The sequence below is a fragment of the Asparagus officinalis genome, chromosome 4, assembly GCF_001876935.1.
Source record: "Asparagus officinalis chromosome 4, Aspof.V1, whole genome shotgun sequence".
Classification (NCBI taxonomy): Eukaryota; Viridiplantae; Streptophyta; class Magnoliopsida; order Asparagales; family Asparagaceae; genus Asparagus; species Asparagus officinalis.
In genome coordinates this window covers 95,551,458-95,623,546 of record NC_033797.1, presented here as the reverse complement: position 1 = coordinate 95,623,546, position 72,089 = coordinate 95,551,458, and the positions used below count along the sequence as shown (strand labels likewise).

The window sequence follows — 72,089 nt, the reverse complement described above, 5'->3', positions numbered from 1 at the left end:
GCACCACTTCTTTAATTTCTCGGATTCATTTCAGCATAACGCATGAAGGCGTCACATCCATCCTTGTATTGCGTGTCACGAAATCTATCAAGCCGTGGGATATCTATCCGTGATTTGTCAGGAATTATCCTCATCTGTAAATTATATATAATTATTAACTATGATTAATCTCACAACTATATACATTCAACACACATCAAACATACGTTCATATATCATTTAACAATATGAATATTTATCTACATAAAATATATATGAACGTACGTAGAAACTAATTACATCAATCTAGCAGCTGTCATAGGAAGGCTTCTATCCATTAAGAATATAGTAGTGCTTACATCCAACTTCATATACTTTGTATATTTTCATTTCTTGAAAATTTCGGTAGCACCTACCCGTTGTTCTCCTTGTACACTGTGCGGATGTTATTATGCGTATCAGTAATAACCCGAAACGCATAACAACATACACTTATTGTACACGGAGAACAACGAATACGTGCTGCCAAAACTTTCAAGAATGAAAATATACAAAATTGGATGTATGCACTAATATATTCCTAACCCGTCCGAGAAGGACAGATCCAATAATTACGAATTTCAGTACCAATTTTTTTCGTATAATATAAAATAAACGCTCATTTCTGAGAGAAAACTTCGTCTCCTGCCCAAATCTGAGTCGTATATCATATATTATAAGTCCAAAGAATTGGATAGAAAACTTCGTCTCCTGCCCAAATCTGAGTCGTATATCATATATTATAAGTCCAAAGAATTGGATGTATTATTGGACGGAAGTCTAGGGATAACGTTATTTTTTTATACACCTAAATTGGATTATAACACATTATAAAAAATTATAATGTGTTATATATCACTCTATTTTTTTAAAAAATTTTATTTCACATATTTTCACATCACAAACTTTAATATTCACACCTACTTATAGCACGAATGAAACTTAATCGTGTTAGGGTTTATAAGTGTTTAAAACTCAATAATGATTACTATTGTTGTTCAAATGAATTAACATGTAGTTGAGTTAGGATTTTCAGAATTAAACTCGTTTATTTTTTTATCATAATTAGGGTTTTAAACCAAATTCAACAATGAATAATAATAAAATTAAAATTTCTAAAGCTCAATAGAAAAATCATACCTTTTAAGCAGATTCAACAAGGACGACTCGGAAAGGGGGCCGGGAGGTGGGATCAGGGGGCTAAAGGGGCTTGGAGAGGTGGGTTTGCCAAGGGCTGAGGGGAAGGAGGCGCGATGAGGGGGAGCGGGAAGGGGCGCTTGGATGAGTGGGTCGCAAGGGCAGGGGCTGCGGGGAGGGAAGGCTCCAAAAGGGAGCGGGTACTGCTGTAGGGAGGGGAAGGGGCTGGGGGGAGTGGGAGGGGAGGCGGGATGCGAGGGGGAGGCGGATAGGACCGGCTCGGGAAGGGTCGGGAGGAGCGGGCAGGCGTCTTGCCGAGGGAGAAGGCGGATAGGGGGCCTGAGGGGGACTAGGCGAGGGGAGGGCGAGGTGGCTCGGAAGGGGGTGAGGGAACGTCGATGAGGGGCTGTCGAGGGGAGGGGGGAGGGGAGGGGAGGGGGCTCGAGGGGGAGGGCATGTGGGCTCGAAGGGGGGTCGGGATGGAGGCTGCCGAGGGAGGAAGGAAAGGAAAGGGCTGTCGAGGGGGAGTGGAGGGGAGGTGGCTCGAGGGTGGGTCGGATGATGGCTCGCGGCGAAGGGCCGGTCGGGTGAGGGTAGAGGTCGGGGAGGGGCTGCCAGAGGGGCGGGGGAGGCGGAGGTGGCTGGAGGAGGGGAAGTATAGATGAGAGGATGAGATAATGGGGTCTCACGGTGCAGCTTCCATCCAATTCAAGTGCCCTGGCAACCTAGACGGAATTTCTGTCTAGGTTGCCTTAACCTAGACGGAATTTCTGTCTAGGTTGCATGGTCAACCTAGACGGAAATTCCGTCTAGGTTGCCCCTGCAACCTAGACGGAATTCCGTCTAGGTTGCCCCTGCAACCTAGACGGAATTCCATCTAGGTTGCCTGTCAACCTAGACCGAATTCCGTCTAGGTTGCCTGTCAACCTAGACGGAATTCCGTCTAGGTTGACCTTTCCGTCTCGTTTGGCAAACTAGACGGAATTTTCCGTCTAGTTTGATTCAACCTAGACGGAAATTTTTTCCGTCTAGATTGGTCATTTTTCTACTAGTGTATAATTTTTTTTCTTACTCAAACGATGAGATTATTATAGATCTATTTATTATCAAATCTAAGAGACACTCCTCAGATGAATTTTGAATAAAAAACAAATATTTTTTCTTTAACAAATGTATTTACAGTTTTAGGTATTTAGATATCGCAAGATCTCCTCAAGAAGGATAAAGACGTAGGCTTGACGTGTTAAACCTATGTAAATGTGCATGATCCAAGGCCAGATATAAATTTATTATCTCTTAGCCCTTTTTTGGTAGTTTATTCAAATTTAAATTTTTTAGAAATATTAAACCGAGTGTAGATATCACTTGGTTAAGTTCATCAAGTTGTTTAGTATCATCTTATAACTGATAAAATATGAAATGTAAATTCTACAATACATTTATTGAATTTTTGGCGTAGGTGCATGAGCCTATCCAATACAAGTTGTTTCAACGCAAGATATATAGAAGATTGCATGTTTGCTTATGAGTTCGTCCTTGAGAAACTAATATAAGTTTACTTTGGATTTGCATATCAGATTTCTTTTACAATGAGTTATTTTGATCCGTTCTAATATATATGTAGGTACATTGTTCGAAGGGTTTTCATTATGGAAAATTTAGTTATCGTTTAATTTATGTTTTTAGTCGCTAAAATTATAATATACAGGAAAAATACACAGAGGAGTCATCTTTTGTCAGCATCATATTTATAAAATCCATTTGTATTCTTATAAAAAAGAGTGATTTCAGCTTTAGAGTTTTTGTTCATAGTTGTTCCTATTTTTATTGGCTTATTTTTATGTCTTTTTTACTTAAAATTCTAAAAACCACAATTTTCTAAGAAAAAACTATTTGTCTATGATGATATTCATAGATTAATGTTAAAATTTTGGCATTTTGGGTATCAATTTGTCAAAATAAAACTTCAAGGTTAGAGTTAAAAAAGGCAATTTTTTGAGGTGTTAAAGCATAACTATTTAATATTGTACTCAGCTGCTATAGTTATTATTTTTTACAAAGTATATAAAGCATATTATTAGTAGAATTAATAAGTGCGGTGTAAATATTTTGAAAATATTAGTACAATAATGATTTATTAACTTTGAGAGGGAATTAAACTGAGAATAAAGCTTGGCTTTTTTTCTTTGTAAGACATGTACAAATAGATAAAGCACATGTACAATTAGTCAAAAACTGGATATTTGTTTATCCAGGTTGCTTTCTCAATACTGAGAATCTTGATGTACACATTTTCCATATTGGTAAATGAATAAAGATTTTTCATTGATTAAAAAAACTTTGAGAGAGAATTCAATTTAAATGAAGATTTAGAATTTAGAAAAACACATAAATATTCTAAGTAACCAATTTTAACTGATAAATAACAAACTTGGATTTCTTGCTATAAAAATCGTTGGATAATGATAATTATAGATTGTTTTAAAACGTTTTCCTATTTAGCTTCATGAAATTATATTATATGTATAAGTTGCTTTATTTTGAAAACTTTTGAATTTTTAAAATGACAGAGGAAATGTATATTTGGTATGATATAATGAATAACTAATTAGTTAATACTTATTAATTTCATCTTTATATAAAATTAATACATTTATATAAGGAAAATATTGTTTTATATAGAAAATATTATTAACTAATATTTTATTGAATAAAATTCCTAAAGGTATCTTTTACAAAAAATTATCTTTAAATATATGGTAATTAACTACCAAAATATCTTATTATATTTTTATACATAGTAAAAATTTATTAACTATGAAATTAACTATTGAAATAGCTTAATATGTCTTTATTTATAAAGAAAAATCTTATCTTTGTATATGAAAAATATTATTAACTTATATAGAAAATATTCTTGACTAATATCTATACTACTATATAAAAGAAATTGTAGGAGTACTCAAAATTTGGATGAGTAGTGGACATTCCTCCATTCATATTATTTTTTGAGAGGGTAAAATTGAAATTTCATAGGAATACTTTTTTCATTTTTTTTCTAGAATCTTCTAAAATATGACATGAACATACTATTGAAACTCACTAATTAAATATCTATTGCAATACATATCATGAGATACATAAATAAATATGAAATTTTGAGAAACATTTTTTGGAAAAAAAGATATCAATAAGTGCAATAAGTCACAATATAAATATTATCAAAAGTGTACCTCTAAACAATTAGTGTTAGAATGATCAATGTAATAACCTTAGGGTGAAATAGGGGGAAAACTCTTTTTAATGATATTATCTAGGAAAATATCGATGTTACTTAAATTGAAATATGTTACTTATCCTATTTCAAATAAGGTAAGATAAAATATCACATATCAAAAAAAATAACTATCATAAAAAATCTTACAAAAATTAATGGAATTTTAAGGTATGAAAGTGATCTTTTTTGCATAAATTTTTTAATAATTAAGTTCAAATGTTTTTTGCACGTTCATTTCATGTGTAATAATGCTAGTCTTATTAACTAAAATTATTAAAGATATCCTTCCCAAAAATTTTATCTTTAAACATACAAAAATTAACGGATTGAGATCCTCTACTAATGGATCCTCTACTAATATCTACTAATAAAGAGATCTTAGCTTTTGATTTATCAATCAAAGGCCAAGATCTCATCCTTATCCTCCCCCTACTTTTGCTCATGAGGAGATCTTGGCCTTTGATTGATAAATCAAAGGCCAAAATTCCATTAGAAGATATTAGAAAGCTTCTCATTAGTAGAGGATCCCAATCCAAAATTAACTACCAAAATATCTTACTACATCATAATATATACAGAAAATATTATCTTTATATATGGAAAATATTATTAATTTTATCCAATAAATTTTATAAACTACAAAAATGAGTACCGAAATATCTTAGTACATCTTTATATATATGAAAATCTTATCTACATAGGTGGAAAATATTATTAATTTTATACAAAAAATATTATTAACTAATATCTTATTAACTAAAATTCTTAAATATATCTTTTCCAAGATTTCTGTCTTTCTAACTATAGAAATGTCTTAATACATATTTATATATAGGATAAATCTTATAGCTATATATGGAAAATATTATTACTTTTATACAGATAATATTATTAATTATAGAAATTAACTACCAAAATATCTTAGGGCATTTTTATGTATATGAAAAAAAGTCTTATGTTTATATATAAAAAATATATTAATTTTGTACGGAGTATACTATTAACTAATATCTTATTGACTAAAATTCTTAAAGATATCCTTTCCAAAAATTTCATCTTTAAATATTGTGAAATTAAGCTACCAAATATCTTCGGCTACATATATATATATATATATATATAGTATATATATAATATATATTATATAGTATATAGAGCAAAACTTCTGCTCAACTTAAAGTGGACTCCACTAAGTCTTCTTATCCATCTGATGCATCACTTAAATTGAGCTAACATTGTGCGAATAATACCGTTCCGTTCACTTATCTAGCAGATTCTAAAACCCCAACACACCAAAATTTTGTTGTGAAGCCGCGTCGCTGGTTGACCCTCAGTCGAGCCATTAAAAAGTTCTATTGCACTCGAAACGTTTAAAATTGCATACAAGTGATGAAGGGGTCAAACTCGACGCGCGTTCATCCGCAAATTTGGTGTGTTGGGGTTTTAGAATATGCTAGATCAAGATTGAACGGCGGAACGCGAATTATCCACAATGTAAGCTCAATTAAGTGATCATCATGGATAAGAAACTTAGTGGACGTCCACTTACATGTTAGACAGAAAGTTTTGCTCTATATCATATATATAAATATATATATATATATATATATATATATATATATATATATATATTATGAATGAATCTTATCATTATATGTGGAAAATATTATTAATTTATATAGAAAATACTATTAACTAATATCTTATTAACTAAAGATTTTATTAACTAATCTCTTGTGGAGATCTTTTACAAACTTGAGCAACAAGTTGCAAATATCATCTAGCCATCCATCAAAACCCAAATCATTTTACGGATGACACGTGGAAAACCTCATCAATTTAAAAATTTAGATTAAGATTTAGAATTTAGAAAATCACATAAAAATTTGAAATAATCAATTTTAACTAATAAATAATAAATTTGGATTTCTTACTATAAAAAATTGTTGAATAATGATAATTGCCAGATTGACTTTTTTTAAAACTGAGGTATCAAAACAGTGAGGTATGAGATGAAATTGTAAGGGGATAAAATACTATTCGATAGGTTTTGGAAGTGATAAGAATGTTTTGTAATTACACAGAGTTTTGGAGGTGCTTAACACGAGATAAAATACTAGTCCACTTTAACCAATAAAAGAAATTCTATTTTCTTCTCCTCATAACATAGCAAAAGGAAGTATTTATTGTCTCTTTCTTCATGTATTAGTTAATAGATTACATGTAAGTTATATTCTGCAAAGAAATATAATCAATCATTTCTCTTATTACAACTAGGGTAGCTTAACATATTCGAAGGATGTATAAACTAACATATATAAAGGAAAGAAATCAAAACAATCCATGTGAGAAAGGCATAATACTTATAGATAATTATACAAAATAGTCAAAATAGTAACAATCTGACTCCTCCCCACTGCTAGAAGACAACCACCCAAATGCATTTCCCTTGAATTTATGACCACCCAAACTAGGAAACCATATTGAAGAAATGACGAGCACAGCGACAAAGATCATAGGAAATGAGGAAAGAACAAGTTTGGGTGTTTTACGGTCGACCGCATGTGGCACGATGGTCGACCGCTAACGTGTATGAGGTAGAGTTTTGTTCTGTATCAGGTCACATTCGACCACACGTGGCACGACGGTCGACCGCCAAAAGTCCAGAGTCTCTAGAAAGTTTCTGTCGTTTTCACGGTGGACCGCGCGTGGTTCTGCGGTCGACCACGAGTCGGGTCTGCAGTTGAGTTTGGTTTTCTGACCCGTTTCGTTCTAAGTTGATATATAATCTTAATCCTATTTAATTAGGATTAAGTAAGGACTTTTTGAGTACTCTTTAAGAGGGGATTGTTGCATCCAATTGTGGGAGAGTTGTAAGAGATCTAGAGGCTTTGTTTTAGGGTTTATTTGGTGAGATTTATAACCCTATTTGTATTCTCTTGATATTTAATAGTAAGAACTCTCTCTTCCTTGCCCCGTGGACGTAGGCAACTTGTCGAACCACGTAAAATTCATTTGTCTTGCTATGGTATTGTGTTTGACTTATTGATTGTGATTTATCTCGTTCTTGTTCGTGTGGTTTGAGCTTTCACCGCGCACAATAAGTGGTATCAGAGCTTCAGGTTTGGTTTGAGGCTTGTTCAAAGGATTCACTGAAGGATTCCTATTTGAAGAGTTAGATCGACAACATGAGAGAAGCAAGCACAACAGGTTCGTCTCTTACGAAGGCGATACAGAGTCTAAGTATCAATAACATGAAGATTGATATTCCGAAGTTCGACGACAAGATTATTTTCGGTTTATGGAGGTGCCAGGTGATGGATGCATTGGATGTACAGAATTTGGATGAGACTCTTGAGTTACAAGAGAAACTCGCTGACATGAAGGACAAGGTTTGGAAGAAGATGAATAGTAGGGCTTGTGGAGTTATTCGGTCATGCTTAACGTCGGATCTTATTTATGGTGTGATGAACGAGACGTCGGCAAAGAGAACGTGGAAAACACTCAATGAGAAGTATCTTACGAAGAGCATTGAGAATTAGCTTCACTTGAAGAAGAGGTTTTACCAGTTCATGATAAAGAGGGGAGTTTCTATTAGAGAGCATGTAAACAATTTCATGAAGCTACTTTCAGATATGGTCAATGTGGACATCATGGTTGAGGATGAAGACAAGACGATGCTACTTTTGTGTTTATTGCCCGAGGATGATTATGGTATATTCGTTCTTACTATGATCAATGGAAGAACTACTGTTATCTACAAGGAGGTGACCTCAGCGTTGGTGAATTATGAGGTGAGAAAGAGTGATAGCGAACCCTCCGAGAAGGCATCAGGAGATGCATTAGCAGTTCGCGACCGTATTTCAAACCGCCGCCAAGTCAACCGCTCAAAATTGAAAAATAGAGGTGCCTATAAGAATGTTGGTAGAAATCAATATCGATTTTGTAAAGAAGAAGGATATTGGAAGATTGACTGCCCAAAGTGGAAGGATAAAACCGGGAAGAACAAGAAGAAAGCTGTACAAGCTTCAGAAGTGAATGTTGCAAAAGGTGTTGGTGAACATTTAGATTCAGATACTTCGAGCTATTCATGTCCTGCACTACCGTCAGTTTGCTATGCCGACTCTACGGAGTGGATGTTAGATTCGGGAGCCACATATCATATTTACCCAAAGAGAAATTAGTTCTCCAGCTTTAAGGAGCTGGAAAGAGGGGATGTCATGCTTATGGGAAATGACCACGTATGGTTTATTGGTGGTATTGGTTTAGTCCGGATCAGGATACATGACGGTGCAGTGAGGGAGTTAAAAGAAGTGAGGTTCGTGCCGTAGTTGACGAAGAACATCATTTCTCTTGGTACTTTGGAGGTAGCTGGTTATCGGGTGACCTTAGAGGATGTTACCGTGAAGGTCACAAAGTATTCTATGTCGTAATGTGAGGAATCAGGGAAAACTTTTTATACTACTTGAAGGGCAAGACAGTTACAGGGGGTCTGTTAGCTTCTATAACTACAGAGGAGGACACTACCATTCTATGGCACATGAGACTAGGAAACACAGGTGATAAGTCCCTGTAATCATTAGCAAAACAGGGGCTATTGAAAGGTGTTAAGATCTACAAGATGGAGTTGTGTGAGCATTGTGTACTTGGGAAGAAGACTAGAGTAAAGTTTGGCACCGCTATGTGTACTTGGGAAGAAGACTAGAGTAAAGTTTGGCACCGCTATTCACAACACCCAAGGTATATTGGATTACGTTCACACAGATGTTTGGTAGAGTAAAGTTTGGCACCGCTATTCACAACACCCAAGGTATATTGGATTACGTTCACACAGATGTTTGGGACCTTTCTAAGAACACATCACTTGGTGGGACCAACTATTTTATCACTTTTATTGATGACTATTCCAGGAGGAATTGGGTATACCCTATGAAGTATAAACATAAGATCCTGGATATTTTTATGGAGTGGAAGAAGAAAGTAGAGCTACAGACAGGTAGAAAGGTGAAGACTCTATGTTCAGATAATGGTGGAGAGTATAAGAGTGATCCATTTTTGTAGTTTTATCAGGATCACGGTATTAGGTGATACTTCATAGTTCGAGAGACACCACAACAGAACGGGGTGCCTGAGAGATTGAACTGTACCTTGCTAGAGAATGTGCGATATATGATGACGCAGAGTGGATTGCCTAGATCCTTTTGGGCCGAGGCGTTGATTTATACAAGCCATCTCGTTAATAGGTTGTCATGCACTGTGATATAGGGGAAGACTCCTTTGGAGCGTTAGTCTGGTTCAGTAGCTAGTGACTATGAGTCGCTTCAGATATTTAGGTGTCCTGCTTATTATCATGTTAGTGATGGTAAATTGAATCTAAGGACGAGGAAGACAATCTTTGTGGGATATAGAGATGGAGTTAAAGGCTTTAGGTTATAGGATCCACAGAACAAAAAGATAGTTATTAGCAGGGATATCATATTTGATGAGGCGTACATTATGAGGCCTCAAGTTTCTTGGCAGGTGGAGGAAGACCAGATTCGAGAGATATCACAGCAGGTGGAGGATGATGTGACTCCACCCACTCCAGATAGCATTATATCCATTGAGGCTCCTACAGAGGTGATGCTGGGAGGAGATGGGATGTCAGCTAGGCAGATAGATGATACAGTGGATTGTGAGACTCAGGAGCAGGGTCATGTTCAGGAGTCTATTGCAGCAAATAGACCTAGAAGAGTGATTCGTCGGCCGGCTAGGTATAATGATGTTATGATCACATATGCATTATCAGTAGAGATAATTGATGATATGGTTCCATCCACATTCAGGGAGGCAGAGTCTAGCCCCGATTCGATTAGGTAGAGAGAAGCTATGGATGAGAAGATGCGGTCTCTTCAGAAGAACGATACTTGGGAACTTGAAAGGCTACGTAAGGGGAAGAAAGCTATTGGTTGCAAGTAGGTATATGTGAAGAAATATGGATCTTCTATTGGGGACATTAGGTACAAAGCCAGATTGGTTACCAAGGGATATGCACAGCTTGAGGATGTTGATTACAACAAGGTATTTTCATCCGTTGTTAAGTATTCATCGATTCGGATTTTATTGGCATTGGTAGCACAGTTGGATTTGGATTTGGTCTAGATGGATGTGAAGACAGCCTTTTTACATGGAGATTTACGTGAGAAGATTTACATGACAAAACCCTTAGGATTCAAAGTTGCATGAAAAGAAGATTTGATGTGCAAGCTGAAGAAGTCTTTTTATGGATTGAAGCAATCACCACGACAGTGGTACAAAAGATTCGACAACTTCATGATTGGCCATGTGGTACACGAGGAGCCCATATGACCCATGTGTTTACATGCACAAGTTACAGGATGGTGAGCATATATATTTGCTTTTATATGTTGATGATATACTTATTACTTTCAGGAATTCTTCGGCTATTCGAAAGTTAAAAGAGGAGCTATCATCCGAGTCCGAGATGAAGGATCTTGGATAAGCAAAGAAGATATTGGGTATGGAGATCGAGAGAGACAGGGTGAAGGGGAGATTGAATCTTACACAGAGGAGTTACTTACAGAAGATGTTGAAGAAATTCAGCTTTGATGGCAATGCAAAAGTAGTTAGTACTCCATTGGCTCCTCACTTCAAGCTTTCAGCTAATATGTCACATGTTTCTATTGAGGATAGATATTATATGTTGAAGGTTCTATATGCCAGTACAGTTGGTAGTTTGATGTATACGATGGTGTGTACGAGGCCAGATTTGTCACAGGCCATGAGCATGGTATCGAGGTACATACACGACCCCAAGAATGGTCATTGGGAGGCCGTGAAGTGGATTCTACGGTATGTTAAAAGCACTGTGGATGTTGGTCTAATTTTTTAAAAAAGTGAGAAGAATGGGCAGGATATTGGTTACGTGGATTTCGATTATGTGGGGGATCTTGACAAGCGCCGGTTTACTTAAGGATATGTGTTTACATTGGTAGGAGCACATGTATGTTGGAGATGTACACTTTAGTCTACAGTGGCTCTCTCCACTACAGAGGCAAAGTATATGGCGGTAACTGAAGCTGTTAAGGAGGCTTTGTGGTTGCATGGATTGTTGGAGGGCTTGGGGATTGCACAGGAGACTCTTCGGGTATATTGTGATAGCATGTCGGCTATTTATTTGGCGAAGAACCAGGTTTATCATGCACGCACGAAGCACATTGATGCCAGATTCTACTTTATTCATGACGTATTGGATGATGGAGACGTTATATTAGAGAAGATCCACACGAAGGATAACCCTACGGATATTTTGACTAAAGTTATTTCAAGTGTGAAATTTGGTCATTGTATGAAGCTATTGAACATTCTTTAGTGTTGAGGGCCTTTGGAGGCAATTTGGATGAACTATGTTCGGCTTGATTCCTTGGGAAAAAGGATACGTAGGTAGTCTTGTTTAATGCAGCCAGTTGGATTTGTTGATTTCGATAGGGGAGATTGTTTGAGCTCTCGTTTGGGTTCTCGACTTGTTGTGGATTGAGTCCGTTGGAGTGAGTTATTTTCACTTCATCCTGGATGCAACAAGTGGGGCATTTAGATATTTTGGTGTCGGCTCAAATTTTGGTAGAAATGTTTGCAGAGATGGAGAATTAAAGAAATGGTGAGCACAGCAACAAAGACCATAGGAAATAACGAAAAAACAAGTTTGGGTGTTGTGCTGTTAACCGCGTGTGGCACGATGGTCGACCGCCAACGTGCACGAGGTAGAGTTCTATTTTGTATCAAGTCATGGTCGACCTCACGTGGTGCAAGGGTCGACCACTAAAAGTCCAGAGACTCTGGAAAGTTTCTGTCATTTTCGCAGTCGATCGCGCGCGGTTCTACGGTCGACCACGAGTCGGGTCTGCAGTTGAGTTTGATTTTCTGACCCATTTTATTCTGAGTTGATATATAATCTTAATCCTAATTAATTAGGGTTAAGTAAGGATGTTTTGAACAGTCTTTGAGAGGGGATTGCTGCATCCAATTGTGGGAGAGTTGTGAGAGATCTAGAGGCTTTATTTTAGGGTTTATTTATTGAGATTTGTAACCCTATTTGTATTCTCTTGATTTCTAATAGTAAGAACTCCCCCTCCTTTCCCCGTGGACGTAGTCAACTTGTCGATCTATGTAAAATTTGTTTGTCTTGCTGTGGTATTGTGTTTGGCTTATTGGTTGTGATTTATCTCGTTCTTATTCGTGTGGTTTTGAGCTTCCGCCGTGCAAAACAACCATCAATCAAGAAGCTTAAACTCATTTTTATCTAAAAACAAAACATGATCTTTTTCTAAAGGAAACTTTAAATAGATCAATGAAAGGGAGAAATTGGGTTGTGATGGAAAAGATGAAATTCTCTAATGGATCATGATCTGTGGGTCAAAGAGAAGGAGGCAATAACATGGTAAAGATATAGGAGAATCTACAAGCTGGTGGAGTATGTGTTGTGTGCAGTGGAACTCTAATCACACGAACAAGAACAAGGTAGATCACAACTAAACACAAGCACAAATCACAATCACAGCAAGACAACAAATTTTACGTGGTTTGGCAAGTTGCCTACGTCCACGGGGCAAGGAGGGGGAGTTCTTACTATTAGAGATGAAGATAATACAAAATAAGGTTACAAAATTACTCAAAACCCTAAAGCAAAGCTCTCTAAATCTCTCACAAATCTCTCACAATTGGATGCAACAATCCTCTCTTAAAGACTCCTCAAAATGTCCTTGCTTAACCTTAATTAATTAGGATTAGGAATATATATCAACTCAAAATGAAACGGGGTAGTAAACAGATTCTGGCCCAAACCCACTACGCGGTCAACCGCCAAGCCCATATCACGGTCGACCGCCAAAAGTCCAGAGACCAAATCCCTACAGGGTTTAGATGTGGTCGACCGCTAAAAGTCCAGAGACCAAATCACCTACAGGGTTTAGGCGTGGTCGACCGCTAAAAGTCCAGAGACGTCAACCGCCAAGCCCATATCGCGGTCGACCGCCAAAAGTCCAGAGACCAAATCACCTATAGGGTTTAGGCGTGGTCGACCGCCAAAAGTTTAGAGACTTTTCCCTATTACGTGCACGTTTGCGGTCGACCGTCACGTCATCCGCGGTCGACCGCCAGTCACCCAAATCCTGTGTTAGACCCTAGAGGGGGGGGGATTAGGGTCTTATGCTAATCTAATCTGATTTAAATGCCAATTAAAAATAATTAATACGTTATCCTAGCAAGTATGAAATACAACAATATTTGTAAGCTAGGATAAGCAATGTAAACAATAAGATATATCCTATATGATGAAATATGTATGCAAGGATATATAAACTAACACGAGGGTAAACAATATGAACTAGATAGTGGATGATATAGATAATGAGCTAATGACAATGGCGATATCCAAGATATGAACATAAATATGAATGAACGCCAAAGCACACTCAAACAAGCAATATGATCACGGAGTTCGGACCTTCCGTCCTACGTCTCCGCTCCCCACTCCCGGGGAGAAATCCACTAACACAATCCGGTTTGGAAGCCGGAACTTCTTCTACACACTCGGTTTTCTAGCTAACCGAAAACTCTACAACTCACACTCTTGCAATCACACTCTACACCCACTAAGTGTTGGACCTAGCCGTGTCTCCCTCAAGTGCTCGGTTACAACCTCTCCCTAGGCACGTCAACCGACGCCACTCCTCTTGGGACGATCCCCGACTCTCACCACACACTCCTCACTCGGTGTACAAGTGTATTACAAAGTGATTCTCACAATAAGCACAAATATGACAAATGATTGTTCTCAAAACAAGGTGAGAACTCAATTAAGCACAACTCTTAGTCACAAACCCACAACCCCAAATTATACTATGAATGTAAATACAATAAGCTCAAAAGGTTGTGTGTAAACACTCAATTGCTTAAAAGCTTCTTAAACCAAACTTAAACAAACACTAAACAAGTTTAAACCCTTGTTAAACTATTTTAAAACATTCTCATCGTTGAAAGATGACAACAATGGGGTATTTATACCCACTCCAAAACTCAGCCAAAACCCCAAGCAAAAGTCCAAAAAAAGCCCCAGAAAAATCAGCTCAGAAAATAGCCGTTGGAGTGCAACGGATCTATTGTCGGTCGACCGAAAATTCTGCCGGTCGACCGATGGAGAATTTCGGTAAACTTTGGGGAATAATTGTAGCCATGATAATAAACATGCTACAGTGACTGGTTTTCAAAAAGGACTTCCCAAATGAAAAATATCATCATTTTACAAAATAGTCCAAAACATGAAAATGTAAACACATGAGTTTGATGTTTTGACCTAAACCAACTTTTAAAACTTTACAAAATGATTTTATAGACTTAGTAAAACATGTATAAACTGATATTAAAGTCTACAAACTAAGAATACAATATTTTCACAAATACAATAGAAAATTAAACCTATGAGTATGTATATGAAAATATATTTGTTTCATATCTAAGTAGATAAACCAAATCACAATATGAAATATGTAATTTCATATTTATAAACATGAAAACTAAAACTTGTATTGTATATATATGTGACTACATATATATACAAGGAAACCAATAAAATGTGTGTGTATAGATAATTGAGCTTAGAGTACTTAACACACATAATATAACACCTAAACTAAAGTTACCCAAGAAATGATCTTGATCTTCATTGTAGCTCAACTTGGTACACGTTGCGGATGAAGCTAAACTTGGATCTTGAACTTGAATTGTACGATGCTTCACTCCATAATTCCGCCAACCTCCTCTTGATATGATCGTGTAGGCTCACTCTATCCAACCTCCAACAACGTTGTTTGTCTATAATAAATAGGAAAACACAAATACTAGACAAACAACATTAGTGGTAAATTGTTTGTTAAACATCATCAAAACAAGAAGGCCAACATCATGTTCTTCGTCTTTTCTTGTGGTCTTCATCGCTGTGTTCGCCATTTCTATAATTCTCCACCTCGGTGAAGTTTCTTTCAAAACTGAGCCGATACCAAATTATCCAAATATCTCACTTGTTGCGTCCAAGATAAAGTGGAAACAACCCACGATAACTGACTCAATCCACAACAAGTCGGGAACCCAAAAGAGAGCTTAAACAATCTCCCCCCATCGAAATCAACAAATCTAATCGGCTGCATCGAAAAGACTACCTACGTATCCTCTTGCCCAAGGAATCAAACCGAATGTAGTTCACCCAAATGGCCTCTAAAGGCCCTCACCTCCACATTGAAGAATGTTTAATAGTTTCAAACAATGACCAAATTTCATACCTGAAATAACTTTGGTCAACATATCCGCAAGGTTGTCCTTCCTATGGATCTCCTCCAATATGACGTCTCCATCATCCAAAACGTCATGAACAAAATAGAATCTGACATCAATATGCTTCGTGCGTGCATGATAAACTTAGTTCTTCGCTAAATAGATAGCCGACATGCTATCACAATATACCCGAAGGGTCTCCCGTGCAATCCTCAAGTCCTCCAACAATCCATGCAACCACAAAGCCTCCTTAACAGCTTCAGTCAACGCTATATACTCCACCTCTATAGTAGAGAGAGCCACTGTGGACTAAAGTGTACATCTCCAACATACCGGTGCTCCTGCCAATGTAAACACATAACTTGAAGTAGACTGACGCTTATCAAGATCCCCCGCATAATCTTAATCCACGTAGCCAATACAATCCTACCCATTCTTTTTATCTTTCTAAAAAATTAAACCAACATCCACGGTGCCTTTAACATATCGTAGAATCCACTTCACGACCTCCCAATGACCCTTCTCGGGGTCGTGCATGTACCTCGATACCATGCTCATGGCCTGTGATAAATCTGGCCTCATATACACCATCACATACATCAAGCTACCAACTGTACTGGTATATGGAACCTTCAACATATAATATCTATCCTCAATAGAAACATGTGACATATTAGCTGAAAGCTTGAAGTGGTGAGCCAATGGAGTACTAACTGCTTTTGCATTACCATCAAAGCTGAATTTCTTCAACATCTTCTGCAAGTAACTCCCCTATGTAAGCTTCAATTTCCCCTTCACCCTGTCTCTCTCAATCTCCATACCCAATATCTTCTTTGCTTCTCCAAAATCCTTCATCTCGAACTTGGATGACAACTCCTCTTTCAACTTTTGAATAGCCGAAAAATCCTGGAAGCAATAATCAAATCATCAACATATAATAGCAAATATATGTACTCACCATCATGTAGCTTGTGCATGTAAACACATGGGTCATATGGGCTCCTTGTGTACCCCTGGCCAATCATGAAGCTGTCGAATCTCTTATACCACTGTCGCGCGATTGTTTCAAACCGTAAAGAGACTTCTTCAACTTGTACACCAAATCTTCCTTTCCTGCAGTTTTAAATCCCAAGGATTGTGTCATGTAGATCTCCTCATCTAAATCTCTGTGTAGAAAGGCTGTCTTAACATCCATCTGGACTAAATCCAAATCTAGCTATGCCACCAATGCCAATAAAATCTGAATCGACGAATGCTTCACAACGGGTGAAAATACCTTGTTGTAATCAACGCCCTCAAGCTGTGCATATCCCTTAGAAACCAATCTGGCTTTGTACTTAATGTCCCCAATAGAAGATCCCTCTTTCTTCGCATATACCCACTTGCAACCAATAGCTTTCTTACTCTTAGGTAGTTTTTCAAGTTTCCAAGTGTCGTTCTTCTGAAGAGACCACATCTCCTCCTCCATAGATTCCCTCCACCTGATCGAATCAAAGCTAGACTCTACCTCCCTAAATGTAGAAGGAACCATTTCATCAAAGACATCCACTGATAATTCATATGCGACCATGACATCATTATATCTAGTTGGTCGATGAATCACCCTTCTAGGTCTATTTGTTACAATGGACTCCTAAATATGACTCTGTTTCTAAGTCTCACCAACCACTGTATCCTCTAAATGCCTAACTATCATCTCATCTCCTCCCAGTGTCATCTCTATAGGAGCCTCAATGGATACAATGATATTTGGAGTGGGTGGAGTCACATCATCCCCCACCTGCTGTGATATCTCTCGTATCTGGCCTTCCTCCACTTACAGAGGAACTTGAGGCCTCATCATGTACGCCTCATCAAATATGATATCTCTGCTTAGGGCTGTCCAAAAAGCCCGTGGCCCGGGCCCGGTCGGGTCGGAACCCGGGCCAACCGGAACCCGACCCGGTCCAAGGTTTGCCCGGTACACGCCGGGCCAGCCCGCGGCGGGCTCGGGTCCGGGCCGTGAAAATGCTGCCGGTCCGACCCCGGGCTCAGCCCGGAACAATGCCGGTCGGGGCACCAAAACCGAACGGGCGTGCCTGGGCCCGGGCCCGGACCCTGGCAGCAACGGTCACCAGAGGTGACCGTTGCTGTGAAAATGCCGGACCGGGCCGGGCCGACCAGCCGCTCGCACCAACGGTCACAACCTGGTGACCGTTGGTCCGGAATGACCGGGCCGGGCCGGGAAAAAATGATCGTTTGGCAGATCGACCGGGATGGCCGGCCCGACCTAGCCAAAACGGTCAAAAAATTGATCGTTTTGCCCAGACCGGCCCGACCATAATGGCCATATATGGGTTTTAACCGTTTTGCCCCTTAAAACGATCAAAATGTGAGGGCTTTTTTGTCATTTGCCTAGAGGGCTGCCTCTATAAATAGAGAGGAGTTTTTACTTCTTATCCTTACACCAAAACTCTTCTACTTCTTTCTAATACTCTCTTATACAATATTATACTCTCTTATAACCTCTTATATTTTCTAATACTTCCATCAAATGGCTTCTGGATCTGAATATGAAGAGCAAAATCTATCTCCAATACTTCCATCAAATGGCTTCTGGATCTGAATATGAAGAGCAAAATCTATCTCCTACTGATCTAGAAATGAGTCCTCCTACAACAACTACTCCTCTTACCGGTGTTAATCCTGAATCTGGTGGCGACGAATCTGCACCAAGAGCTCCTAAAAGACCGAGATTCGACGTGTGAATTTTTTTTGAGAAGATAGACGTCACCAAAGATGAACACGGTAGGATCATCACCGAGAAGGCTAAATGCACACCAATAGCTCCTAAAAGGCTGAGATTCGGTGTTAATCCTGTGACTAGGGGAGCGACGGCAGTGGCGAGCAAGTGCTTCTCGGCCTCTGCGCGCTCGGATTCTAGGGCCTAAGAGCCGACCCCGCGTCTGACTCAGATGAAAAGGAGCGCTCTAAAGTAGGAGTTTGGGTTGGGGGAGGAGAAGTTTGGAGAGGAGAGAGGAGTAGGGGGAGGAGTTGGACATCGGTGAAGTTGGAGAGAGTGCGAAGTGGAGATGTGGTGATTTTTGGGTTTTTGGGCGAACTGCACGGGACTAGTAGTCCCGTGCAGTTCGAAAACTGCAAAATCGACCCTTTCCGCTGAAAGGGTCGATTTTGCTGAATTTTTTTAAATGGTCAATATTACTTATTAATTTTGAAAAACGGTCGTTTTTTCAAATTTTGTCCTAAAAAATATCATATTTCCCTCTATTCTATTAGAAAATAACAATGCATACAACTAATTCTTTTTTCCTAAGAATTCTCATCAAATTAAAACTATTCATGTCTATAGTTAGAAAAATTTACACATTAAAATTAGAAAACTTGAATAATCAAATTTTTGCTAATTCTAATCTGGTCATAACAATCCACAATTAAAAAAAAATCAAAAAATGTTATAGAACACTCTTTAATTTTTTAAAGACTGAATTCAATAAGCCGCCCATATCTTTGCAAATTTAGCACTACATACCCAAAATATTTAAAACTCACAGAAAACCCCCAAAATGTTTTATTATTATTTTTTGCACTTAATGGGGTTATGTTATAATTTCAAATTGACAAATTTGGCCCTCAAGACTATTATATACCCCTCAATCCTTTGTATTTGCATCTTAACCCATAAAATTACAAATAATTCCTAAAAAATACAAAAATTTTAATAGCTTCCTAAAAAATCTAAAATTGCAAACAACATGTAGAAAATTTTGAATGATACAAGCAAACAACATGTAGAAAGTTTTGAAAGATACAAGCAATTCCCTTTGAATTACTTTAGAGAAAACTCCCTAACAAATTAGGATACACAAACAGACCCCTAAAAATTAAAGAAAATTACATATATATAGCCCCTGAATAATCTGAAATAAAAAATAAAACTGCTAAAAATATAAATATTGCAAAAACACCCTAAAATTCTAAAATTATTCATGACCCGCAGAAAATTTATAAATTGCAAGCAACTCCAAGAAAAAAAATTAAAAAACTACAATCAACTTCTGTAAAAATCTAAAAATAACAAACGACTCCGCAAAAAATTAAAAAGCTAAAAAACCCATAAAAAAGATGAGAATTACAAAAAACCCATAAAAAACAAATGATAAATAACATAATGAGAAATCTAAAATTGTAAATAGCCGCCTAAAAAATTTGCAAAGAGACCCTATAAATTAAAAAAAAATAAGAAACCCAAACAAATCCTAAAATTTGAAAATTACAAAAACACTAAAAAATCTAAAATTATAAACAAACCCCATTAAAATTTAAAAATTATAAACAACCACTTTAAAAAATCCAACTACAAACAAACCTCTAAAAAATTCTAAAAAAATTATAAACATCCATTATTGGGAGTTTTCTGCCAAAACTTATTGGGGAGGTAATGACAAAACATAAAACTTATTGAAATTTCTGCCAAAATCTATTGGGGGTCATTTGGTCATTTGACTAAAGATGAACTAATGGTGTTAAATTGTGGGATGTTTCTGCAAAAGATATTAGGATTTATACAGAGTTTCAAATATATTGGGGACTTCGTTCCAATCACCAAAACTGACTTGGGATTTAGTGAAATTTTCCCATAGTTTAGTTTTTAATTTTTTTGATATATTACCCCCAAATTGTTTGTATTTCTAAATGTACCTGCAAGTCATGATAAATATAAAATTTTCCCCAAATTGTTTTATTCCCTCAACTTTATCCCTCATTTAACTTTAGCCAAAACAGAAAAGCAAATCCACCCATACGAGCACGAGCTTAACACTTCTTGGTTAGATGGAAATATTGTTTTCAAGAAAGAAAATATAATAATAATAGCGCCACTTGTTAACACCACACCCAATGGCATCTCTTCATTACAGCATAGGTGAATAGATATGACCTTTTGCGTCTTGTGTACAATTATGCACGCAAATCAAGTTATTACACTAAGGACCTGTTCGTTTGCCATAAAAAAACTGGGAAATCAAAGAAATAGAAAACTATTTCTAAGAAAAATAGGTTTTTGACTTGTTTGGTTGGCTAAAAAAAAGGAAATCAAAGAAATGGAGATGAGATGAGTTGAGTTGTCACATTATTATTGGATGATGTGAGTGATTTTTTAACATTTCTAGTTTTGATGTTGTTCGGTTGGCGAAAAAAATAAGGAAACGAGTTTGTAGGAAACCTAGTTCCTGTAGTTTTCTAGTTTTCTTTTGTTCGGTTCATTCTTAAAAATAAGAAATGAAATGAGATGAGATGAGTTGTCATTGTATTATTGGGTGATGTGAAGAAAGATTAAGAAAAGTGTTTTCATAAGTTTTTGGGATGAAAACTAAGAAATGAAATGTTAATGAGATGAGGTGAATTGTTATAATATTTTATTGGATGATGTGAGTGATTTGAAATGATGAGAAGAGATGAGTTGAGTGATGTTTGGATGAAAATAATATTTTATTAGATGTGGTGGATGAGTGGTTAGATAAAAATAATATTTTATTAGATGATGTGGATGAGTTGTTGGATGAAAATAATATTTTATTGGATGTTGTGGGTGAGTTTTAGGGATGGAAATGGAAGAAATGAGTTATTTTGAGATTTCCACCTTTTCCATTTCCATTTCTTGGTTTTTAGAAAACAAACGAACAGGCCCTAACTAAAAACATAGGAATGAAAAAAAAAAATGATCCATTTGAGTAGAAAGTAAAGAATAAAGATCAGAAGTCCAAGATACAATAAATTTGGATACAGATTGCTGACCGTTCATTTTGCAGGAAAAGGACATGTTTTGTGGGCGATGCTGGTGACCGTTCAACTTACAACCTTCATTTGGCTGTTAGCAAGTTGGTGCTTAATATGAGCCTTAAAACAATGCTAGTCAAAAGAAATAAGAACCATCTCTCATTAGATCTAATCATTAGTAGCGTTTGAGCCTTAAACACTGTTAGTCAAAGAAAATAAGAACCATCTCATTAGATCTAATCATTAGAAGCATAAGCAAGTTAATCAATGCGCATTCTCAGACAAAAGACAAAAGACAAAAGACAAAAGACAAAGGAAACAACATTATTCATGTCTTTTCCTATTCCTGTCACAATCTATGCCACAACCTCCAATCAATCAACATTTGTCCAAACAAAAAAATACAGCAAAAGATAACAAAATTCTCATCAAGAAAACAAAAGGATGAGCTGTACAGACAAATATCGGTGTCTTTATTATTCCCTCTTCGGCTGTGGGCTTGCATGCAGCATATGGCCTCTTCATTATTGTATGATCTAAAGAATCAAGTGAATGACTGACGGTAACTGAACAAGTTGTACATACATACTGAAAAATAATCCCCCTTATTTGAATGAACAATCTATAACCTAAATGACGATTCTTAACAAAACAAGTTGCTACAACAGGACATCTGATATACATTTTACATTCTCATATCTAAGTAAAAAATAAATTATGGGCAAAAAACTTTTTGGACATTTTAATACTGTTGCTATGACGGTCTATTAAATTTATCTCCATCTCTCGCTTACTGCAGTTCGCCAACTGGTGCTTCATTGAGCCATAGAAAATGAATGAAGTCGTACAACTTTGCGCTCACGCTGACCTATTAAAGATGAGCAAATATGTATTTAATTTTCAGTTATAATTGTTCTTGTTACCTAGTTCAGGATCAAGAAAGGCCACATTACCTTATATGGGGTTGGATTTAACCTCCTCATGTGATCAGGTCGCATTTGTTCCAGCTGCTGCATGCAACGATCTCTAATCTTTTTCAATGGAGGTAGTTCTTCTCTCAATTTACCTTCAAGAAGAGGAAGAAAATTGAGAAACCTACGATTATTTACTAATATTTCATACTCTTTGGTCATCGAAGGTATATGACAAATATCATACAAACAAGAGAAACAGACAAACAAAAATCACTCCCCTTCCTTCCTCACACCCCCAACACATATATATGAAGTAAAAGGTAAACATTCCTGACATTTTACGACATTTTAATACCACCTAAGCCAGAGGGTAGGTGTGCATAGAATCTAGATACAGTTCGGATATGACATTTACCATATCCATATCCCCTTTCTAAAAACAGATATGAATGCAAATATTTATTGGTAAGTCATATCTATATCCGTAGTAAACTGAAACAAATACAGTTCGCATTGAGTGAAGCGGATATGGATATGATCACTGATTTAAATCACATATTTGGGAAACGGGTATGACTTGGATATGAATCGGATATGACCAAATATATGAATAATCACATAGAATAAGATATTATGTACAATTGGAATAACTTATCTAGCATTTTCCATATCCATGTCTGCTTATAGGTTACAGATACAAACACATTTTGGTAAGAAATATTCATAAATGTATCCGTGATAGCTGGAAAAATATTATATGAATTAAATATTATGAGTTACAGATAAAACATATTTCGGTAAGAAATATTCATAATTGTATCCGTGATAATCGGAAAAGATATGAATTAAATATAAGAAAAGTGGATACATATATTATTCAGATACAAGAAAAGATACATATGAATTCCGTTATAAGCATAAATTTTTTTAATTCCTTAGATGGAAGCTAACTTAGAATTTGAATTGGAAAAATACACAAGACATAGCTGATTTAGAATTTGAATTGAAAAATACAATAGACATAGAAACTAAAAATAATGTAAAAGAACTAAATGTAACTTTTTGGTGGATCAACTTGTGTTTGCTTGAAAGTAACACTCTCTAGATTTAAAAGAACTAAATGTATTTTTGTTGGATAAACCTGTGTTTTCTTGAAAGTAACACCCTCTAGCTTCATGATAGTAAACTACAAAGAACTAAATATGATTTTATTTTACTTGTTTCTTTCTTTGTTGGGACTTGGGAAGTGTGTGCATTTAGTTAATTAATAAGCCCAACATTCAAGTCTTTTCTGACAAGAAGAGTCACATGACCCGCTCACCCACGTGTGGATCCATCCGTATAATTTATTGCCTGAGAATCTGGATCTGGATCCGGATCCGGTTTTTTCGAACAAAACTAAATCTATATATGTATCCGCCTTTACCTGCATATTGATATCTAAATTCAGATCCGTATCCAATTGGATCCTGATTTTGATATCCGAATTTGCACCAAATTCGACTACGGATGCGGATCAGACTGGATAAATGAAATCCATTTTGCACCTCTACTAGGGGGTTGGTTATCGTCCATTTTCCTATAAAATTCATCCTCATGTTTAATGATGGTTATGTGCTATGTTACCTGGGTACTTCTATTTGAAGTACCTGTACCCGAGACTCATATTCGTACCCACACCGACACTTCCTTGAACAGACAAAAACACTGATATCTCTCAAACCGGAGGGAATCTGGCGAAACGGACGGCGACAAACCGAACTTTGGTGGGTTTGGTCGGCTCCATCTTGTCGAGAAGTCGATTTGATATATAATTCATCCAATTTCGACTTACGGTTTGAAAGTTATGGTCTGTTCTTCGTAGTATGTTCTGGAGCTCGCCTAAAGAGTAAGCTCGCCTGCAAAGGAGTTTAGCTCGTCTGAATGCTTGAAGCTTTAAGCTCACCGGAATGAGGCTGACTAGCCTGCATAGCCTCGCCTACCAAGCTCGCCTGAAGGCCAAGCTCACCTGACAGTTGGAAGCTCGCCTGACAGCTGGAAGCTCAGCTACATGATCCAAGCTCGCCTAAAGGCCCAGCTCGCCTGACAGCTTGGAGCTCGACTGACAGCTTGGAGCTTGCCTAAAGGCCAATCTCACCTGACAGCTTGAAGCCCCGCCTAAAAGTCGAGCTCGTCTGACAGCTTGAAGCCCGTCTAAAGGCCAAGCTCGCCTGTACGCTTGAAGCTCGCCTGCATGCTTAAAGCTGGCCTGCACAAGGCAAGTTCGTCCGCAAGCTTGCCAAGTCCACCCACATGAGGCATGGGAGAGGTCACTTCCCACGATTTAAGTGAATGATTATGATTCTCCTTATGGCCATACCCAGTATGGGAATTATCACTTCCTATGATTTACGGGATTGGTTATCCTCATGACTATACCTAGCATGGGAATAGTCATTTCCCATAATTTAAGGGAGTGAGTACACCCACTCCCAATGATTGAAGGGAGTGGTCATGACTCTCCTTGGCTATTTATAAGTCACTTTTGGCTACATAAAAAAAGTCTTTAGGCCAGAAGCCGACCTCCTTCTTTTGAGAAGAGCTTGACATCTTTAATCTCTTGTGGTTAGCTCTCTCTTGATCTGGCTACTAGAGGCTCTTCTTTAGTCTTGCACGAAGAAAAGACAACACACAGGGCGGCCTGACTTTGGCTTTCGAGAGAATCGAGCCCAAGCATTTCTTGGGCGTTCGGTCCTTGATCTTCTCTTGCTCTTAGCATCTTCCACCTCAGGGGCTTGTTAGCCGACAGGAGAAGACTGGACATTCTCCACCTCTCCATGTTGGCATTCTTGAAACTCTTGAGGGAGATTCAAGAGAACCGAACATAAGCACTTCTTGAGCAGTCGGTCATTGATTCTTGGCTCGGGTACTCAACTCTGATCAGGCTTCTACCACGCGACGAAGCTCATCGGCAGTCTCGTTCGACTCTTCAGGAGAAGAAGACAACACCTCGATATCTTAGCATTTTTGGCCTACAAGCACAAGCCCTTGTTTTGCCTCAGTTGATCGAACTCAACCAAGAGCTTCTACCGTGCACTGAAGCTCAACTGCAACTTCGTTCGGATCGTCCAATGGAAGCAAACTCGACGCAAGCATTCGAGGAAAGCGTCATATCGCTACCGAAGAAACCAGATTAAACAAGAAGAACATTCTCTTTGCTTCTATTGTAATTTGATTTTTAATTTGTAATAAGCCATTCTTATCAATACAAATTCTCAAAGAACCATTTTACGTCCTACAGAAGATGACAACTCCGCTGGGGATAACCATTCATTCAGATGAATTGGTGGTGGCGCAGTTCGACAAAGTTGCTGTATGGACCATCGTTGAGTCCTTCCCCATCAAGTTCGATCAAGCGAAGTACGGAGAATACTTGTTTTCGGCTTCTTCTTGTGGCAAAACGTCACGCAAGTGCCGCAAAGTCTTGCGAACGACTCAGCCACAATCCAAAATGCCCGGGAGCTTTACCCGAGTAATCGCTGGGGGTTTCATTCCACACAAGACGATTGATGCCGACAAAAAGGCCAAGAACGAACGCCAAGTTCCTAATTCCGACGAACTACGTCAACCATGCGAGCCTACCTACTCAGGCGGGCTTCGCTTCATTGGAAAAGTTACCAAAATTGGTGAACTCAGTGTTTCAGGCGAGCCTAGCAATTTAGGCGAGCCCCATTCTATAAGCAATGTTTATAATTACTGGGTGAAACCGCTTCAAATATAAGCGAGCCCACCAATTCAAGCGGACTATTGCATATTTACAAGCCACGTTTACCAATTCTAGTGAACCAAGCAAATCAGGCGAGCCCCCCCAATGTAAGCAGGCTCCTCTTTACGGGTCACATTCCAAATTTTGGCGAACTGCGCCAATCAGGTGAGCCCACCTACTCAGACGAGCTTCGCTCCATTGACGATATTCCCAAATTTGGTGAGCTGCCCAAATCAGACGGGTTGCCAAAATCAGGCAGGTTGCCAAAACCAGGCGGGTTGTCAAAATCAGGTGAGCCCTATAATTCAGACGTTCTTCGCGCTAAAGCTTCAAATGCTAGCGAACTTCGCCTTTCAGGCAAAGACCATAAGACAGGCGAACCTCGCCTAAAAGGGCAACAGCTAGCACCCCGCCTGCAAGCAACGGTAGTTCGCCAAACGGGAGAACGTCGTCTGAAAGAACTAGAGGTTGAACCTCACCAGCAGGCTCAACCTCGCCAACAAGCTGAAGTTCGCCCAAGCAGACAAACTTCGCCTGACAATGAAGTTCGCCAGACAAATGAACTTCGCCAAATACGCCTACAACTGAAACTCGCCAACACATGCAAGTTCGCCAAGCAGCCAAACTTAGCCAACAGGCCCGAGTTCGCCAAGCAGCTGAACTTCGCCAACAAGCCTAAGCTCACCTGTCAAAACGAACTCGTCGGATTTCAACACTTGGTAATTTCTCCAAGTATTCTTCCAAGTGCACTCTTGAGCCTTCTTCTCGTAAGCATTCAACTAGTCCTTCAGACGTTAGGGGTTGTCATCATCAACCTATGGTGTACCTCAGAGAGCGCTTGACTCACAGATGCACTATTCATGAGGCAATTCCTCAGTGTCACTACGTGATGCTTATTGCAGCGGTACCCGCTGAGTGCCGGTGTGCTGAATGGTCAAAACCATCAGTTCTCGAGATCCTCTCTCAGCAACATGCAGAGATAAGACCTCTTTGCTAAAGGTGCAATTGTCAGAGGAGACGAGCACCGCATGACTTGGATCTCCTAATGGCAACTGTCAAGGCAAGTCCAAGGTGAAAGATTCAAGACTTTTCTGATCCTAAATTCTCACTGGAACTGAAAAACCTCTCTATCGAGTATGAAGGTGTTTACCAGCACACCTGTACAAAAAAAGGGGTTGTCATGCCTCATGACTATAGGCGTTTAGCCTCCGTTTCTGATGACGATTGCTCGGCAGTAGCAACGTCTCAGACCTTAAGCTCAATACAAAGCGGGCGTGCAAATGTGCACATGGATGGAATCCCGGATGATATAGCCATTTAGTTTGATGAGCACCGAGCTGCAATCAACGCCATGAAGGAGATGCTCGAGAAACTTCTGCGTAAGAAGAAGAAGAGAGCACCGCGGGCTCCCTCGAAGTTCTCAAGCAAGGGTAAAGAGCGAGAACTTAATCCCGGGTCACCCTCTGACTTGTCGTCAAAGTCTTTAGAAGGGACATCATATTCTGACAGCAATCCACGAGGCAAAAGGCTTGACGAGTTCTAGAGTGAACTCGACGCCTTAAAACTCCAGAATCATGTAAGCAAGTTGGGGGTTGTCAGACCGTATCCGACCGAATGAGACACGGTCTCCTACCCGGCAAAATTTACACCATTGAACCTCATACAGTTCGATGGTAAAGGTTCTCCTACCCAGCATATCTACTACTTCCAAACGCAAACTGGACACATAATAGGAAACGATCCCATTATGATTCGACTGTTCATTGGTACATTCAAGAGGGTCGCTTTTGAATGGTTCCGCATATTAGAACCTAGGTCCATCACTTGCTAGAAGGACATAGAAAGACTCTTCATGACCAGATTCTTCGATAATGACACAGAAATATCTATGGTCACCCTGCTAGCCGAAAAGCAGAAGAAGACAAGAGTCTATAAGCAGCTTTGTCAAGAGATTCAGGAACCGATCGCTTCATACACGTGATCAAGTTTTTCGAGATCACCCTTATCGGGATGTGCCGGAACAATCTCTCCATCGACATACTCTCCAATATGGGTATTGTTGAAGCTTGCTCATGAAAAGACTTTATTCGCCAAGGAGAACAAGTCGAAAGCATGCTCAAACAAATGGATGCTGAAGAGCCATGTGAATTTCAAGGAGGTAATGACCAATGCAATTTTACTTGGTAGTAGAAACCACTTCCTCATCCAAACCCTTTTCAAAACGAAATGGGAAATACTTCGAAGCCCATGCTGGCATCTGCGAGGCCCACCAGCTCGGACCTAAACTACGGGACCGAGTGCGAAGGCTTGACTATCATGGGCCAAGAATGATCAGCGACGTCGTTGCCTATGCCAAACAATGTCGCACCGACGGCTGGAGGACCTGCATCCGATGACAACTTCATACCCATTCGTAGTGGAGACGGTCTACTCGAATGGGGCTCATCGCCTTGTCAATCAAAACGATGACAAGAGCGAAGGCCTACCAACGAAAAACTTCTGAAGTACTTATCCATAGGCTTCTGAAGGAAACTGTGCGAAATACCATCAAGCAATGTGTTGGCACAAAAGAGGAGTTCAACCTCCACATACTACGAGGGCAACCAAGGTAGATATTTCATTCATTCCTGCCTTCCAAACACACTTTTTGGTCAAACCTTCCTACAGTTTGGGCCAAAGCCAAAATCCCCTCTCGATTCCTTCCACGAACAAGAGGTCCATTTTCAAATCAAACGATTAAACCTTTAACCAGTTAGGGTCGTTCCAAGTTCCTCACTCGGTCAAACATTCCTACAGTTAGGACCAAAACCGGAATCCCCTTTTGATAAACGAGAGCTCTTCACCACAAAATCTATCATATTAACAATCACCTCTGATAGTACAATTCCCTCGCCAATCCTTTTCAACAGGACGATGGGTCCACAAATTTATCATGTTAACAGTCACCTCTGATAGTACAATTCCCTTGCCAATCCTTTTCAACAGGACGACGAGTCCACAAAATCTATCACGTTAATGAATAATGATTACCTCTCATAGTACAATCAGCTTACCACTCCTCTTTAATAGGATGGTAAGTTCACAAAATTGCTCAAAATTGCAATAAATTCTTGTCACGTTAATAATCACCTCTGACAAAATCAATTTACCGACTCTCTTCAATAGAGCGATAGGTCCCCAAAATCTTATTCAAATCACAAGTACCCAAATCCTGTCATGTTAACACTACACCTCTGATAATCCACTTATCAATCCTTTTTAACAGGATGATAAGTCCACAAAGTCGCTCCGATCACGATAATCCTATCATGTTAACACTACACCTCTGATAATCCACTTATCAATCCTCTTTAACAGGATGATAAGTCCACAAAGTCGCTTTGATCGCGACAATCCTGTCATGTTAACACTACACATCTGACAATCAACTTATCAATTCTCTTCAACAGGATGATAAGTCCAATTTTGCCGATCTCGTTGGCGATCATTAGCTACAACTGAAGAGTTCAATTTTGCCGAGCTTGTTGGAAGGCTCCTCACTCCGTCTGAACAAGGATCATTCTGCAGGTCTTAAGATCTAAAGAATTCCAGACCTCATGCAACCGAATTTGGGTCTGAAAATATTAGAGGGGGGTTTGTAGGTAATAAAAATTATCTTTATCCCTGCATAGCAAATTGGAACAAGCAAAAGAGCTCAACTGTCCATCTGAGCGAAGTCAGGCCCACCTGAAAGTAAAGTTCATCTGAATGCTTGACTTCACAAAACAGATAAAAACGCTGATATCTCTCAAACCAAACGGAATTTGGCGAAATGAACGACAGCAAACCAAAATTTGGTTGGTTTGGTCAGCTTTGTCTCGTCGAGATAGTCGATTTTCATATATAATTCGTCCAATTTCAACTTACGCTTTAAAAGTTATGACCTGTTCTTCGTAACATGTTCTGGAGCTCACCTGAAGAGCAAACTCGCCTGCAAAGGAGTTTAGCTCACCTAAAAAGCAAGCTCACCTGAAGGCTTGAAGATTTAAGCTCGTTTGAATGAGGCTGGCTCTCCTGCATAGCCTTGCCTGAAGGCCAAGCTGACCTGACAGCTGGAAGCTCGTCTGCATAAGCCAAGCTCCCCTGATAGCTTGAAGCTCTCCTGCATGAGCCAAGCTCGCCTGAAGGCCAAACTCGCCTGACAGTTTGGAGCTCGTCTAAAGGCTATGCTCGCCTGACAGCTTAAAGCTCGCTTGATAGCTGGAAGCTTGCCTGTATGCTTGAAGCTTGTCTGCACAAGACAAGCTCGCCCGCAAGCTTACCAAGCCCACCCACTTAAGGCATGGGAAAGATCACTTCTCACGATTTAAGGGAATGATTATGATTCTCCTCATGGTCATACCCAGTATGGGAATTATCACTTCCTATGATTTACGGGATTGGTTATCCTCATGACTATACCCAGCATGGGAATAGTCACTTCCCACAATTTAAGGGAGTGAGTACACCCACTCCCAATGATTGAAGGGAGTGGTCATGACTCTCCTTGGCTATTTATAAGCCACTTTTGGCTACATAAAAAAGGTCTTTAGGCCAGAAGCCGACCTCCTTCTTTTGAGAAGAGCTTGGCATCTTTAATCTCTTGTGGTTGGCTCTCTCTTGGTCTGGCTACTAGAGGCTCTTCTTTAGTCTTGCACGAAAAAAAGACAACACCAGGGACGGCCTGACTTTGGCTTTCGAGAGAATCGAGCCCAAGCATTTCTTGGACGTTCGGTCCTTGATCTTCTCTTGCTCTTAGCATCTTCCACCTTGGGGGCTTGTTAGCCGACAGGAGAAGACTGGACATTCTCCACCTCTCCATGTTGGCATTCTTGAAACTCTTGAGGGAGATTCAAAAAAAAACCGAACCCAAGCACTTCTTGGGTAGTCGGTCATTGATTCTTTGTTCGCGGGAAAAATCGTAGCTTTCATTGATTCCATTGCACACTCTTGTAATAGTTTATCGATTACAAAAATCCGATCTTTTTATAAGATCCGGTTACAACGAGATCAAAAGAAAAAGAAAATTACAACTCTTTCCTTATTTGTCGAACAAATCACGAGCTCCTGTTTTGCGGTCGCTCGCTTCTGTGGGTTCTTCGCCTGCGCCGGGGTTTATCCGTGGACCACCGCGCGATCTAGATCCGGTTAGATCTAAACGGTATGACGGGTATTATCTCGCAAAGGAAATAATAGCCGGGGGGATTAATTCACCAAGGAAATAATCGCCCTCTCCAAGATCCCGTCGCCGTTGCTGCACCCGTGCCCCGTGACATCCCAGCGGCATCCAAGCAGGTTGAAGCTGCAGATCCAGATCTGCCCTTCGCTGTAAGGACAAGTGTTGAAGGTGCTCCAGCTGTGTCAAAGAGGACGCGCCAAAGACGGCGCCAACGCCTTGCATGACAATTGGCCAAGGCCGCAGAATCGATGGATGGGATCCGCTGCAATGAAGATCTGAAGTCCAGACAGCGCCAAGAGCAACAACGGCGCATAACCACCTCCTCCTCTAAGGCGGCTGGGTTTTGGCCGAGCCACCTAGAGGTGGCTCGGTTTTGGCCGAGTCCTTCAGGTGTTGTGCCGTGTTGTCCGTTATCCGGTTTTATGGTTTTTCCAAGTTTTACTGTTGATCTGGACTCTGATTTGGTGTCCGGATCCTGATTTGACAGTAAATCCGCCTTGGTGTTTGAGTTCGAATCTGTTCTATGGTTGGATGACTCGTTGACTCCCCGAACCGTTGGCTTGATTCCGCACGCGAATGGATGCATTCCGTTGCTTGCGTGCGATTCGTTAACCTCGTCACCTCGTTAATCCGCTTCGTTGCGTGTCACTTGGCTTCAGTGTTGTGGACTGACGCTCGTGTTTAGATACGTCACCCGATGGTTCGTCAGTTTGTGCCGAGCTGTGCTAAGGGATCTATAAGCAATTTTATACGCCTACATTCTTGGCTCGGGTACTCAACTCCGATCAAGCTTCTACCACGCGACGAAGCTCATTGGCGGTCTCGTTCGACTCCTCAGGAGAAGAAGACAGCACCTCGAGATCTTGGCATTTTCGACCTACAAGCACAAGCCCTTGTTTTGCCTCAGTTGATCGAACTCAACCAAGAGCTTCTACCGTGCACTAAAGCTCAACTGCAACTTCGTTCGGATCGTCCAAGGGAAGCAAACTCGACGCAAGCATTCGAGGAATGCATCATATCGCTATCGAAGAAACCAGATTAAACAAGAAGAACATTCTCTTCGCTTCTGTTGTAATTTGATTTTTAATTTGTAATAAGCCATTCTTATCAATATAAATTCTCGGAGAACCATTTTACGCCCTACAAGGTGCGAACTCAATTATATAATACATGTTTTAATTAAAATACTAGTCATAAACTTCTTGGATATATATCCTACACTTAACATACTCTACCTCAGACTCGTTGCACATGGGCCAGGCTTGTTTCTGCCTAGACCTATTTCAGAACTAAGATTTTAAGGGGTCATTTGGTATCTAGCTTAAAAAACGCTTTTTCGATTTATAATCTACATAATAAAAGAAACATAAAAATGTTCTAGGAAATTTAATTCTTAGAATATGTTAATGAAAAAACAATATTAACCTCATAGTCATTAATCTCAATATACCTATATACATATATATACAATACAAAGACACATATATAATTGTGTCCAACTACCCTACCTTTTACAAAATTTTCTGTCCCGTACTCGTACCAATACCTGTACTCGTACCCTTTCCCATGCAACTTAGATTAAGTATAGGCTCATAAACTAGATTATCATATCATATTACATAATTTAATACACATATCCCTGTAGAAATCCCTTGACAACATCGTACAGGATCCGTTCCTATATCATTTATTTCTCCCAAGATTAAAAATATACGTACAATCTTCTCAAAAACTTAAAAAAAAAACTAATATAATAAAGTAAATAAATATAACACAGACAAGATCTAATTGCAGCAACTTCCCCAGAGAAAAGGCTAAAAGATGCCCAACCTTCATTTTTATGATTTAAACAGTTTCTCTCCTGCCTTAAAATCATGGAGGGAAACACCTCTTGGTTTTAATTACAATGAGGAATTCCATGTGCCTAGAGATTGTTAGATTCCAAATGAGGAACAAGACGTTAGACCACTCTTATGGAATCCCAGAAATGGAAAAACCACACATCTCTAAGTCAATTCTAATTCAATGGAAAAGACTGAATTATAATTTGAATAGTCATTGGAATCAATAGTTATAGCAAACAACAAAGTGGTCTTCCTCAAATCCTTAACAGGAAAATGGTGTCATCTAATTATCAACACCAAACATGCTTTAAAAGGAAAATATAACATAACCACAGAAGAAAAGCATTAAGAGAAAGCGGTAGCACTGCAAATCACAAAGTTTAAGAAATGTGTAACATCGGCACAAATACAACCACAGAAAGAGATAAGAGTTTCTACGCACAAGATGATAATAGATAATGAAGTTAGGATCATACCTGATTTTCCAGCCCAGTAACACTTCATAAGTTCCTCAACATTCTGTGGCACTACATACGCCCTCTTTGATTCATTAAATGGATGACGACATAGAATACGCTCTCCTATCTGAAAATATCAATGTAAAATAATATTAACATGATGCATATTCACATACAAAAACTGCATTTATTGTCAGGAAAACTTATCCTCCCAAACTCAAGAGAAGTGCTTCACTATTGGTTCAACTCATGGAACTTCTATCTTTGATATAATTAAATGGTTTACAAGAAATTGCTGAACAATATGTTTTCTTCCAGCTTATGTGGTCAGATTTATCAACAAAAGCTTCAACTGAGCACCGTCAAGATTTAGCTTGAACCTAAAGAAAAGACAGCAACATACCTTAGGTGGTGGTTCATTTTCCCCAGTCATTATATCAACCAATGCATAGCCTTCTTTTCCATACAGTCTGAAACATCTCTTTTTACATGGTATGGAGACCTATGACCATAAATAACACAATCAGTCAGAATAAGTTAACAGGTAGTAACTCTAGCTTTTAGGCATAAATTCACCTTTGAAACATCTTCAGAAAGTTTGATTCGAGGCTGACTGTTTATTTCGACTAGTTTAAAAACACAACCAAGAGCAGCTTGGGAATAGCATGTAACAAGATATGTCCCAATTCCATAGGCATCAACCTCATGTCCCTGCATGTAAGTATTAAATTATTACCAAATATATCCGAGGGATTAGAAGATGATGTCTTGAACAATGAATAAAGAAACTTAATTGTTCGTACCTAATAAAATATAACATGAATAACGACCCCGAAGTGTAAATATTTGAGGGTTGCCACATAACTGTTAATACTTCCTACTACTTAGCAAAGCAGCCTCTAGCATTTCAACTCACAAAGTTTTTCTACTACATATTTTAGAGTCATTAGCAGTTAATCAGTATTAAGTTTTCATATCAATCAACAATTTCCATAACATCACCATATAATTCCAGGACCTTTGAGACAATAGGCAAACTGATATCAAGGCCATTCTGTAATGAAAATATCGTGCTTCTCGAGAAAGTGATAGAATACTGAAGGTGATTTTCTAGACATGCACTAATAAAAGCTAAGTTTCATAACTTCATAAGAACAGCATGGTTTGGAATGATAGCCATAAGAAAGTAACAGCAGATCTATAGCATATATCATAATGTAAAAGACTGAGCATAACAGATTCCTATTAAAATTATAATATTATGTAGAGCATTGTCAACAATGAGTAGGAAGAAGGCCCTTGGATTTTGAAAATAAGTGTTCACTGTTCAGAGATAAAAAGACCCAAAAAAGGATAAAAACTTGCAGGAAGATTTATCTTGGCTGAGAAGACCACGACAAAAAGGGAAAAGGTTCTGATAAACAAAGATCATAGGACCAAGTGGAAATTGGAAAATAATAATATTATTTACTATAGTACAACTCGCAAAACATTTGAAGTCTTTATACAAGTTCTCTTGATACAATTCCAATTTGACTCCATTCAAATAAAAGCTAGCGCGATAGTTATGACAACCTTTTAGCTTGTAAAATGAGAAATGCCTTGCAACACACAAACAAAACAAAAGAAAATACACCACGAAGATACATGCCTGCTCGTGTGTGCGTGCATGTGCATGAGCGCAGGCACACACACACTTCCTCTCCCAACCAAGTCCACCCAACCCATCCTCATATGCAGATGTTGGAAGATAAACCCCATGAATGCAGCCATTATGCCTCAGCGTATGACCGTGAATGGAATGTGATTCCATTTAGACATCTGGACTATGCTATCTCAAGGATATGAGAGGTGATTGTATAAAAAAAGATTTTATACCTATTCCCTTTGTTTAGACTCTTCCCTCATCAAGAGAATTAGGAGGGTTATATCTGTGGTCGAAAGATCTTAACTTGCACGACCAAAATGGTGCATCTTGATCATAGTTTCGGATATCAGAAACTGAAATGGGAAACAATATAGGATAAACACTTAAAACAAACATGGAAAATATTAAACACACATGAACATGCACACAAACACACAAAAATACACAGAGATATATACTCTCTGCTCATGTTGTAATGTCAACTTTTTTTAAGATTCTATATTCAAATGAAAGAAAGTGAACTTTCATAGTTTTCTTATATAAATGCTTCTTTAAATTCTTTAAATAATGATTATTTCTAAATTTTTACTTGGCTAAAACAATTAAAACAAACACGAAATAGATTGTCAATACAAGTTGACTAGTATATTTAGCAGGTGTCAAACAGGTGACATAAAAGTATAAGTGTGGCGTCTTAAAAGTAAATTGTTTCCGCATATTCTTGAAATATGGTATGTGGAAACTTGTTTTCCTCGAACACGAGTGTCCCATACAGATATATAGTCATCCATCAATGGTCTTTCAAAGTTTTACGATAAGGATATTTATTCTCATAATTATCTAAACCCTGAAACTGGGAACAATTCACAAATAGAGAGTTTACGCAGCAGTCAACCAGATGAACTTCAGAAGTACCCTCGGTATCTTCACATGCCAAAGCTGAAATCACTTTTGATGGGAGAAATACATGGGTGAAATTACGATGACACATGGCCACGATAATAGCTCCCCTCAGAAAGTAACATCAAAGAGCAAACGGTTGGCAAAATTCTAGTACGATAAAAGCAGTATTAAAGAAGGGGTGAAGACTAAGGATTACTCTTTGAATTAGATCCATTATACATAACAGAACCCTCATTATAAACCTCTGCAGTCTTTAATAATAAGCATTTCAAAAAGTCATGACAGACAAAACAAACTGAACAAAAAAAATTCCTAGAGTTAGGAGGAAGTGAACATTCCTTTATGAAGTGAACCTGAAACTTATGAATCTGAGATCTACCACATGCATAGACAAGCAAGTAAAAATCACTTGCAAAACAATTTCATTAATAATCGGGCATATTTACTACAGTTTTTGTTCAAAAGGAGCTCATTTCCATTTCTGAGCATCAACATGAACCTCTGAGAGATATTGATAAATGCCATATGACTTACAAATCTATGCGACAGACCAAAAAATCAATAAATATCACAGACAACCTTTGCAGTTGAATAGATTACCTGCTTGTTCAAGTGGTCGAGTGTTTCCTCATTAAGATCATTGCTAGCTGTAATAAAAGTTCTACTGAAACCAGGTACTCCAATTTCCTTTTCCACTGCACAAAAGAATTTACGAACCTGAACAGACAAATAGGCTAGATCACCAGAGTCCAACCTAATTCCAGAGGCTTTATACCTGCACATACATATAAATATCAGATATGAGACACATCAACAGGCCATTTATGTTTCTTGCAATAACATCATGTAAAATTCTAATATTGATAATGAACAAGTTTCAACAGCCTTCGAATGAAGTTGATGTTAGAGATAGAATAATGGATGTAGCTGTGCAAAGAGCATGTGATATGCACTCAAAAAGAAAGATTTCCGGTCATAATGTTAAAGTCAAACTAATGATTGCATCAAATTCTTCATATTTCTACTAGTTTTGTTTAAAACAACTTGCTGTTCTGTCATCGTCATCAATACAAAAACAGTGTAAAATGTGAAGCATCAAAGTCCTACTGTATTCTTTGCAAAAACAATAATCAAGAGGTAAGATAAATAATTTCCCTTGGGCAAAATATAAAACATGTAACCAATAAAATGCACCAAGCTAGCCAAAAAAGGAAAAAGAAAAGGACCTCCTTGCTTCCCAAGAGAAACTCACTGGTCATACAAAGAGAAAAAAGAAAGGGAAAGGGAAACAAAAGAATATCCGCACTATCAATTCTGGCTTCAATGTTGCAGGAAACTGGAAAAGCAATCCTTATCCTCTCCTTGGATAAAATGCATGCTATGTGGTTAATACATAAATCAACCACAACCCCTCCTCCACACACCCAAACACAAAAAAAGGAAAACAGCAGAAATAAGAATGGACAAAAAAAGAAGAAAAAGAAAAAAGAAGGAAGACATATCAAATTTAAACTACTGGATAACTGAATTATAAAAATGATATGTGCGTGTTCACCTATGCATCACCCACAATATAAGCATTGTAACAACACATTTTGTTTGCCTTAAAGCTCGAGACAAAAGTACTTCCAAAAGCATGTGGCATAAATACCTCAGTGTCAACATTTCTTCAATTAGTTATTCTCAATTCTTACTACTTTTCATCTCCTTACACCGATTGTTCCAATATATATGTTCACGCTTTACACCTGATAGATACTCTAAAGTACATGGTTTGAGCAGAACACTTACAGTTAAGAAATGACAAAGAAAGAGTTATTCATATATTATAATAATAAGCAAAAACAAGAAGTATCACGGGTAAGCCATAAATTTACTATGTCAACTCCTGGTAAAAACAATTATAGAGGGAGTTTAGGTCTGCAACTTACCCCAACTCATTAAGAGCTAAAGCGACTGCACAGAAGTTGGGAATTCCACTTCGCATAACCTGACGAATGGAATGTTTTTTAAAACTGTCAACAAAGTACCAATCAAGAAGATCCCTGTACTCTTCATATTTACTGATAGTGGTGATTATAATCATGATGAGGAAAGAACATGTTACAGAAAAATAACATGATATGAGAATTTACTAGGTTCAACAACGTGTGTATACTAAATAATTGGAAAGTGGAAATGCACAAATGAGTAACTCCATAATAAAGTCATGCCATCCTATCGATCTTCTTAAATTTTAGTCCCTCTAACCATTACATTAAAACTCTAAAGTTATGGTGAGGGTTGAGGATTATATTTTTAATATTCTAACATTCCCCCGCAGGTTGAACGCCTTTCTAATGGGTCGAAACCTAGACTCACGTAGCGGTGTCAAATTTTAGAAATTCTGCTTTAAATTCATGGCCGATGGTATTTGAACCTGGGTTGCTCTAAAACCATCTTAAATTTTAGTCCCTCTAACCATAACACCAAAATTCTAAAGTTATGGTGAGGGTTGAGGATTATATTTTTATATTCTAACAGATCTATTTCTAGGATATTGACATTAGATGTCAACACGTCACACCAACTCATGCTGAGGTCTGATTAAACCCAATCTGCACTTACAATAATTAAAAAAACCTACCAAATGCAGTCATGACACGTTTGTATCAAACCTAAACTGGTTATTTGGTATAAATTTAAGTTCTTTTTAACTCCAAGCTCCAGAAAGTTGCCTATGGTCTCATTTTGGACTTGCCAGATTATCCAGGGTTACAAAAGTCCTTCTTTAGGCTGAAAATTAGAATTTTCAGATTGAAATGCAGGAATCCATTGAGCATATTTCAAAGATATCATTGACAAATAAAAAATTATTGACAAAGATGAATGGGTGATTATCACAATCAACATACATATTCATGCACTGTATTAGAATATTCATGTGCCACATGATGTCTAGAAGCTACCGGCTTTCTTTTGGAAGCAAGAATCTTGATACCTATGCCACACATAATCTAGGCAAGCGTGCATGTGTATCCATGTACGTATCAGAGGAAATCCAATACCACATAATTATGAGAATAAGCGATGCAATAGGAGAAATAAACGTACAAATAAATAGATTGTGAAACCAGATCACTTACATCATACGTATCAACAAGGGCAAGGAATCCACTCGGAAATGCCAGCGCATATGAAATGAAAGCAGCCAGTTCACTTTGATTTGTCTCGCCAAATATACCACGTAATGAATCTGTCCTCTAAATCATGAAAGTATTTATATTTATATGATAATAACAATGGAACAAATGAAAATCAATATTAAATGTTGCAAGTAATTCACTGGGAACAAAAAGATATTTGAAGTAGAAGGTATAACACTATTTGTAGAATGGACAAATGTGTTAGCTTGCACATAGAATCCAAAATATTTTTTTCAATTGTGGGAAGCAATATACTCTGTGCTTTTAATCCTAAGGATAGCAGTGTTTCTAAGTGAGTTCCTCTTTACTCCAGACAGGTTAGATCTCCCGATTTATTGATCTAGATCCGGTCGGATCTACACGATATAACGGGTGTTATCTCACGAAGGAAATAACAGCCGGGGGGGGTACTAATTCACCAAGGAAATAATCGCCCTCTCGGGATCAAAGGCCAAGCTTTGATCTGGAGTAATACCGTATGGATCTCAGATCCGATTCCTCTCGAACTCCTGCCTTTTCTGACGTGGACGATCGCCGAGCACCGGATCTGAAAGAGCAAGTCTTCAAAGCTTCAAATCTCCAGGGCTCAGATCTCAATTCAGCAAAGCTTCACCGTCAAAAATTCCAACCCTTCACAAATGAGCCATCAAGTCCTATTTATAGGCACTCAGATCTGTGCCTTGGCACAGATCTGGCCGGCCACCCAGAGGTGGCTCGGCCATGGTGGCTCGGTTTTGGCCGAGCCACCTAGAGGTGGCTCGGTTTTGGCCGAGTCCTTCAGGTGTTGTGCCGTGTTGTCCGTTATCCGGTTTTATGGTTTTTCCAAGTTTTACTGTTGATCTGGACTCTGATTTGGTGTCCGGATCCTGATTTGACAGTAAATCCGCCTTGGTGTTTGAGTTCGAATCTGTTCTATGGTTGGATGACTCGTTGACTCCCCGAACCGTTGGCTTGATTCCGCACGCGAATGGATGCATTCCGTTGCTTGCGTGCGATTCGTTAACCTCGTCACCTCGTTAATCCGCTTCGTTGCGTGTCACTTGGCTTCAGTGTTGTGGACTGACGCTCGTGTTTAGATACGTCACCCGATGGTTCGTCAGTTTGTGCCGAGCTGTGCTAAGGGATCTATAAGCAATTTTATACGCCTACATTCTTGGCTCGGGTACTCAACTCCGATCAAGCTTCTACCACGCGACGAAGCTCATTGGCGGTCTCGTTCGACTCCTCAGGAGAAGAAGACAGCACCTCGAGATCTTGGCATTTTCGACCTACAAGCACAAGCCCTTGTTTTGCCTCAGTTGATCGAACTCAACCAAGAGCTTCTACCGTGCACTAAAGCTCAACTGCAACTTCGTTCGGATCGTCCAAGGGAAGCAAACTCGACGCAAGCATTCGAGGAATGCATCATATCGCTATCGAAGAAACCAGATTAAACAAGAAGAACATTCTCTTCGCTTCTGTTGTAATTTGATTTTTAATTTGTAATAAGCCATTCTTATCAATATAAATTCTCGGAGAACCATTTTACGCCCTACAAGGTGCGAACTCAATTATATAATACATGTTTTAATTAAAATACTAGTCATAAACTTCTTGGATATATATCCTACACTTAACATACTCTACCTCAGACTCGTTGCACATGGGCCAGGCTTGTTTCTGCCTAGACCTATTTCAGAACTAAGATTTTAAGGGGTCATTTGGTATCTAGCTTAAAAAACGCTTTTTCGATTTATAATCTACATAATAAAAGAAACATAAAAATGTTCTAGGAAATTTAATTCTTAGAATATGTTAATGAAAAAACAATATTAACCTCATAGTCATTAATCTCAATATACCTATATACATATATATACAATACAAAGACACATATATAATTGTGTCCAACTACCCTACCTTTTACAAAATTTTCTGTCCCGTACTCGTACCAATACCTGTACTCGTACCCTTTCCCATGCAACTTAGATTAAGTATAGGCTCATAAACTAGATTATCATATCATATTACATAATTTAATACACATATCCCTGTAGAAATCCCTTGACAACATCGTACAGGATCCGTTCCTATATCATTTATTTCTCCCAAGATTAAAAATATACGTACAATCTTCTCAAAAACTTAAAAAAAAAACTAATATAATAAAGTAAATAAATATAACACAGACAAGATCTAATTGCAGCAACTTCCCCAGAGAAAAGGCTAAAAGATGCCCAACCTTCATTTTTATGATTTAAACAGTTTCTCTCCTGCCTTAAAATCATGGAGGGAAACACCTCTTGGTTTTAATTACAATGAGGAATTCCATGTGCCTAGAGATTGTTAGATTCCAAATGAGGAACAAGACGTTAGACCACTCTTATGGAATCCCAGAAATGGAAAAACCACACATCTCTAAGTCAATTCTAATTCAATGGAAAAGACTGAATTATAATTTGAATAGTCATTGGAATCAATAGTTATAGCAAACAACAAAGTGGTCTTCCTCAAATCCTTAACAGGAAAATGGTGTCATCTAATTATCAACACCAAACATGCTTTAAAAGGAAAATATAACATAACCACAGAAGAAAAGCATTAAGAGAAAGCGGTAGCACTGCAAATCACAAAGTTTAAGAAATGTGTAACATCGGCACAAATACAACCACAGAAAGAGATAAGAGTTTCTACGCACAAGATGATAATAGATAATGAAGTTAGGATCATACCTGATTTTCCAGCCCAGTAACACTTCATAAGTTCCTCAACATTCTGTGGCACTACATACGCCCTCTTTGATTCATTAAATGGATGACGACATAGAATACGCTCTCCTATCTGAAAATATCAATGTAAAATAATATTAACATGATGCATATTCACATACAAAAACTGCATTTATTGTCAGGAAAACTTATCCTCCCAAACTCAAGAGAAGTGCTTCACTATTGGTTCAACTCATGGAACTTCTATCTTTGATATAATTAAATGGTTTACAAGAAATTGCTGAACAATATGTTTTCTTCCAGCTTATGTGGTCAGATTTATCAACAAAAGCTTCAACTGAGCACCGTCAAGATTTAGCTTGAACCTAAAGAAAAGACAGCAACATACCTTAGGTGGTGGTTCATTTTCCCCAGTCATTATATCAACCAATGCATAGCCTTCTTTTCCATACAGTCTGAAACATCTCTTTTTACATGGTATGGAGACCTATGACCATAAATAACACAATCAGTCAGAATAAGTTAACAGGTAGTAACTCTAGCTTTTAGGCATAAATTCACCTTTGAAACATCTTCAGAAAGTTTGATTCGAGGCTGACTGTTTATTTCGACTAGTTTAAAAACACAACCAAGAGCAGCTTGGGAATAGCATGTAACAAGATATGTCCCAATTCCATAGGCATCAACCTCATGTCCCTGCATGTAAGTATTAAATTATTACCAAATATATCCGAGGGATTAGAAGATGATGTCTTGAACAATGAATAAAGAAACTTAATTGTTCGTACCTAATAAAATATAACATGAATAACGACCCCGAAGTGTAAATATTTGAGGGTTGCCACATAACTGTTAATACTTCCTACTACTTAGCAAAGCAGCCTCTAGCATTTCAACTCACAAAGTTTTTCTACTACATATTTTAGAGTCATTAGCAGTTAATCAGTATTAAGTTTTCATATCAATCAACAATTTCCATAACATCACCATATAATTCCAGGACCTTTGAGACAATAGGCAAACTGATATCAAGGCCATTCTGTAATGAAAATATCGTGCTTCTCGAGAAAGTGATAGAATACTGAAGGTGATTTTCTAGACATGCACTAATAAAAGCTAAGTTTCATAACTTCATAAGAACAGCATGGTTTGGAATGATAGCCATAAGAAAGTAACAGCAGATCTATAGCATATATCATAATGTAAAAGACTGAGCATAACAGATTCCTATTAAAATTATAATATTATGTAGAGCATTGTCAACAATGAGTAGGAAGAAGGCCCTTGGATTTTGAAAATAAGTGTTCACTGTTCAGAGATAAAAAGACCCAAAAAAGGATAAAAACTTGCAGGAAGATTTATCTTGGCTGAGAAGACCACGACAAAAAGGGAAAAGGTTCTGATAAACAAAGATCATAGGACCAAGTGGAAATTGGAAAATAATAATATTATTTACTATAGTACAACTCGCAAAACATTTGAAGTCTTTATACAAGTTCTCTTGATACAATTCCAATTTGACTCCATTCAAATAAAAGCTAGCGCGATAGTTATGACAACCTTTTAGCTTGTAAAATGAGAAATGCCTTGCAACACACAAACAAAACAAAAGAAAATACACCACGAAGATACATGCCTGCTCGTGTGTGCGTGCATGTGCATGAGCGCAGGCACACACACACTTCCTCTCCCAACCAAGTCCACCCAACCCATCCTCATATGCAGATGTTGGAAGATAAACCCCATGAATGCAGCCATTATGCCTCAGCGTATGACCGTGAATGGAATGTGATTCCATTTAGACATCTGGACTATGCTATCTCAAGGATATGAGAGGTGATTGTATAAAAAAAGATTTTATACCTATTCCCTTTGTTTAGACTCTTCCCTCATCAAGAGAATTAGGAGGGTTATATCTGTGGTCGAAAGATCTTAACTTGCACGACCAAAATGGTGCATCTTGATCATAGTTTCGGATATCAGAAACTGAAATGGGAAACAATATAGGATAAACACTTAAAACAAACATGGAAAATATTAAACACACATGAACATGCACACAAACACACAAAAATACACAGAGATATATACTCTCTGCTCATGTTGTAATGTCAACTTTTTTTAAGATTCTATATTCAAATGAAAGAAAGTGAACTTTCATAGTTTTCTTATATAAATGCTTCTTTAAATTCTTTAAATAATGATTATTTCTAAATTTTTACTTGGCTAAAACAATTAAAACAAACACGAAATAGATTGTCAATACAAGTTGACTAGTATATTTAGCAGGTGTCAAACAGGTGACATAAAAGTATAAGTGTGGCGTCTTAAAAGTAAATTGTTTCCGCATATTCTTGAAATATGGTATGTGGAAACTTGTTTTCCTCGAACACGAGTGTCCCATACAGATATATAGTCATCCATCAATGGTCTTTCAAAGTTTTACGATAAGGATATTTATTCTCATAATTATCTAAACCCTGAAACTGGGAACAATTCACAAATAGAGAGTTTACGCAGCAGTCAACCAGATGAACTTCAGAAGTACCCTCGGTATCTTCACATGCCAAAGCTGAAATCACTTTTGATGGGAGAAATACATGGGTGAAATTACGATGACACATGGCCACGATAATAGCTCCCCTCAGAAAGTAACATCAAAGAGCAAACGGTTGGCAAAATTCTAGTACGATAAAAGCAGTATTAAAGAAGGGGTGAAGACTAAGGATTACTCTTTGAATTAGATCCATTATACATAACAGAACCCTCATTATAAACCTCTGCAGTCTTTAATAATAAGCATTTCAAAAAGTCATGACAGACAAAACAAACTGAACAAAAAAAATTCCTAGAGTTAGGAGGAAGTGAACATTCCTTTATGAAGTGAACCTGAAACTTATGAATCTGAGATCTACCACATGCATAGACAAGCAAGTAAAAATCACTTGCAAAACAATTTCATTAATAATCGGGCATATTTACTACAGTTTTTGTTCAAAAGGAGCTCATTTCCATTTCTGAGCATCAACATGAACCTCTGAGAGATATTGATAAATGCCATATGACTTACAAATCTATGCGACAGACCAAAAAATCAATAAATATCACAGACAACCTTTGCAGTTGAATAGATTACCTGCTTGTTCAAGTGGTCGAGTGTTTCCTCATTAAGATCATTGCTAGCTGTAATAAAAGTTCTACTGAAACCAGGTACTCCAATTTCCTTTTCCACTGCACAAAAGAATTTACGAACCTGAACAGACAAATAGGCTAGATCACCAGAGTCCAACCTAATTCCAGAGGCTTTATACCTGCACATACATATAAATATCAGATATGAGACACATCAACAGGCCATTTATGTTTCTTGCAATAACATCATGTAAAATTCTAATATTGATAATGAACAAGTTTCAACAGCCTTCGAATGAAGTTGATGTTAGAGATAGAATAATGGATGTAGCTGTGCAAAGAGCATGTGATATGCACTCAAAAAGAAAGATTTCCGGTCATAATGTTAAAGTCAAACTAATGATTGCATCAAATTCTTCATATTTCTACTAGTTTTGTTTAAAACAACTTGCTGTTCTGTCATCGTCATCAATACAAAAACAGTGTAAAATGTGAAGCATCAAAGTCCTACTGTATTCTTTGCAAAAACAATAATCAAGAGGTAAGATAAATAATTTCCCTTGGGCAAAATATAAAACATGTAACCAATAAAATGCACCAAGCTAGCCAAAAAAGGAAAAAGAAAAGGACCTCCTTGCTTCCCAAGAGAAACTCACTGGTCATACAAAGAGAAAAAAGAAAGGGAAAGGGAAACAAAAGAATATCCGCACTATCAATTCTGGCTTCAATGTTGCAGGAAACTGGAAAAGCAATCCTTATCCTCTCCTTGGATAAAATGCATGCTATGTGGTTAATACATAAATCAACCACAACCCCTCCTCCACACACCCAAACACAAAAAAAGGAAAACAGCAGAAATAAGAATGGACAAAAAAAGAAGAAAAAGAAAAAAGAAGGAAGACATATCAAATTTAAACTACTGGATAACTGAATTATAAAAATGATATGTGCGTGTTCACCTATGCATCACCCACAATATAAGCATTGTAACAACACATTTTGTTTGCCTTAAAGCTCGAGACAAAAGTACTTCCAAAAGCATGTGGCATAAATACCTCAGTGTCAACATTTCTTCAATTAGTTATTCTCAATTCTTACTACTTTTCATCTCCTTACACCGATTGTTCCAATATATATGTTCACGCTTTACACCTGATAGATACTCTAAAGTACATGGTTTGAGCAGAACACTTACAGTTAAGAAATGACAAAGAAAGAGTTATTCATATATTATAATAATAAGCAAAAACAAGAAGTATCACGGGTAAGCCATAAATTTACTATGTCAACTCCTGGTAAAAACAATTATAGAGGGAGTTTAGGTCTGCAACTTACCCCAACTCATTAAGAGCTAAAGCGACTGCACAGAAGTTGGGAATTCCACTTCGCATAACCTGACGAATGGAATGTTTTTTAAAACTGTCAACAAAGTACCAATCAAGAAGATCCCTGTACTCTTCATATTTACTGATAGTGGTGATTATAATCATGATGAGGAAAGAACATGTTACAGAAAAATAACATGATATGAGAATTTACTAGGTTCAACAACGTGTGTATACTAAATAATTGGAAAGTGGAAATGCACAAATGAGTAACTCCATAATAAAGTCATGCCATCCTATCGATCTTCTTAAATTTTAGTCCCTCTAACCATTACATTAAAACTCTAAAGTTATGGTGAGGGTTGAGGATTATATTTTTAATATTCTAACATTCCCCCGCAGGTTGAACGCCTTTCTAATGGGTCGAAACCTAGACTCACGTAGCGGTGTCAAATTTTAGAAATTCTGCTTTAAATTCATGGCCGATGGTATTTGAACCTGGGTTGCTCTAAAACCATCTTAAATTTTAGTCCCTCTAACCATAACACCAAAATTCTAAAGTTATGGTGAGGGTTGAGGATTATATTTTTATATTCTAACAGATCTATTTCTAGGATATTGACATTAGATGTCAACACGTCACACCAACTCATGCTGAGGTCTGATTAAACCCAATCTGCACTTACAATAATTAAAAAAACCTACCAAATGCAGTCATGACACGTTTGTATCAAACCTAAACTGGTTATTTGGTATAAATTTAAGTTCTTTTTAACTCCAAGCTCCAGAAAGTTGCCTATGGTCTCATTTTGGACTTGCCAGATTATCCAGGGTTACAAAAGTCCTTCTTTAGGCTGAAAATTAGAATTTTCAGATTGAAATGCAGGAATCCATTGAGCATATTTCAAAGATATCATTGACAAATAAAAAATTATTGACAAAGATGAATGGGTGATTATCACAATCAACATACATATTCATGCACTGTATTAGAATATTCATGTGCCACATGATGTCTAGAAGCTACCGGCTTTCTTTTGGAAGCAAGAATCTTGATACCTATGCCACACATAATCTAGGCAAGCGTGCATGTGTATCCATGTACGTATCAGAGGAAATCCAATACCACATAATTATGAGAATAAGCGATGCAATAGGAGAAATAAACGTACAAATAAATAGATTGTGAAACCAGATCACTTACATCATACGTATCAACAAGGGCAAGGAATCCACTCGGAAATGCCAGCGCATATGAAATGAAAGCAGCCAGTTCACTTTGATTTGTCTCGCCAAATATACCACGTAATGAATCTGTCCTCTAAATCATGAAAGTATTTATATTTATATGATAATAACAATGGAACAAATGAAAATCAATATTAAATGTTGCAAGTAATTCACTGGGAACAAAAAGATATTTGAAGTAGAAGGTATAACACTATTTGTAGAATGGACAAATGTGTTAGCTTGCACATAGAATCCAAAATATTTTTTTCAATTGTGGGAAGCAATATACTCTGTGCTTTTAATCCTAAGGATAGCAGTGTTTCTAAGTGAGTTCCTCTTTACTCCAGACAGGTTAGATCTCCCGATTTATGGATTTCCTGAGCTACAAAAGGCTCCAAATTTGTGCTAGTGACTCCAAGATAAAGTCAGTTGTCCAAAACTTAAACATTTGGAACCCTGCCCTCAGTGGAAAAAAGCATGTCAGGTCCATAAAATGTACTTCCTAGTTCACCCAATGCTGAAAATTGTCATTTATGAATCTTCTTGACCCTTCATTGTAGGTCCTCCCCTTGATCCTATGATGCTGTTCCTTTCACACTCTTCTTGCTCTATGGATGACCATCTAATACTTGCATCAACTAACAATACCTGTTGTGTCTTACGCAACACAATTGGATTCTCTTCTGTTTTAATATTTATCTAACCCAACCCCATCCTTTTCCCCTCTTTCCTCTCCCCAGTGCTCAGGTACTCCTACCACCGTTAAAACCATCACCTTCCCTTCTCATATGAGAATTTACACAGAAGTAAAGTCGCTCAGCATATTTGAGGAAAACTAAGTAATGATAGTCACAATTCTTCATGTCTTTCTTTTCTGGTATAAAAGTATTTATAAAGTTGTTTAACCAGATGATCTAACTACCTATGGTCGATGAATAAATTGCAATTGTGCATGAATTTTAACTTAAGGCACAACCAAGAGATGGCAGACTGGACAGATAGAAAGGATATATTTAAAAGCATAGTTAATTTTCATTTCTTTTGTTTTCTTTAAATATATATATTGTTGTCTGGTAAATTTGGATACATTATAATGAGGCATTATGTAGTCATCAAAGCAGACTTGAATCCTAGTTTGTGTATCAGAATCAGATAAGATATAAGGGCATCCACAGAGTTCTACATCCCTGAATATTTTAGCATGTTCTGCATGTATATATAAATGATATTATAACTACTTTCTATGATCAAGCTAAACAACAATCACATGCTTGTTGACTTGCTTCCTTGAAAAAGTAGCAAAAGATTGTACAAACCAGTGTCTACTTATAGTCCAATAATGCATGTACACATATGTAGGCACGCACATCCACTTGATAAAGGAAAATATTGGAAGTTTCAGAAAACAAATCCTAAAGTCAGGAAAAGTATGGAAGAAAATCTAAAACGTACGCGCATTGAATATAATTACAACCTCTACAAAAAAAATTGATTGACAAAATTTGATATAAAAAACTATACTACAAGTAAATTAACTGCAATAGCATATTAAATATAGCTTGCATTAAACAATTGTCAAAGTACTAATTTGGCTTGAACAGAAAGTGAACTTTGATTGGAAAAAGAAATTATCAGAGTGAAAGAGGATTAGGGTTGAATAACTCAAGTCAAGGACATCATAAAAAGCAATCCTACAAAGTTCAGAGGAGGAGAAAATATCTACAAATACTGATTCATTGTAAATTATTCAAGAAGAAATTTCACAAATCCCCACCCCCAACCCAAACTTAGGGTGATTTTAGACATAGCCCCCTGAACTTTTTTTATTTCACAAAACTCCATGAACTTTGGGTGTCTCACAAAACACACCTAAACTTTGAACTTATCTCACCGGACCCCTACCTGTAACTGGCAAATAGCTAAAATGTCCTTGAGAGAGAGAATAAAACACCCAATTCAGTCATTTGCCATTTATAGGCAGCGTACCTCCACACCCCCCTCCCCCAATTGAGGGCTTTTTCTCTTAAGGACATTTTAGTTATTTGCCAATTATAGCTAAGGGGGATCCGATGAGAAAAGTTTAATCTTTAGGGGGTTTTGTGAGACACCCCAAAGCTGCAGTGGGATTTGTGAGGTAAATGTGGTTAAAGGGTTATGTGCAAAACCCCCAAACTTCAGGGTTTTTTTTTTGAAATTAACCCATTGAGATATTATCTTGTGAAGATCTCCAAGAGAAGGAAAAAAACTATTGTAAGCTTCTTCATTTAATAAAAATTTTCTCCTCTTTCCCATCATGTAGGCAAATTGCCGAACCACGTTAAATCTTCTCGTTTGCATGATTGTTTGTTTTCTTTGATTTGACATAAATGGGTTTTAGATACTCTGATCTAAGGCCAACTTACATAATGAACAGAAATACATCCAGTTTAACAAGAAAATAACATTTAATGGAGAATAAAATTAAGTAAATAAAATGTTAAAATTACAACCAAATAAGAAACTGTAGATTAATACATTTTACAAACATCCATGATGCAACTTAACACACCAGAGTCAATAGTCATATCACCAAACAGAACAACATAACAGTAGGCAACATCTTGTAACCACAAGTTTTGAAGGGGAACTAAAGAATAGGAGAAAGAATGGCATGAAAGGGAAGGGGATTTGGAGAAAGTTAGATTATCATGACTCATGTTTCAGGAGCTAAAAAAACATGTTCTTAATCTGACAGCATTATACATATGAGCTGCATAACCAAATATAAGGCTATAGCCTTCGTTGCATAACTGACGTCATAAGGCCACTATTATCAAGCTGCATATACGACTGCATATTCCATGGTTTACAACAGTGCTTGAACCAAATGTGGTAACAGATAAGTAATAGTATGTTAAAATGATAAAACCATTGCAGTGTCCAGTATGGCCTATTTACAAGCCAAGGTTATAACGATGCAGCAGCCTTACTTCTGCAACTACACATAACAGATATAAGACTCAAATAACAACAAGAATACACTATGCCAATACATTGACAACTGAAACTAATATAAACAGGAAAACTGCAGTCATCTATGATTAAAGTGTATGCACTATTTAACTAATTATACCTGTAGCTTGCTTAGCCAGGCTTGCACAAGGTTAACAAAATCCTTACAAGTACGAGAACCATCGCGACTTTGGAGTGCCTTGTCTACAATCTCATCAGGGCTCTAAAAATCAGTAAAAGCGTTTAGAAGGAGATAGCATCACTGACATGCAGAAATTTTTTATAATAGAAGCACCAATCTGAATTACAATTACATAGCAAGTAGAACAGTCACATTTTCATCAGAAACGAGAATACTTATAGACAATGCCTTTTACTAACATGAAGTTAGAGATATTCCAGAAAATTTTGACCAGAGTTGGTAAGGGAAGCAACAAGGTCACAAGTTCAAGACTTGTTTTGAACGAAAAGGGAGAGAAATTTCTTAAACTATATTAGAACGGGGCAGAAGGAGGCCACATTATATTTCACAAAGTTAGGCATTAACCTTCATTTAGAGGCACTGGGTATGAATCACTCCTTTTATCTTTCAAAAACATATAATTTTGAAGAGCTATAAAAGGATCATTTTATTTGCAACAACATAAAGATAATGTAGCAGACTTTTTGTTTTGCATAGGAAGGAAGGGGAGAAAATGGAAGCACACTAAGTATTTGAAGAGACAACAAACCTAACTGAATCTTTATGGTTTTATGTGCATAGAAAGTGAGCATAGTTGTGTAAACATGCCAGTATGTTTTGAATATTCACTACTCAGGTCAAGGTACCAATCAGTGTAAACTACTAGGACTTGCAGCACTCACCATGAATGAGCTGACAAAAGCATGTGAATGTGTTCCACGAAGTGGTATGTTAAACAATTTTCCAGCTGCAACATTGCTGTTGAGACAAAGCGAACAGATATTATGCCACATGACAAAAATCAAACAACAATACTGATCAAACTCAAAACCATTGTTCTGCATGCATCATTGTTCAGATTATGAGATACACTTCGTGAAACAGAAACAGAACACTATAATTGCGTAGCGCATACATTATCAAGTTAAAATAGATGAAAATAATGCAACTGGATGTATCTGTGTAGTATATAGGCAATATCCAACAAATCAACCCTGTTCATGACTAGCAGCAGTCAAGAGGTTTCAGTTCAACAGGTAGTCCTCTTACAGATATAATAACAAGTATTCCAAATCAATCAACAAAATATCAGTTTTAAAAGTGATACATAAAATATTAGCCATTTGTTGCAGTCTGGAATGAAACTGACATCCCATAAATAGAATCACCAGAATTTCACTTAGTCCCTTTCCGGGATTTCAGGAACATCATTGCTCTCACTTGTGCAGCAGTATAAACATATGCATACCCTCAAGCAATTTGTAAAATAAAATATAAAATAAGAAGTTCAGCCATATGATGTCAAGAAATCTACTATGGGACACTGAGGTAACAGAAGTACACCTTGTCGCATCAAATCCTCCAACATAGCAGTATTTTGAAGCACTAATTCCACCATCAGGTCCCTGCATGTCAGAATGGGAAAATAATATTTAGAAAAAGACATATAAGAACTAAATAAGAAGAGGAGAGATGAGATATGAGGTACCTGTGCTCGTCTAAGTCCAAATTCAAGCAGAGTTTTAGATTTTCCAGCAACAAATCGGTGTCTTGCCGCATTTGTAGTAACCAATGAGGCATAATTGACGAGATTCACAAATGGAGTTTCAAGCAGTTGAACCACCTATAAGACATGTTATAGGGGAATCAAACACTCCACATAGATGGGAGAAGTACGTATTGAACTGAATGTGGAATTTAACACACACACACACACACACACACACACACACAAAGAGAGAGAGAAAGAGAGAGAGAGAGAGAGAGAGAGAGAGAGAGAGAGATTGCACAAGTGTCAATTACTCGAGTACTCACAGCAACTGGTCCTTTAACTATCATCAGAGGCACCTTTGGGAAAACAACAGAACCTTCTGAAATTGCATAAACTTCAACATCGGAGCAGTCAACTTTCCTGAGATAGTCAAAGAACGCATCCTAGCAAAGGAGAATAACATTTTTTACATAAATTACGAGCAGGGGCAGATAAAATTCCACCATTAATCAGAATAGATATCAAGCTTCCAGCAAGCAAAGCAAGCAGCTGCACTAGATCTAGAACATCTCTTATCCAGGCACATCACAGCAAATAGGAGTTAATGAGATTCCAGAAATAGTGACTAAGATTATAAATGACCAAGGATACATGATGAAAAAATTGGCTAATAAATTGATTTGACATTGATGATCAGAAACAATTTATCACACATATCAAAATTGCATATCATAAATTTCAATGTGCTCAAGTAGACTCCGCAAATCTCTTATAAAGATCATGGTTTATTCATAGTAGATAACAAATTTTACTAAGCAAATGCAATGTAAAATGTTATATAGGATGAAGTTTCAATACTCAGAAAAGACGAAGGTTTCAATTAAAGATGTGAAATACTAATTAAGGCTTAACTTAATTGGTCAAATTGTTAAATTTATAACCAGGGTTTGACTTCTAATGGAAGGTCAACATAGTTCAGACATCAAGAGTCCATAACAATCTCTCAGGACTAAGTTGAAGAAAGTTTGAAAGCAATATCCAGCATGGTAGCATTTCTAGGATCAGAATGGAATGAGTATCAAGTCTCTGGGGTCCATTTGCAGCAACATACTCAGATAGTCAGATGAATGGCATGAGTGTCAAGTGTCTAGGTTCCAGCAGTATCCCATACCAGAATCGTCTTAAAACCCACACAGGGGCATACCACTCGTCATGGATGTGCATGTGTGTATATGTATCTGTGTGCATGCTTGGGTGGGTACATGCATGTGTCAAGCATTCCTGTGGCAAACGACTGAACCAATTCTTCGTTCCCTGTAAACTTGTGAGCATGTGCATGCATTCGTGTGTGCTTCGCGTGTTCACATGTGCGTGTGTCAAGCATTCACATACAAAATAGTCTAGTGGAGCATAGAAGGTTCTCCTAAATCATGCTCGTAATTCTCTACATTGGTAATGCTTTAGGTCAAGCTGAACACAAAGTTAGGGGAATATCAAGCTGAACACAATTCTGAGTTAGGAGGCGTGAATTGATATCTTAGAAAATTTTGGGATATGTATAGAGATAGGCTTGAATCATATGAGAAGGATTTAGACAATTAGACCCAAATTCTTCCTCTTAGAATTCAGTATTGGAACATCAATTTTCACAATCCACTCCACTAGGAATGATAAACACCATCTAAAACAAGACAGAAATCCATTATTTTAATTTTTATATGCAGACATCAATCAAGCATAAATGATAAATGGGCATCCAGAAATAGTAGTTTTCTTAGATTTACACTTTATGGCATAGATAAGTTTGATTCAAACATTTGACCCGATCGAGCATTAAAAACTTTTATAAACCAATTTCTAATAGTACTAAATATTCTATATTAGACCACTTGATTGCTATAGGACATTAACTTTTGCCTTGATGAACTTTAAAAGAACTTGGTTTTTATTTTTTTAGTAACTTTAGATGATGTTTTGGACTTTAATGGGATGAGTCTTTTACATGACTTGTGAAATTTAAATTTGAATAGACAGAACTGGGCTTCAAATCCTCAGGAAATAGGCAAGTCCCTCCAATAAATATATGTGCATGTCCGAATCTACTTTGTCCACAAGGTTTTGACTTTCCAAAAAAATTGCATCAGCCTATAGATTTCACATGTGACAGTCCTTCTCCCTGTTGGTTTGAATTTTCTTTTGATTCTAAAAATATGTGAAGGCAAGAGAATGTGTGTGAATTTGATTATTAGTACTTTGATGCAATTGGTTATTTTAGTATGGAAATTTAGATGATCCTACTCATAATGTTGGCATATCCACTGGCTAAAGTTATTAATCAACCGTTAGCAGAGTTATGCTGCTTGTTCTTGTTCCTTACAGGATAATCATCTTAGTGAGCATCCATTTAAATGTGGGCTGTCCCCCATAAAGCACTGCTTATTTGCAGCTATCAGAAAAGCTTTCAATTTCTTCATTTGAAATCCTGACTGGTGTCCAAATTGATGCATAAAATAGGATATGGATACCAGGATGGAAAAGTTGGCGAGTGTCAACCCATTCACCATATTATATTCCTCGTCAATAGAAAGTTGTTTTATCTTAAATAACAGAAAGATGTCAAGTTGTTGTTCCAAGCTGAGGAAGGCACAGGGCATGACCAACTACAGAGACTCTTAGGTTTTAGTTTACTGTCAAATGATTGTAATACACAAATAATAACAGAAAACTACAGTTGAGTTTAGATTCTTCCAGAACATGTTCCTTTTCTTTCTTAAAAGAACCTCTCGGGTTCCGATGTAGACAGATTTAGGTACACACATACTATTTTTCTTTTTGCCTTTCATTACTTAGTCATTTATTTGATGCAATTACAAACAACCTATTTTAAAACTATTTCCATTGTTCTTTACTATCATTATTCTTCCATCTCATCATCCACCCCCCCCCCCCCCCAAAAAAAAAAAAAAACACCACCCCTGCCCCAAGAAAAACAAAACAAAAAAAACAAGAAATTTCAGATTTGTAAAGCATGACCTCTTGTGTAATGATTCTATACATTTCTCTGTTGTCATTCCTCTTCCCTATTCAATTTTCGTCCTATATTTTCAATGTCTCAATTTTATCTTGAAACCGAAATACAAGTTCATCCATCTTGAGGTATGAAAACAAATAAAGATATTTCTCAACCTTAAATTTATATATTTTTAAAAGGAAATGTACAGAAGCTTTGAACGTTACATACATCAAAACCAAAATTACCAGCTTATCCTAGAGATTCAAAATCATTTCATTGTTAAGATGTCATCCTTCAATAAACATAAAGATATTTGAGGTTGACAGAAACCCATGCATAGTTCTCATCAATTTTTGCCTGTTTAGTTTTCATTTATATGAGAAAATCGAAATGGTTTCATGTGTTTCTAAATGGCTAGGGGTGGTAAACGACCGAATCAAATCGGATGTCAGCGAATTCGAGTTCGAATACAGTTCCCTAGTTCGAATCTTCCATTTCTCAATAGAATTTTGACTTTATTATTCTTTGGAGATTTTTGCTTATATGCTCTACAGCTTGTATATATTTGTTAATATGCCCTCCAAAGCATCATATTTATTGATCTTCCTCTAATGCCCTTTCTATTCAAGTTTATGCCTCAATCTAAACTAATTAATTTTTTTAGAAAATGTCTAAATCTATCATTTAATAAATATAAAACATAACGAATATTTATGACCAAGTGAATCGAATATACATATGGTTGAATTCTATTTGTTTATGAATCAAATACTAAAAATTACTCATTTACTGTTAAATGAGGTGTCGAATTGAATATGATCAAATAGCTGGCCGATTAATAACTGAATTATTATTGATTATTTGGTTGACTTCCACCCCTATACATGGCTTGCATTTTTAAATGACAAGCATTGATGATATATTGCAAAATCAAAGAGGCAATGATACTTTTTGAGTTAGGATAAAGAAAAAAAATGCATGCAATGCATTTGAAAATATTTCAGAGTCACTTCATGATAAATCCTCATACTTCCATGCAGTAAGACGTGAAAATGTCAACTGGTGAAAATAGCAAAGTTTCTTTTGGTAATTCATAAATGAAAAAAAAAATGCAAAAGTTAAGCAAGAAATGTCTATCATTGTCTCAAAAGATTGCCACAGAGATAATATTTGACACCCAAGTTAGCGATAAGAACTCTCAGAACTCATAAATCAAAGATATTTTAATTATCAAATACAATACTTTCACTTGCTCAACAGCATCTTCAGACAATACAGGCTAGAAATCAAATTTCAGAAGAATGACTTCTGTATATTACCTCACATGTGGGCATGACAGAACGCAAGAAAGAGATGTCCTCCTCCTTAAATTTGAAATTGGCAATAAACCTAATGCATTCTTCCAAACCACCAAACACGGTATACTCACCACCAAAGGGACTCTTTCGGAAGTATAAATCAAACCTGCAAGATACAAAAGGTTATGGAGACGTAAGCAACACCAAGTAATGACCGTTCAAAATTACAAACAAGTCATAAGAATTATTTTCCATTTAAGAGTAAAAACATCGTGGTTGAGAGAATGTCTAAGACTAGGAGAGTGGACTTCATCATGAGAAACCCGTATGGCATTCTTAAGGCCAATGGTGGCATTTACTTCGTGGCAGATGATTTCTCACTAAAATCAGGAGGATGTGGATAGAAGTATATAGCTAAAATGGAAAATACAATGCTACACATCTGTTTGTTGAAGGTACTCAAGAACTGTCGTTTAGCAAGCAATCAAGTAATCCACTAGATTCTGTACTCATGATCAAGAACAGACGATTTGGCCGGTCTTGAATTCTGGAAACATCTAAGAAAGTGCTGGAGCACCCATCCTGTACAGAGTTTTTCCCCAACTAATTTCCATATCTCTAAGTTCAACCAAAAAAAAGGGGAAACCGACTCCCAAAACCGCCCATTTTTCACTTACAAATGAGAAACCCATTTCTTAGCTCGGAAATGGGTTGCAAATTTATGGAAAGTGAACGAATCCATTCCCCCCCCCCCATGGAATTACTTGTTTCCTATAATTGAGGGAAACTAACAAAACAGCCTCTTTACCTCAAGACTGGCTGCTGTTAACGTTCAACATGTATTCAGAGAGGACAACCAATGTGAAAAAATGGTGTGTCGATAATGCTAGCGTTGGTATTAAAAAAAACTTAGTTTTCTTTGATGATTTAACTGTTGAAGCATAGAAGATTGCAATTTTCTAATCTTAGAGGTACAATGTTCTAGAATAGTTTATATAAATTATATTCATTAGAGAGAAAAAAGTTTGGATGTCAAAAGTTTTACTATGAAAAAACTTTTTTTCCGTTACCCAACAAAATGAGTAATTTCAAAGTAAATGAGTCTGTATAAATAGTAAACCAAATTTAATTCTCGTCCAGATGCAAGCTTGTATCATCATAGGCACAGAATTCCACCTTTCAGATAATCAGTCACGAGTGTTTCACAAGGTTATTTACATAGCCACAACGATGATCACGATAAAAAATCTATAACCCCTCCATACGTCTGTTTTGCTTAAGTTCTTCATAGATGTTGAAATTGACAGAAACAAACAAACAAAACAAAAATATGAATTCTCTCATAGCGACAAAACAGAAAACAACATCCATTAAACTTCAATAGATAATTTTCTAATAACCAAGATGACCTGCCATGATAGAAACATATAAAGTGATATTGTAATAAATACTATGTCCTTTAGACCTCCACCAATAACAATAATCAATTCATTATTATCTAGTACGTTAAATACGATAAACATGAAATTAAATTATCACCATCAATCTATTTCTCTATCTACTCTCCGTAAAACAGCACTCAGTGCCAAACATAGCTTCATTGAAGCCATCAAACCATCATAAAGCACCAATCAACTTCTACTTCTAATTACAAAAGTGGTGAATAATCTTCAGAAGCTTACCCCTTTTAGCCTTCTTAAATACCAAGCAATCATCAAATCAATCCCCAAATGTACGAAGACTCATAACGAAAACTACATTCAGCAACTATGACCAGTATTTATCTGTATCGACAATAAATACATTGCACTTGGACACTAAAACGCTCGAACCACCCATTATCCAGCAAATCCAATTCAATAAAAACTATATAAATCGAGAGAGAAAAAAAATCTCTATCACTTTGAATTTATATATCTCAATTTCCTCCCACAAAACAGATTCATTTCATTTGATTCAGGCGACACAAAAATTTGGTAAACGATCCATTTCATTAAAAAAATCATCAAAATAACACTCAAAATTAAGCGATCCAATCTATGATGGTAATACTCACACAGCCCGTTCTTGATGCTTGCCCGCTTTCCAATACGCATAAGCCATCGTAAACTGGTAAAGATCCGTCAGCAGAGGACTCACCATCGGATTCGTCGCCGCCTTGATCGCCGCCGTCGCCGGAGATCCATTTGAGGTTTTCGACATGGATTCGATTTAAAAAAAGAAAGTTCGAATCTTGGAACAGAAGAAGAGGCAAGGGGTAAAAAGGGAGGGGTCGAGGAGATAACGAGGAGGGTCGATTGGTGGCTATTTATAGAGCGCAGTTTGGTGTTTCCTGTTTTGTACCGGATTGGGCGTTAGATTCATGGGCTCTGCCTGCTGCGGCTGCGGATTTTGGAGTCCGATCAGAGATGGATAGAAAGGGGCGTACGGTCAAAGCTACGACTGGCGCGTTCATTGGACCCATTTTGCCTACTTTTTGGAGCATGCATTGAGATTCGCCTGAATAGGAGGTTTTAATTAGTTGGCATTTCTTTTTCTGGCTTTTTCTTTTGGGATAATAGTCCCTGCTATTTTTAATATTTTGAAATTAGTCTCCCAAATCTTCGTGTTTTGAAATTAGTCCCACAATCTTTAGATCTTAAAGGCAAGTAAGGTGAGCATACAGCTTCGTTTCGTGACATCCTGTTTCATGCTCAATACCTTGTTTGGATAAAGGGAATAGAGGAGAATGAAAACTAGGGAAACTAGTCCACCCACCCTCCTTCGTTTCTCTTCCGTCTCAAGGGAGAGAGTAAACTAGGGAAACTTGTCCACCCACCCTCCTTCGTTTCTCTTCCGTCTCAGGGGAGAGAGTAAACTAGGAAAACTTGTCCACCCACGCTCCTTCATTTCTCAACTCAGCTCACTAGTGGCGGAGCAACATACAATCTAGTGTTTAAGATGCAATTGTAAATATTTGCAATATTAGGACTTCTTATTTCATAACTTATATTTATTTGTTCTTATTATTTAAAACTAGTTTTCATGCCCGTGCAAAGCACAGGTTGTTTTATAACTTTACTTTCTTAAACGTGCAAGCAGATTCATTAATAAAACTAATCATTAATTACTTAATATTACTAACAGTTAATATTACTAATAAAACTAATCATTAATCACTTAATATTACTAACAGTCAACCCATAAGCTTATTACTATCATTACCAAACATGAATATTACTCATAATAAACTCACAAGCTTATTACTATTATTACCAAACATCTAAATTTCATAAAATTCTCCCACATCAGTAACAAAAAGATCTATAATACTACAAAATTTAAAAAAATGCATTCCGCTAACAACGAAATCCTCAAGTTACCCAAAATACCTAGCAATCCTCAAGTTATCCAAGTCAATGTCAATAATTGGACAAATTACCAAACAATTACTAACGCACAGTCAACTTTCTTCATGTCTACACAAAATTTTACTCAATTAAGCCACACAATAAAATTACTCCAAACAAACCAAAGAAATCCCTTTATCAAGTCACTATTGAATTAATCATCAACCAACATATTTGACATGCTTTAACTCAAAATCAGCAAAATTTTTGACATAGTAAACTGTACAATTCTCAACCAACATATTTGACATGCTTTAACTCAAAATCAGCAAAATTTTTGACATAGTAAACTGTACAATTTGGAACGCAAGATTTTCTTGCTGCTCTTCTCAAAATCAGCAAAATTTTTGACATAGTAAACTGTACAATTTGGAACGCAAGATTTTCTTGCTGCTCTTTTTGAGTTCTGACAACCTTAAGAAATTTTATGGGCTTTGGCGATAATGTTTTCTTCTTATTAATCTTCAGCTTGTAATTCTGATGGGTTGTCAATCTTAAACTTCACACCTGAAATAAGCATCAACCAATAAATTAAATATGTGTGTCCTAGAGTTTGTTTTCGTCAAAAGTTGCCTTCATCATTGATTTCATTAAAACTTTAGTCGTTACAAATGAATTCAAATAACGAAAATAAAAATTACAACTTTCTTGAAAATAAACACAAGATCCGTTTATCGTCTCTTGCTTGCGTGGGTCTTTGGCCTGTGACGGGGACGTCGATATCCGTGGACTACCTGGCAATCAGATCTGATCCAGAAAAATCGGGCAGAGCTTCGTCGATCCGCGAGGAGATCTAGAAACTTGAAGCGCCTATCTCGGATAAAGCGAGATATTTGCTCTTCTTAGGATTACCGACGAGGGGTAATGCTAAGGAACGGATGCGGGTGATGTAGATCTGATGAAGAACTCTCTCTTGTGTTGAAGTGCTCGATCACTCTTCACTCCAGCAGGGCTTCGCCAATTCTCCAAAAATCCAGATCCCTAAAAAGTGAGGCCTAAGACTTCTATTTATAGGCGACACCCCTAGGGTGTCCCCAAAAATCTAGGACGCCCCTGGGGTGTCCCCAAAAATCTAGGACACCCCTGGGGTGATTGCTCACCGGTGTCATTTGAATTCTTGTGTACCGGGTAGTGACGTTCAATCGTCGATCGTTAACACCGAGCTGTGAGTGGGAACCTATCGGCAATTTTTGATGCCTACAGATACCCCCTCCAAAGCGTTCCGGACTCGTTTCTTTTATAGAAGAGGCTGGAATACTTTGGATGTGATTGGTCTAGCCTTCAGTCGGCGTAAGGACCTGTAGTTAGCTTCAACTCTTGGCTCCTTCGATTTTCGGTCTATTCGATGCTTTGACAAATAGCCGAAGTTCTTTCGGCGCTGCGTTTATCATTTGGCCGTCGTCGGAGTCTCGAGTCTACAGCTGCTGAATGGAGTTTGGCTTGTGTCATTGGGTTGACTTTGAACTACCTCCGTCACATTGTGTTGACTTAGGGTTTCGGATTACAGTATGTTAACTCTGGTTGCAACGCGTTGACTGGCGTTGACCTAGGGTTACGCGTTGACCGGCGTTGACCCTAGGGTTTCTAATCGTCAAACGTTGACATTAGTCGCAACACATTGACTAGCGTTGACCTAGGGTTACGTGTTGACCGGCGTTGACCCTAGGGTTTCGAATCGTCGAACGTTGACTTTTTGGTCGCAACGCGTTGACTGACGTTGACCTAGGGTTACGCGTTGACCGGCGTTGACCCAAGGGTTTTGAATCGTCAAACGTTGACTCTGATTGCAACGCATTGACTGGCGTTGACCTAGGGTTACGCGTTGACCGGCGTTGACCCTAGGGTTTCAAATCGTCAAACGTTGACTTTGGTCGCAACGCGTTGACTGGCGTTGACCTAGGGTTACGCGTTGACCGGCATTGACCCTAGGGTTTCGAACGTCGAGTTGCAACGCGTTGACTGGCGTTGACCTAGGGTTACGCGTTGACCGACGTTGACCCTAGGGTTTCGCGTATCGAATGTTGATTGGTGTCGATTTTCATCAAGACATCCAATAATCGACGAAAACGGGCGAATTCGGGCCTAACAGGGCATATATATAGGCGTACGGGGACCAAACGAGACCCGAGACACCCGTGGGTGTCTCAACCCTGGCCGAGACACCCTTGGGTGTCTCGGTTCTAGAGCCGAGACACACACCCCTTTTTGCCCCCCTTTTTTCTTTTTTCTTCTTTTGTTGTTTCCCTCCTTAGTTTTCTTTCTTGTTTTGGCTTTATTGCCTCTTTTGTTTTCCCCCTTCTTTTCAAATTTTCAAAAGAAAATCCCTCTCAAACTCCTTCTCCCTCCTTTCATCCATCCCCCATTGAAGAACTCAAAACCCATTAATCCCCTCTTTGGCCGAAATTTCCTCTCCTCCAAGCTAGGGTTTCTCCTTCATCTCAAGTTCAAAGGAAGCTTCTTGGTTTTGGGTAAGATTCTCCTCCAAAAAAACTCTCTCAATTTTTGGCAAAAATTAAAACTTTATACATGTAATGAGGGTATGCCACGAATTTGTATGCAAAGATCATAGCTTTTTGTTCTCATGAGTTAGAGGATAGGCTCTTTGATGATGAGTTGTGTATGCACAAGAATTTGGGGGGTTTTATGTAAAATCCACAATATGGCCGAATTTGAGGGGCTTTTGTGCAAAATTGGACTGAAATTTGAGGGGTTTTTATGCAAAGGGGGCTGAAATTTAGGACTGAAATTTTACCCCCCCCCCTTTGGCCGAAATTTGATAGGTGTTTGCATGCGAAAGAATCAATGTTGTTTGAGGGGTTTATTTGCAAAAAGCAACCCACAAAGTGTAGAGGGGTTTATTTGCAAAAGGCTGAAATTTAGGGCTGAAATTCCAAGAATTTAGACCACAAACCCATGACTAAAGTTTTGAGAAGGGTATGCGAAAACCAAACCGAAATTTGTGGAGGGGTTTATTTGTAAACTTGGCTACATTTTACAAAAGAGTTTATTTGTAAAATTAACCAAAATTATGGGATGTTGGGGGTGCTAGATGAACAAATATGATGATCATGACCCAACTCGAGCGTGTCCTTGACCCAAATTTAGCCTTGAACACGAAGGGTATTTTGGGTATTTCACCAAAATTCACTGCGAAAAATGACAATCATTGTTTCTCACCGCGAAAAATGACAATCATTGTTTCGCATGCACGAAATTTGTAGGTTTAACTAGACTTCAACTATAAAATCCTATTTATACATAGGATTTTAATTAAAGTTCTTAATTTCCCTTTTAAATTTCGTGTATTCATATTTTAGATTGTACCTGACTTGCTGCTTTTCGTTGCAGATTTTCAATGTCTCCACGCCGACCTCGACTTCGTAGGAGTCGTTCTCATTCGCAGCACAGCGAGGAAGAGGTTCCCGCGGTATCTTATTCAGTGGCCTCTTTCTTTGGGGGTGAGAATTTATATTTTCTGTATCCCTGATTGACCTCTTCGCGGGTCATGAAGGAAGAACCGACACCCTCCTTCGCGGGGGTTAAGGTTTCAGACTTGTCTTGCTTAGCCAATTCAAGCCTTCTGGTATATTGGGGCGATTTTGCATCGTCCTACACCTTATGGTTCGGTGTATGTTACCACGTTATTCACGTGATGATGCATACCGTTCTTCCGGTGTAGGACACTCAAAATCGTCTCTCCAATTATTCCGTGAATGAGCTTATCTTTCTTCTTATGAGATGGATTTTCTGACTCTATCCTTGCGTTTTATTGCAGTTGAGTTTCCCGCGGGTAGCCTTCCTCCTCATGCCAACACTGGTTGTAGCCGGGAGGTCTTCTCCTCAGCTTCTCTCAGGCAGGCCGTTGGTCCACTCCCTCGGTTTGACAGAGATCGCTTCGACGAATCCCGTCATTTGATACGGGAAGGAGGGCGTTATTGCTTGCGCCAGCTTATTACGGATGCCTCCTTTACTACGGATTCTACCTCTACTCAGGCTTTAAAGAAGCCGAGTTTCCTGTTCGGAGATCACGTCGAGGATCCTGCTACGCTGACCCTTACCGAGGAACACTGGCTGACTCTCGACGAAGGAGCTGTCTTGTACATTCCCTCCATTCCGCGTCAATATTCTTTCAGTCACTTGAAGGGACAGGCCGTGGAGCGACAGATGTCCTGGCACCTTACTAATGATGCTGAGCGAGTCGAGTGTGGATATGCCTCTCATCACAAGACTCCTGGCTCTAACGGGTATCATGACGTTCGTGGTCTTCGACCCGGGATTATGGGCCTTGACACTGCACCCCCAGGCGAGGTATCAGCAGCTGCTCCTACCGTGAGTAATCGTCTGGCTCTTCTGGGGAGACGGTTACCTCCACCAGATTATAGATGCTATGGTTGGGCTTCCTCACTAGCCAAGGGGTGGTGGGCTCGCATGACTAGTTTCGTCTTAGCGCGCTGGGAGAGGGATTTGAAGAGCAGTGGATTGTATGCACCTATACGAGCCACCATGTACGGAATCCCGGTCAGCTGCCGCCATTTCTTGGCGTTGCTAGAGACCTACATGCCTGACAGTAACACCTTCCTGACCAGCGGTGGCGAGTTAGGGTGGGCCTTGCATGAGATGCATCAGGTTTCTGGTCTTCCGATGGGGGATTGTCCATATCAGGAGTATTTTCCCTCGAACCAGCAGTTGGAGTGGATGAAGAAAGATACTCCCGATATGTATGACACTCTCTGGGATCTTACTTGTCACTATTATACCTCCTTGGTCCAGACTTCTGCTCTAGCGAAAAGGAAGAGGCAGATCAGCTTGAAGCAGTTTGCTAGCTATTTGTTCCAGAATTTGGAGGGTAATTCCAGCGAGCCCATTCGTGAATTAGATGTGTTGACCCCTACCCAGAGGTCTATAGGGTCCCGGGCGCTATTAGCAGGCTACCTTGCCCTTTGGTTGAAGAAGTGTGTCGTCCCGCACCAACCTTCTGACGCTCTACCCATCGAGGTGCTCTTCCCTGCAGTTCAGCTGGCTTATGGGAGAGAGCTTTCCCTGCTCCCAGCAATGGTTGCTAGTATCCATTGCGGGCTCAGGGGTCTGGTTAGCAGTTTTACACATATGGGTTCTGAACCATCAGCTGAGCTGGTTTGCCCAAAGGTTGAGCTCCCTTACGCATATTTGATGGCGTGGCTCGTTCTTCACCGTCCCGACTTGATGTCGGCCCCCAGCGTTGTTGACATCCCTGTCCCCTTCATGCAATTGTTGGAGCAGAGCAGATGGTTTGGGAGCAAATTTAGTGATGTTCAGCGAGAGCTCCGGGTCCGCAAGAGTTGGGAGTTCTTTAAGTGTTTCCCTCACTTTTCAGGTCGCTATGGCGACGTGCTGGTTGATGAGGAGAAACCTAGAAGTGACCGGACCGTTCTTGACGCTGGTTGCTTCCGGTGGTTAGTGAACATCCGTGTAGGCTATCTCGTCCTTCGGGTGAAGAACCAGTGCCACATAGAGCCTTATCTCCCTTGCCGCTTTGCTCGACAATTCGGCTATGACCAACTGTATGTCGGGAATCCGAGCCGCAGCCTGCGGGTTGAGGGAGGATTGATTGATGGCGTTCGAGCGTGGCTATGGACGATGGTGGGCTGTACTGGAGCCCGTTTTGCTCTTCCTTCGTACCGGCGTAAGCCATTGATCACTTTCCTCAGCTGCAAGTGGTTCCTTTCTGCATATGAGTCCATCAGCGCGAGGAGCCTCTCAGAGTTGCAGTCCGAGTATGCGGTCCGGGCTGCTATGATGGCTGGTCGCAGAGCTGAGCTTGCTCAGAAGCGGAGAAAAGGGCATGCCAAATCTCTTGTCTCAGACGAAGAAGAACTTCTCCCTGCGGGTGATGATGACGAGAACTCCGAGGACGAGTATGCGGACGTGGATACCGGCAGAGGGGACTTCGATACTGGTTTGTCCTATCTCTTTTAATTTTCATTTTCCATAAATGACAGCTCTTTTTCATTGAAATGGCTATTGTCATTTTAGGTAGGACAGCCGGTGATCATGAGCCCTCAGCTCCTACACACGTTGAAACGTGTGATAGGCCTGCGCATGTTCGACCCTTTGGTCCTCGGAGGGTTGGTGCCCCGAAGAGGAAGAAGACTGCCCATAAGTCCCATGACGGTCAGCGTCCCTGTGGAGTGGACTTAGGGAGCACCGCCGATGGAGGGGGAGGTAACATTCAATTGCTCTTGCTTCAAGGTTGTTTACCTTTTGGGGATTTGTGACCATGTTTTGTGCTTCAGGTTTCTTCGAGGAGGGCGAACTCCCACCGGGTTCGGCGTCCCCTGGCGTTGACAACATGGATTGCTTTGTGCAACAAATGTGCGACGCTTTTCACGATGGGTCTTTGGGCATCGACCTTAACATCGATCTTGAGCAGATAAATAATGTTGAGCCCACAATCCCTTATTCAGGTATATCCGCATCCAATGTCATTTTCCTTATGTAAGGTGAAGGAAGATTTCTCGTTTGAGCTTTCCTCATCCTTCAACATTTGGGTTACCCTGCAGATGTTGCGATGGAGGGGCCAAGCTTCTCGAAGCCGGATGCCGGTTTATTAGCTGACATGTTGGCTGAGCAAACTTCCATAGGGACCGAGAGACCATTCCTTGGGAATGATTCGTCTACCGGTACATATCTGATTCTCCTCCTCTTGCCCGATCTTTTATTTGACTAATGAATGATTGACTATCGCAGCGTCAACTATTGGAGTTAGCCCGGTATCTATCCCTGGCATATCCAGTTTGCCTCAGAGCGACGGGCTTGCAGGTATGTATACGATTCAGGGATATTGTACTTTCCTATGTTCCTCTGGCTTTTGACTAATATATGAGTGCGATCATAGGACCAGCCACTAGGACTGATTCTCATATGACTCCTGGCATCCCTCAAATGCCCGCGGATAATGGATCTACAGGTATGCAGATCCCAATTCTTCTTATTCGTCTAAATTTTCATTTTGACTAATAAGAGAGTGCCATCATAGGACCAGCCGTTTGTGCCGATACTCTTATGACTCTTGGCATCCCGGCTGTATCTGAGGACGGGGGGAATGCAGGTATGCATACGATTTTCTTGTCCCGATTCTCTTTACTTTTCCATTTGGTTAACGTAGGAGTGTCACTGTAGGACCGGGCGCTGGGCCGGATACCACTACAGTTCTCAGGACTGAAAGCCTTCATAGTAATGGTGCCTCCCCACCTTTGCCGAGTGGTATGGGCAATCCACCTGCAGGTGCTGATATACCTTCTTCTGCTAATGTCTCAGAGCCCGTCGGACCTCAACCCGAAGGGACGTCCGTTGGCATCGGTATGCTCCGAACTTGCCTTTTGACTTTCCTTTCCATATTCGATAGTTCACTGAGCTTCCAAGTTGTTGCTTGTAGGATCTCGCTCTTCTTTGCACGAGCGTGTCCGTAGCCTTTTGGCCGATACTGATCCTGACAGAGAGGCTTTCCGTACGGACCTCAGTTTCTTCACCGCCTTCTATAATGGCTTGATCGAGAAGCTTCTTCACCGAGGAGGCGGCTTCGATCAGTTCCGGCGTTCCTTCTCTCGCCACATGACGATGATGAGGGAAGAAGGATACCCAGAACTGGCTGATTCCTTCACTGCTGATTTCGCCGCCCTGGAGTCAGAGATACGAGAGTTGAAGGAACTGGAGGTTACCGGGACTTCTTCTTTCGTGTCTTCTCAGTTGGAGCTTAGGATGGCACAGTGGCGTGACTTGAGATCCTCCATCGGGTGCGAGCTTCAGTCACATGAGGGTACCATTGCGCAGCTGATGACCGTCGTGGCGAGGAAAGATGCGGATAGAGCTGAGCTACTCCGTTCTTCGGACTCGAACCGCGAGGAGGTGGCTAGGTTGAGAGAGGCTTTGAAGCGCGCTGAGGAATCTGCTGTTCTTATTGCAGATGACCTGCTTGGACTAGAGCGTTCTCGTGAGGAGGCACTCGAGAAGCTGGGATCCACTCAGGAGAGACTGATGAAGCTGAAGAGCGAAGCCGCGGAGATTTTAAGCCATTCTGAGGAGTCTGCTCGAGCTGATCTACAGGCGGGGCTTGAGCGGAGTTACGTAGATAGACTTTTTAGCTTAAAGTCTCGTATTCTCAGCCGCCAGTTGCCTTCGGACTAACGAGCTTTTGTTGTATGCTTTTGACTTGATTTATTAATAGAAAATCCGCATTTGCTTCTTTTGTGTTTTCTCTGTATCTCTTCCGAATGACAGATTTATGGGATTTTTGGCAAACCCCCAGCCATCAACGGGTTTGATGTGCCTTTACCGATTACCGTTTGAATCGGGCTAGCATGCGGATTGTCGAAATCCGTTCCGCATGTAACGTTGTGCTGAGAGAGTAAACTCTCTGAGGCTTTGTGCTATGATTTTGAATACATAGGCTTCGTCTTTCTCACGGGAATAGACTACCCGGCAACGCGTGTTAGGCGTTGACTTTGGGGTTTTTGGCAAACCCCCAGCCTTCAACGGGTTTGATATGCCTTTACCGATTACCGTTTGAATCGGGCTAGCATGCGGATTGTCGAAATCCGTTCCGCATGTAACGTTGTGCTAAAGGAATGAACTCCCTTAGACTTAATGCTACGACTTTGAATACGTAGACTTTGCCCTTGTTACGGGAATAGGCTACCCGGCAACACGTGTTAGGTGTTGACTTATCCCTACTTAGGATTCGGGATAAAATTCCCCATGCACCAAGTGCGCGGATTGGAAGTTGAAAGTTGTGTCAAAATAGGAGAGGAAGAATTTTATATTCTATCTCCCGGTGCTAAAGAGGAAGAATTTTATATTCTATCTTCAGCTGGAAAAGAAACTCGAGGTGGGATTCTCCACCCCCAGTATCTGGAAGGATGAACTGGGAGTGGGATCTCCACTCCGAGCATCGGAAAGGTCCGAGGAGAGGAAGAATTTTATATTCTATCTCCCGGTGCTAAAGAGGAAGAATTTTATATTCTATCTTCAGCTGGAAAAGAAACTCGAGGTGGGATTCTCCACCCCCAGTATCTGGAAGGATGAACTGGGAGTGGGATCTCCACTCCGAGCATCGGAAAGGTCCGAGGAGAGGAAGAATTTTATATTCTATCTCCCGGTGCTAAAGAGGAAGAATTTTATATTCTATCTTCAGCTGGAAAAGAAACTCGAGGTGGGATTCTCCACCCCCAGTATCTGGAAGGATGAACTGGGAATGGGATCTCCACTCCGAGCACCCGGAATGATGAACTGGGAGTGGGGTCTCCACTCCGAGCATCGGAAAGGTCCGAGGAGAGGAAGAATTTTATATTCTATCTCCCGGTGCTGAAGAGGAAGAATTTTATATTCTATCTTCAGCTGGAAAAGAAACTCGAGGTGGGATTCTCCACCCCCAGTATCTGGAAGGATGAACTGGGAGTGGGATCTCCACTCCGAGCATCGGAAAGGTCCGAGGAGAGGAAGAATTTTATATTCTATCTCCCGGTGCTGAAGAGGAAGAATTTTATATTCTATCTGCAGCTGGAAAGGAAACTCGAGGTAGGATCTCCACCCCCAGAATCCGGCAGGATGAAACTAAGAGTGGGATCTCCACTCTGAGAATCGGAAAGGTTCGAACGACCCTAACTTTTATAGGATTTCAACCCTAACTTTTATAGGTTTGGTGGAAAAGGGGACAAAGGTGGATTTTCGTTTATCGAAAAGGAGTGACTCGACTTTAGTCTTGACTATGTGTAGGCTTGACTAAGCGAGATCGGAAACAATCCTAACTTTTATAGGTTTGACTGTTCCAAGTGGACCTCTCGTTCATGGAAGGAATCGAGAGAGGAATTTGGCTTTGGCCCTAACTTTATAGGTTTGACCTGAAAGCAAGGAAAGTGGAATACAGGTAGCAAAGAAAGTGCCAACTCGTATTATCACTCAAAGGAAGACTTTAATGCTAGGTGATTAGGACCTAACATGTTGAGTCTGAGAAATGCCAATGACTGGCAGATGGAAATTTTAGTGGATCCACCACTTTAATGCTAGGTGATTAGGACCTAACATGTTGAGTCTGAGAAATGCCAACGACGGGCAGATGGAAATGTTGGTGGATCCACCGTCGTTTAATTTGATCAGCGGATGGTTTGGTGAGGAAAGATTAACCTATCAGAGGATTGGATCTCATCTCACAAAAATAACTCATAAGACAAGAAGAAATATTTCGGCGTTCGAAGTTCGAACGTGGATTTCTTATTCATCTTCTACAGTGACTGGGTTATCCCTAAGAATACCCCATGTAGTATTCTTCTGGGAACTTCCCGATACATTGGTTATCCTGAAGATACTAAGGATAGTATTTTTTTCAGGAATTTGCCGTTTATCGGCATCATAAGCCGATCACCGTCCTTGGTGATAAGGCGATATGCGCCACTCGAGTAGACTGTCTCCACTACGAATGGTCCCTCCCATTTGGGTTCAAATTTACCCTGATTCTGGCTTGGTAGAATTCGATATGCTGTTGAGCTTCCAAACGCTTCTCATCTAGCCTTTCCAATTCTTCAAGGCGCTTCTGATGTTGCTCTTCGGTCGTCATTTGAGTCGCGAGGGCAATTCGAAGTGACGGGATTTGAATCTCCAAAGGGAGAATGGCTTCACATCCGTACACTAATGAATATGGGGTTGCGCCGGTCGGTGTACGCACCGTGGGACGATAGGCCCATAGAGCCGCGCCGAGCTTGTCATCCCAATCCCGCTTGTTATTCTTCACGATTTTTGACAAGAGCTTTATGATAGTCTTGTTGAAGGCTTCAGCTAATCCATTTGCTGTGGGATTATAAGCCGTTGACGAGATATCCTGAATTTTAAACTTTTCGCAGAACCTTATGAAGGCGTTGCTGACAAATTGAGGACCGTTGTCATGTATGATTCATCTTGGAACACCATACCTGTAGATGATGTGGTGCTTGATGAATGCAATGACTTTACTCGTTTTAACTTCTCTGAGTGGAACTGCTTCAGCCCATTTGGAGAAGTAATCGGTAATTGCCAGGATGAACCGGTCACCTTTGACTGATGGAGGATTTATAGGGCCAACAATGTCCATTCCCCAAGTCTCGAACGGCCATGACGTAACTGAAGGATGCAGATGCTCCGGAGGTTGGTGCATATAATTCCCATGTATTTGACATGCGTGACACTTTCGGGCGTATGTGATTGCATCACTCATCATGAAAGGCCAAAAATATCCCATTCTTCTGATGCGGTCATAAAGCTTGGGACCAGGCTGGTGTGCGCCACACTCTCCTTCATGCACCTCCCTAAGGACCTCTTCAGCTTCTTTGGTTGATAAGCAACGTTCTAGCAACCCATCGTACCCCCTGCGGTATAGCGTTCGATTCTCCGTATTATAGTAGAATCTTGGTGCTCTTCGTCTGATTGACTCTCTTTCCTTCACATCTTCTGGCAAGATCCCATGCAAGACGTAGTCGATGATGGGGAAACGCCAATCTCGTGGTTCGAACTTGACTTGAGTAGCGTGCACCTCTTGAACCTCTTCTTCCTTGGCATCTTCACCGTAAAGCGGCACTAAGAGTTGGTGAGTTCTTACCGTAACAAACTGTTCCGTTTCGGGAGGTTGTGCCAGAGATACGACCAATGCCGCTAACGCATCTGCGTAAGTGTTCTGTAGCCGTGGAATATGTTCGATAAAGAATCCTTCGAATGATTCTGCCATCTCCACCGCCATCTTATGGTATGGTATTAAATCTTAGCTTCGGACCTCGTACTCTCCCTGAACTTGTTTAACTATCAGTTGAGAATCGCCGAAGGCTTTGAGGTACTCAACCCCCAGTTCTTTGGCGAAACTGAGTCCTATGAGTAATGCATTATATTCGGCTACATTATTTGAGC

General features: G+C 38.9%; 2 protein-coding genes across 2 annotated transcripts; both read right to left on the bottom strand.

The window, feature by feature from the left end:
* Nucleotides 21,838-39,648, bottom strand: LOC109837873 (nicotinate phosphoribosyltransferase 2-like). The gene is made up of 8 exons (XM_020406248.1): nucleotides 39,367-39,648; nucleotides 38,173-38,231; nucleotides 36,842-37,016; nucleotides 34,267-34,401; nucleotides 34,094-34,192; nucleotides 33,709-33,817; nucleotides 22,486-22,598; nucleotides 21,838-22,400 (listed from the first exon to the last, which is right to left on the bottom strand). Exons 2-8 carry the CDS (start codon nucleotides 38,226-38,228, stop codon nucleotides 22,323-22,325), a joined length of 765 nt encoding a protein of 254 aa, XP_020261837.1. The 5' UTR covers nucleotides 38,229-38,231; nucleotides 39,367-39,648; the 3' UTR covers nucleotides 21,838-22,322.
* Nucleotides 41,952-59,281, bottom strand: LOC109839063 (nicotinate phosphoribosyltransferase 1-like). Its single transcript, XM_020407493.1, has 14 exons — nucleotides 58,853-59,281; nucleotides 56,818-56,962; nucleotides 52,809-52,928; nucleotides 52,483-52,617; nucleotides 52,338-52,399; nucleotides 51,677-51,752; nucleotides 50,934-51,035; nucleotides 47,796-47,912; nucleotides 46,602-46,660; nucleotides 45,271-45,445; nucleotides 42,696-42,830; nucleotides 42,523-42,621; nucleotides 42,138-42,246; nucleotides 41,952-42,025 (listed from the first exon to the last, which is right to left on the bottom strand). Exons 1-14 carry the CDS (start codon nucleotides 58,996-58,998, stop codon nucleotides 41,952-41,954), a joined length of 1,554 nt encoding a protein of 517 aa, XP_020263082.1. The 5' UTR covers nucleotides 58,999-59,281.

Coding starts and splice junctions, on each gene's coding strand:
- LOC109837873 (XM_020406248.1), bottom strand. CDS start 38,228: ATGCGAAGTGGAATTCCCAACTTCTGTGCAGTCGCTTTAGCTCTTAAT. Junction 33,818..34,093: donor AAAATGAACCACCACCTAAG/GTATGTTGCTGT, acceptor TGATATTTTCAG/ATAGGAGAGCGTATTCTATG. Junction 22,401..22,485: donor TAAATCCAACCCCATATAAG/GTAATGTGGCCT, acceptor CATCTTTAATAG/GTCAGCGTGAGCGCAAAGTT.
- LOC109839063 (XM_020407493.1), bottom strand. CDS start 58,998: ATGTCGAAAACCTCAAATGGATCTCCGGCGACGGCGGCGATCAAGGCG. Junction 45,446..46,601: donor TTAGCTCTTAATGAGTTGGG/GTAAGTTGCAGA, acceptor ATGTATGTGCAG/GTATAAAGCCTCTGGAATTA. Junction 42,831..45,270: donor TCGACCACTTGAACAAGCAG/GTAATCTATTCA, acceptor ACTTACATGCAG/GGACATGAGGTTGATGCCTA.